At 36.1% G+C, this 72,089-nt stretch overlaps 3 protein-coding genes and 1 long non-coding RNA gene across 4 annotated transcripts; 1 reads left to right on the top strand and 3 right to left on the bottom strand.

Annotated features, from left to right (window-relative positions):
• Window positions 1-6,206: 6,206 nt before the first annotated feature.
• LOC129265296 (RNA-binding protein 34-like) lies at window positions 6,207-21,524 on the bottom strand. Its single transcript, XM_064102423.1, has 10 exons — window positions 21,417-21,524; window positions 18,327-18,480; window positions 17,141-17,437; window positions 13,019-13,078; window positions 10,313-10,356; window positions 9,551-9,634; window positions 8,942-9,002; window positions 8,441-8,602; window positions 7,126-7,230; window positions 6,207-6,700 (listed from the first exon to the last, which is right to left on the bottom strand). Exons 1-10 carry the CDS (start codon window positions 21,470-21,472, stop codon window positions 6,533-6,535), a joined length of 1,191 nt encoding a protein of 396 aa, XP_063958493.1. The 5' UTR covers window positions 21,473-21,524; the 3' UTR covers window positions 6,207-6,532.
• A 13,127-nt stretch (window positions 21,525-34,651) lies between these two features.
• Window positions 34,652-43,579, bottom strand: LOC129265841 (fatty acid-binding protein, liver-like). The gene is made up of 3 exons (XM_054903771.2): window positions 42,584-43,579; window positions 37,133-37,415; window positions 34,652-36,694 (listed from the first exon to the last, which is right to left on the bottom strand). The coding sequence occupies exons 2-3, from the start codon at window positions 37,382-37,384 to the stop codon at window positions 36,551-36,553; spliced, it is 396 nt and encodes a 131-aa protein (XP_054759746.1). The 5' UTR covers window positions 37,385-37,415; window positions 42,584-43,579; the 3' UTR covers window positions 34,652-36,550.
• A 4,576-nt stretch (window positions 43,580-48,155) lies between these two features.
• LOC135154752 (uncharacterized) lies at window positions 48,156-54,252 on the top strand. The gene is made up of 2 exons (XR_010294162.1): window positions 48,156-48,366; window positions 52,373-54,252. It is a non-coding gene; the product is annotated as an uncharacterized LOC135154752 (long non-coding RNA).
• A 2,276-nt stretch (window positions 54,253-56,528) lies between these two features.
• On the bottom strand, window positions 56,529-68,853 carry LOC129264599 (amino acid transporter heavy chain SLC3A1-like). The gene is made up of 10 exons (XM_054902501.2): window positions 67,972-68,853; window positions 65,674-65,874; window positions 62,446-62,588; window positions 61,782-61,907; window positions 61,179-61,454; window positions 60,349-60,458; window positions 59,775-59,982; window positions 59,031-59,165; window positions 58,213-58,338; window positions 56,529-57,638 (listed from the first exon to the last, which is right to left on the bottom strand). The coding sequence occupies exons 1-10, from the start codon at window positions 68,348-68,350 to the stop codon at window positions 57,300-57,302; spliced, it is 2,043 nt and encodes a 680-aa protein (XP_054758476.2). The 5' UTR covers window positions 68,351-68,853; the 3' UTR covers window positions 56,529-57,299.
• Between the last annotated feature and the right edge of the window lie 3,236 nt (window positions 68,854-72,089).

Here is a 72,089-nt window from a genome sequence, read left to right as displayed (position 1 = left end):
TAACTACTGACGAAATTGTCAAGATAACAACCCGCATGAAGCTACTAGGCCAGATGGAATCTCTGCTACACTTCTTAATGAGACTACTCATCAGATCTCACCTGCCATAAGTTTGCTTTTCTTGGCCTCCCTTCTTTATAAGGTGAAATTTCAAGAAAGTCTATGTCGTTCCCATCCATAAAAGAGAGGGTTGTCAGCTCTAACAAACTACTCACCAATTTCAAATACTGTGCTTTGTTCTTGACAATCCCATCATCTTGTCAGACTAACAACATGGCTTTAGGACTTGAAGAACACATTTCCAGTATTTTCCCTTAAATACAAATTATATTAGGATAAATATGCATGCTTAGTGATAGCAGCATATTGATTTGAACAACAGTCAATGCGAGAAAATCAAAATTTCTTGACATTTTCCATATATGGATACTTATTTGCATAATATGCAAATGAGGCAGATTTGCTAGCTTTTTTAAATAAAAACATTTGAACTTATTTATTCATCATGAAATTTTGTTCAAATTACTTGCTTTTGACATTTAATTTATAATCTTTGGATTATTTTCCTTATTTTCTATTTTTAATGGCTAATTTGCAAAATATGCATATTAATTTTCAGGCATTGGGATGAATTCTCATGCTAAGTGATAGTAGCATATAAATGTCAACATAAATGAAATGTTTTTAAGCAGTCTATATGAGAACCAGGGTTGTAATAAAAAACGTTTTTTATAAAAAAAAACAAATAAAACGTTTTTTATTGTTTTAAAACGTTTTAAATCGTTTTAAAACGTTTTTTTTCTCCAACGAACGATGAAATTTTCTGTAAATAAATTAAACTATACACTTAATACAGTACAATTTAAGCTGTTGATGTTTTAAATTCATTTTTAGAGTAAGTAAAAGATAACTACATTTTTTGTTACTGAATTTCCAACAGAAAAGTTCATATTTTCCCCCAAATTACTAAATCATTGAAATTGAATGCAAACAAGTAAGTTGACATTTTATAAGTTTATTCCTCATACATTTACATACATGTACATACTTTTGGGTCTCGTCAATCTAGGGGGTGAGAAGAATTCGCACAATGTAAGAAAATAACATAATCTATAGACTATGTGCTTTCAAAGCTTAAAGGGATGGTCCGGGCTGAAAATATCTATAACTTAATAAATAGAGTAGAATTCACTGAGCAAAATGCCGAAAAATTTCATCAAAATCGAATAACAAAAACAAAGTTATTGAATTTCAAAGTTTAGCAATATTTTGTGAAAACAGTCGTCATGAATATTCATTAGATTAGGTGGGGAGATGATGTCATGTCCCCACTTGTTCTTTTGTATTTATTATATCAAATTAGGATTATTCAAATTTTTTCCTCCAAGAACTAGAAAAATTGGATTGACAACTGATTTAGTGCATTAGATATTCATTGCTGCAACTTATTTCATTATAAGGGAGACATATTATTCACACAAGTATGAAATAATGAAAAAAAATATGACTTTATGTAATAACATAAGAAAAAGGAAAGTGGGGATGTGACATCATCAGCCCACCTAATGAATATTCATGACGACTGTTTTCACAAAATGTTGCTAAACTTTAAACTTCAATAACTTTCTTATTTGTTATCCGAATTTGATGAAATTTTTCGGCATTTTGCTCAGTGAATTCTACTCTATGTATTAAGATATAAATATTTTCAGCCCGGACCATCCTTTTAATTTGATTTTAATCAATTTACCAATTTTAGTGCATGAAATACAAGTTTGGGTTTAAATTGATAAATAAACCCCCTGAACTGCTTATTTTTTTTATTGAGGAATTAAAGAATTTAATTTTGAGGAATTAAAAAATTTAAATATTTGTACAGTTTTTTGGTTAGTTTTGGTTTTTTTCAATCGTTTTTTAATGGAAATTATTGGCAATATTTTTCCAATCGTACAAATATTGATACAGATACGAATGTTGGCGAAAAATTCGCATTGGCTTTATACATGAAAACACGTTATTGAGCAATTCGGGGTCTGACATGCACTTGTGTAATATCATAATCGCATACCCATGCATGCATCCCAAAAATAGTCTTGAACAATATGGCATGGCCCTGTCGTGCTTATGGATTTATCATAGAAATTTTAGGGGGCCATTACGGACCCCTTGGACTGTTAGGGTTAAAGGTCAAGTCCACCCCAGAAAAATGTTGATTTCAATCTGTAGAGAAAATTCAAACAAGCATACATGTAATGCTGAAAGTTTCGTCGAAATCAGATATAAAATAAGTTACATGTATGACATTGTAAAGTTTCGCTTTTATTCACAAAACAGTAATAACATCTCAGTGATATGCAAATGAGAGAGTTGATGATGTCCCTCACTCACTATTTCTTTTGTTTTTATTGTTTGAACAATACAATTTCAATTTTTTCAGATGACCTACTTGACTGAACCAAAAAATGTTAAAACAATGGTAGTTCCATATGTTCAGGGAAGAATTAAACTTTATTTCACATGACAATGAGAAAATAACGAAATACAAAATAAATAGTGAGTGATGTCATCAGTCCCCTTCATTTGCATACCGACCAAGATGAGCATATAACTGTTTTGCAAAATTAAGCAAAACTTTATTATTTTGCATCTGATTTTGACGAAATTTTCAGCATACATTTTTCTTGTGGTGGATTTGTCTTTTAAGGTTTGCTTGCTGACTATCTTATACTGAATTTAAGTACTTTTCTTCATATTTACAAAGCGCAAAGTTTCACCTGCTTTTGTGTGTACCTCAAGAATACAATGTCAGTTTTACAGTCTATTTGTAAAATATTATGCTTGTGCAACACTTCCATTTCATTCAAGTTCCATATTTGAGCTTATTTTAAAGCACAACACTCATGTTTGTTATAATGAGAATATTCTTAATATAGATTGATGTGCACAATTGAACAAGAGGATTTCAAGGAACATGACAAAGGGATGGAGAAAGGGGGATAAGGGGGGAAAGAGAAAAAGAGTGGTGTCGAGAAAGAGATCTAGTTAGAAGAAAATAATGTGCCACTTAAGAAATAAAAGTATAAAAAAATATTCATCTAAAATCACATCCATGACCATGCATATTTATAACACACAAGTCTATGAGGTGTTTTAAAACACGTTTTTTTTGTAAAAAAAACGGGTGTTTTAAAACGCGTTTTAAAACATGTTTTAAAACACACCGTTTAAAACGTGCCAACCCTGATGAGAACAATCACAATATCTTGACATTTTTTTCCATATAAGGATGCTTATTTGCATAATATGCAACTGAGGTAGATTTTTTGGCGCTTTTGAATAAAAACATTGAATACAGTTATTTATCATTAATTTTCGCTCAAATTAAATTGTTTTTGACACTTAATTTGTAATCTTTGGACTATTTTCCTTATTTTTCTAACTTTTTATGGCTAATTTGCATAATATGCAAATTTCATAAATTTTCACTGCTTGGATTTTTTGGGACTTTTAGTATGTTGTTAAGGGGACCTTCCTGGAAAGCATTGCAGTGGAATATCCAGTGTTGCAATTAGTAGTGGGTTACCCCCTATTCTGGCTAGATTGACTGGACTAATAAATATGCAAAGAATTAAGGAGGCAGCTAGTGTCAGAGAATCAGCGGAAGTTACAAAGTCACTACCTTAACAACCAGAAAACAGAGAGTCCATCAACTAGCTCCACAGGGGGGAAAGAGAGAAGGAAACTCTAAAGTGTAGGTGAACCAAAATACCCCTACAAATGAAAGAAGAGATAGAATAGGCTTTTAGACTAAGGACCAAAATAAAGCTACAAGAGTAGAATGTTTGGTGTGCAACTTTGCCTGTAAAGGACAAGTCCACCCCAAGAAAGTTGATTTGAATAAAAAGAGGAAAATCCAACAAACATAACACTGAAAATTTCGTCAAAATCTGATGTAAAATAAGAAAGTTATGACATTTTAAAGTTTCGCTTAATTTCACAAAATAGTTATGTGCACATCCTGGTCGGTATGCAAATGAGGAGACTGATGACGTCATCCACTCACTATTTCTTTTGTATTTTATTATGTAAAATATGAAATATTCGAATTTTCTCCCCATTGTCAAGTGAAACAACAATTAATTCTTCCCTGAACATGTGGAATTAGCGTTGTTTGATATTATATGGTTCAGTCAAGTTGGTCCTAATTGTCTAATCTGTAAAAAAATGAAATATTGTATAATTCAAACAATAAAAAAACAAAAGAAATAGTGAGTGAGGGACATCATCGACTGTCTCATTTGCATTTCACTGAGTTGTGCATATCACTGTTTTGTGAAAAATAAACGAAACTTTTAAAAAATGTCATAACTTTCTTATTTTACATCAGATTTTGATGAAATTTTCAGCATTATGCTAGTTTGATTTTTCTCTATTTATTCAAATCTACATTTTTCTGGGATGGACTTGACCTTTAAGTTAGAGAAAAGGGTTCCCAAGCAGAGTGGAAAAATGTGAGAACAAAGGAAATTCAAAGTTCATCCCTGCTAGATATGCAAAGAATTGAGGAGGCAGCTAGTGCCAGAGAATCAGCGGAAGTTACAAAGTCACTACCTTAACAACCAGAAAACAGTGAGTCCATCAACTAGCTCCACAGGGGGAAAGAGAGAAGGAAAATCTAAAGTGTAGGTGAACCAAAATACCCCTACAAATGAAAGAAGAGATAGAAGAGGCTTTTAGACTAAGGACCAAAATAAAGCTACAAGAGTAAAATGTTTGGTGTGCAGCTTTGCCTTCCAGTTAGAGAAAAGGGTTCCCAAGAAGAGTGGAAAATGAGAGCTCGTGATCAGCCTGCCTTTTCTATCATGAAAGGTATGACTTCATATGACTGATAGAAATAGCCAATTATGTTGCTGAAATTAACCTTGGATTAGAAAAAAAATTTAGTTAATATCTTAATCAAACTCCATTGACAATGGTTCTGCCTATGTCCTACTGATAAAACCTTCATCCTGCATCAACTTTTATATACCAAACTATGGAACCAGGAAGTTGGAGAAAACTGACTAAATACCACCTTATTCGATCAAATCTCTTACGATTTATAAATGCCTAGGTATAATATCGATTTGAGGAAATGTATTTAAAACCATGATTTGGTTCCTTGTTCAGCCAAGGAATCGCAATATGTGGCTGACTTGTTACTTCACTGGTTACCTTCTTGCGAGCAAGATACATAAATCTATTATAGTATAACTATAAAAGATTAATTTCATTTGGTTATTGATGCATTCGGAAAAAGGAAGATTAGTTAAATTGACGTAACTTTATCGCACATCTCTTTTTATTGAAACTTCAAGAATCTAATTGAATTCTGTGAGACTGATCATGCTTCATTCTTAAAATTCAATCTTCTGTCTGAGGATGACATCATCAAGGTTATCAAGGAGAGTCCATCTAAATCTTGTCAACTTGATCCAGCCCCCACCTGGCTCTTCAAGAAATGTCTTGATGTACTCATGCCGTTCATAACAAAGCTTGTGAATTCTTCACTTACTTCAGGAATTGTCCCATCCTTATTCAAGATTTCACATGGTAAACCAATCCTGAAAAAGCCTCGGCTGGATGTAGAGAACGTGGCAAAGTATCAACCAATCACATACCAGATGTTTCTATGAGAACTTATTGTTGTCAGACAGCTACGTACTAGGTTACCTCCTTTCCTCCTAGGCAGTCAGCATATCAAGATGGTCATTCCAAATAATCCGCACTCATTTGGGTCTCAAATGGTCTTTTGCCGGCATTAGACAAAGGACAGGAGGCCATCTTAGTGTTGCTAGATTATTCAGCAGCATTCAATACTATCGACCATGACATGAAGATCCAATGCTGCAGTCAAAGAAATTGCATAGGATGCACTACTCTTAAATGGCTGAAGTCATACCTAAAGAACCGGAAGTAAATAGTCGTCGTTAATGGAGCTCTATCTGATGAATATCTTCTAAGCTGGAGAGTACATCAGGACTCAGTTATTGGCCCTTTGAGTGATGTCATTGCAGCCCACAAGGGTATTAGTCATGTTATATGATACACAGTTGTACATCGTTATGCAACAGAATGATCTTTCTGAAGGTATTGTGTCTATGGAAAACTGTGTTCGAGACGTGGAGGCTTGCAACAATAAAAAAAAGAGGCTTGATCGATCTGTGTATTTGTGTCAGAGGAGGATTTGCTTGAGATTTGGCTTATTTTTTTAATTAAGATATGGTAATCACATCACACAAACCACTTTTAAGCCAAGATCGCTTGCTGATTCATGATTCCAGTGTGCTCTTTATCACTAGAAATGAGCATAGTACATAATTTCCCCTGGGATGTCATAGTGTTTCAAGGAGACTAATGAATCCTTGAAAACGTTTCTTCAGCTTGTCCTTGTAGCTACATCCAGGCTTCTATATTCTCTTCACTTTCATCTATATCTCTCAGTTTGTTTTTTATTTTTTGTATTTTGTGCTCCAAGTAATCCATGAAGGTATCACCTCTTCTGCTTGCCTTTGTGGCTTCCTCCAGCCTTCTGCTTCCTTTTCACTTTACCCTTGGACTGTGGCCTTCGGGGTCCTGCTTTTCCTTGGAATCCTGACCCGCCTCTTGATTTGGAGTTACTCCTCCTATGAACACTCTTACCCCTGGTATTAGAATCTCTGTGAAGGTGGTTGTTAAAGAAATTACTTTGCACATTTTTACGAGCTGGATATAACCGTCTTTCATCATCATCTCACTATCATCACCACCACCACTGCAATCATGATCATCAACATCAGCACCATCATTACCATACTCATTAACATAACTATCATCACTATCACCACCACCATCACCATAACCATCATCCTCATCGTCATCATCATAATCATCATCATCAACAATCATCACAGTCATCATAATCATCATCATCACTACCATCATCACCACCATCACTTTAAATTCACATGATCATCTCACCAAGGCACTGACCATCAACTTTATCATCATCATCACTACCATCACCATCATCATTTATCCTTATGGAGCCCATTTAATCATCAGAACTAGGTCTAATCAGAAGGAGAACTGTATTGTAAAGGATATTTGTTCTTTTTGTTTTTCTTTCTTGACTGCTCTTTTCACTCTCAGTGATCTTCCTTTCAGTTTACTGCCATCCATCTTCAATGCAAACTCGACTGAAGAAGAATCCTGTTTTGAATTGAGAAAATAGAAAGAGACTGAAATTGCATTTCATACTCTAGCACAGTGATGTTGATCACAATATATCCAACAATAAGCGTTGTGGCAATATTTTCAAACCGTCAATTTCATTCATTCATTCATTCAACCATGTCAATGAAATATGTGTATGGGATTATACAAAAATATTTTGCCAAAACATTTCCGCTTTTTTTCTTGTTTGGTCATATTTTGAAGGTAAAGGGTATCAGAAGAGCATTTCTTTGCAGAGGACTTCCTTCCTACATTAAAGGTAACAATAATAACATAATGAAATCATAATGGTGTTATGAATTTGCTTGAACAACTCTAGGATCAACTTTAGCTCCACATTCACACCAGCGAAACAGACGCCAGTCCCACTGATGCTATGTCATTAGAAATAATGTAATAGATTTTGTTGATCTGGGCTCCGTAAAGTTGTGATTAATCGGATCAACCACAACTATGGAAAGCCAGCAACATCAACATTTGCAATGCAGGTTTCTTTTAAAATATTCTAGACATGCTATATATTAGGAGAAAAAAAAGTCATAACATTGATGGATTTCCATACAGTAGAGGTTGATTGGATCAGTTGTAACTCTTTTTATGACAGGGCCCTGGGGTCAGTTTCCCTGGTGGGAAAGTGACATAAGAATTGAAGCACGTAAAGGCCACCGCACACCCGACTGGTCTGCGACCGAGTGAGGGAACATGAATCGCAAGGTAGTCATAAACCTCGACACCGCACACCTTGCGGTCTGACTACCCTTTTGTCTGCAACTCATGCATGCGCTTTTTGCTTTGCCTTCGCAACTGAGAAAATGACGCTTACTACTGCGTATGCGCATTGCACTTCGAGTATGCGTCAGTATTTATGTGCGAATCTGCAGTCTGATTGGCTGAAAATTGGATTGAGCTTGTGATCCAGTTGTAAGGATTCAACATGTAAAATCCTAACGAGTTTCCTTGCGGTTTGTCTCTAACCGGTCTGCAACTCTCAAGCTAACAAGAGCTGTGACGTCACATCTCCCCTACTTAGTCGCAAGCTAGTCGTAGACTGGTCGGGTCATAGGGTGTGGGGTGGCCTTAATGCATTGGGTATTACATACAGCTTTATGCCACAGTATCTGAACAATTTTTTAAAAATGTTACCCAGCTTTATCACATCGTATCGATCTAGGCTTACAAAGATTACCTCAAAGAGCACGTATCCGAAGCCCTTTCCCATTCCAGTGGCTTTGTCTCTGATGAGCCTCACTCCTTGAACAGTTCCAAACTCCTGAAAGTGATTTCTGACGGCTTCATCGTCAATGTTGAAGGGGAGGTTACCAATAAACAGAGAATGCTTCATGTCATGCTACAATAAAGAAATGATGAAAAAAAAATGATTCATATCAATGGGATGCAAAGAATATTCCACATGAAGTGACTCTAATTTTATTCTAAACAATAATACTAATACTCTGCTTAAATATAGAGATTATCACAATCAAAGAGCATCTCAATGACATTCTTTATTAAAGCACTTTACAGATGATGTAAATAATTAAATAATGGGTATTGAATGGTTCCATGACATAGTTCTCTCTCTTCAAAACTATTTGTTGGTTCTTTCTTCCTCTTTTCCCCTATTTTAACATTTCAATTCTCCTCTTACATATTTCCAATGTGACCCAAATTTGTCTGTTTTTCATACCTTCTTGTTGTTGCTTGCTATATCCACTCTCATATGATGTTTGTTCACTAGCCTGCCATTGCTGTCAATGAATGAGAAGAGATTGTAATACACAAACATTGAAGCATTTACATTGTTGTCAATCTTTTTGATAATTTCTGTCAAACTGCCAATACTTGGTTACATTTGTGACACAAGAACAACTTTAAACTATACGTAAAGTGACAATCCAAAACAAACAGGAAAGCCCCTTTAGACATTTTGAACTCTGGTTTAACTTTGATAAATCATGGACTCTATGGGGTCACCACATCTTTCTAATTTGCTAGGTTTTCTCATGATGTAAACCATGAAATCAAACTTCAAGTTAATGCCCCCCCCCCTGGCACAAGATTCATGATTAATCCATGACCATCTACATCATGTAATCATTTAGACAATTTTTTGTGTGCATCTTGTGGCACTATTTTTATGAAAATTGCTTAAGGGGTTGTAGGGTCACAGCTCATTTTGTAATCTTGTCCTATTTTATTTTCCATAATCAACTTCAGATTACAGCATATTTTTCCTTTAACAGCCCCTCTCTTAATTACTGCTCAGTGTATTTACCACTAGCTTCAAGTGTAATACCTTTCTAAAGCAGCTTGGGCACACTTCTCTTCCTCAAAGACAATATAAGCATTGAAGGATGTTCTCTTGGGATTCAGTTCCTGTCTAATTAAATCGTAAATGATAAACCAAATTCAAATTTTCTTAGAATCTGAAAAAAAGAAGTTGGGGCAAACTTATAAAAGTCAGCATTTATGGGTATTTAACATCCATGTCAATGGGATGTTAAGTATTAGGCCTGACTTTGTGATGCTGGAAGACTTGAATATTTTGATTGTAACTTTGATCAACAACTGGGTCTTAACACAAGACTAGTACAAATACAACCCTGCTTTTTCAAATTCAATGAACGTAAGGGGATTCTGTTCACCTTATGCTGCATATTCAGATGACGTGAAGGGTTTGCACAACAGACTAGGCAAAGGCAAATACTGGAATCTGACAGTAAGAAGCCATCCAAATTTCAATTAAAAAAAAGAACAATTCCCAACATGACTCAGCCCTACATACCTGCCAACAGTTAGAAAATCTGGACAACCAATGGCCGGGTGTCCAACTACCCACTGGTGGGGTTCAAGGACAGAGCTCCTGGATTTTAGTTGAAAGTTGAAAATCGGGACAGTTGGCAGGCCTGGACCTACTATGAATTATTTCATAAAAGGTCATTTAACATCATATTCAAACAAGATGAAAAAGATGAAAAAAAATTGTGTGGGTGTTTATTTTATGATCTATCATTTTATAATTAAAGTATGGATGCCCCAACGGTGATTATCAACTTACTTTATTGCTGCTACTTTCTTTGACATGCTGGGATCAGCTACACCCTGAAAGTAATTAAAACATACAAAATTATTTATTATCATTATTCAAATGTATGGTTTTTTTTTATAGTTAAGTCGTCTGTTTTCAACAATACAGAAAACAGAAAATCACGTTCATGGAATTCAAGAAGAACACAGAATTTCCCAATACAGCTTATAGAATGGATATATGGATCCTAATCAAATGATTGGTCGAGAGCCGATCACATGATCATCGTTTCTACTGTTACATAGACTGTGCATATTTAAACACTTTTTTTTAAGTTTTCATTTTTTTATAATTGATTTGGAAAGATTTCAAGGCTAAATACCTGAAATGGATAAAATGGATATCAGAATACCACCCCTGTATTGTAACTACCAATGCTTTAAAAAGCAGATTGAAGCTAGGGATCAACTTATATGGTCATTTTCACAGTAAAGGATGTAACTCTGAAATTTCAACGTTTTTATCTCTAGTGATCTCATAAAACACAGAATCCAAATATATTTTGGCATATGAGTAACCTACTTATATGCTACCTTGGCTAGCATAGACATCTTCACTCATTACTTTGTTTAATTTTGGCAGGCACTTTAGTACCCAAATTGCACCTCTTTTTTGTACATGAAATACATTGACTTTTTCATAATGCCCTGTATTATTTCTGGAATGTCAAGGATTACTTTTGTTATGCAGAATGTAAAGTTAGATGTTCAATGAAAAATACCAGATAGGTTTTTTAGTGTGACTGCTTCTTTATTTCTGAGAACGGGGTGTTCCAATTTTTTGTTTCGGAGGCTTCATTTTCCTTTAACAATAGCTAACAAACTTTGTATTCCGAACAGTGGTTTTCAAAATGTTATTTTCTGTGTGTACTGTGTGAACATCCAGGAGAAGCTGAGAGCAATAGATTACCAAATCGGATCGATGAAGCAGGAAGAAGAGTTGAAAGACAGCAGAATCAGTGATGAAAAGGAGCTGAACAATATGCTGACTTGTGAGAAACCAGATAGGAATGGGTTTCACAAACCAAGATGTGTGAATGGAATTTGTTGTAAAAGCAACAGCCTTGAAAGAACCATGAAGACCTTTTATGCCCCATTCATAGACACAGTGGGAGAGGATCAGTATCATAGGAGAAATAAGAAATGAACAAGATGACATTGACAAAGAAAGAAATTGGGAAGTTTGTCGAGACAGAAACCGGTCGACAAGTCCTTACAACCAAAAAAAAAAAGGTACTGCCAATAAGGTTACTGATGAGATTTTTCAGGATGTGATTTCACCAATAAAAGGAATGTCGTTCATCTCTAATCTGCTTACTGCTTATTGGCAGATCTACCAGATAGAAAAGGTATTGAAGGGGGCAGTCAAGGAGCAAAAGATACCAGGAATCGTCATGATGATACAGGACTTTGGAAGAAACTTCTCTGCCAAATACCACGATGATATAAAGTCTGCCCACTGGGTGAAAAAAAGTTACAGTGCATCCAATAGTTGTCTACTATGTTGATCCCTCAAATGGCAAATTCACGAGAGATTCCTAAGTCATGCTTCCTGATGATCTGACACATGACCACCGCATTGTTGAACACTTTCAGCACATTGCACACAATTTTCTGAACACAGTCAGGGGACTAGAAGTTAAACTTCTGGTAAAAAAATGATGGCTATGTAAACCAGACAAGTACAAGAAAGCTGCAGTCTTTGCTGATGTAAGTTTTTCTGGGGAGCAGTTTTGGTACATTGTTGAAGCAGTATTCACAAAACTTTCCTTTTATTTGTTGTGTTGCATAACCACAGCTAAATTCTTAACCAAAAGACAATCCAATTAAACCGATTTTGGAGTTTGTTAAAGAAAGACTTCCATGGAATTGAAAAATATGACCTTATGACAATCTTTTTACCTGATAAATAACTTGAATATTCATGTTATCATTTTTAATAAGTTTTTTTATTTCATTATTCATGAGATCAATTGAGATTTGTGCAAGTATTACACTAAATAGTGGGACTTATGTAATAAAACAGAGTTAGAGTCTACGAAACAATTAATTATGTTAACTGAAGCATTTGAGACACATGCCTAAAAAATTTTCAACTTTTTCGTTCTGCATTGGTAAGTACACCTAACTAAATGGTATAACTTTCACTTTGACATCATTTTTGAAAGATGATTTATTTCAAAGATTAAGATATTTAAGTCACATTTTACATTGAATTTGAAAAATGCATTCAATAATTTCTTTTAACCAAACAGGTTTGACCAAAAAAGCTTTCCAAGCTTATAAGAAATTTAAAATGGCAAATGAAAAATGGCCCTTGCAATATGTTTAAACAAATGTTGTCATTTGAGCAATTACAATAAAATGATGTTTTTGTTAAAATTTATCACATTTGTCACAGTTTATCATTATTTTTTTCCAAGTTTCCAAAATAGTTTAAGCTGCAAAACAAATAGAAATCCATAATTTGGCCATTACTAGTAAAGATTAAAGTTGAAATGTTTGTCTATTTTTTTTGTTGTTGAAATTTTGACAGAGAAGGTAGAAATTACACCCTGACTGTGAAAAAGACATGTAATAAAGCATTGTGAAATCATCCCATACAAAATTTGAAAAAATTTGAAAAATATCTTGCTTGAAGATCACATATCAGCATGAAATATTTATGTATTCTTACCATGGATCTGAAACGTACACTTTCTATTGTGCCATAGCTTTTGAAGAGTCCTTTAAGCTCCTGTTCATATGGTTATATTTGAAGGGAAAAAAGAGGAAGAGAATGCAATCAATCTAAAAAACAAAACAAAAAAATATGTAGGGGAGACCGGGGTTACCGGTAGTTGGAACATTTTTGACAAAAATGGCTGTAAAATCCAAATAGATTTTATTCTAGAAACAACCAATATATCAGCTTGAAGCATATATCTAAGGGCTTCAAATGTACCCCATAAAATATTTAACTCTATTATGGTTACTGAAAAAATCCCCCTTGAACAAGACCATCGCAAACGTTCCAACTTACCCCAATACGGGGTAAGTTGGAACATGGTATGGGGTAAGATGGAACACTGCATGGTCAATTAAGAATTATACTAAAACTACTTAAAACTGTAATATTACATGGTTTTAGCCTATTTCAAAATATTTGAAGTGTGGATTTGTTGAACTTAATGTTTTCTATTATACAGCCACTCACGCAAGCAGACTGTGTAGTAGAATTCCGCATATTTGGGTGCGTTTGATTTTACATATGCAATTAAGTGTACTATCAGCAATTTCGTGTACTTCTGCATCAAATTTACAAGACAAAAATTAATTGTTTATATTTTACATTAATTAATTATGCAAATAAGCATATGAAATTTGCCCTAAATTTGTTTTTTTTTAATGTTTTGCCTTTAACTCTATTCATTAACGTAGTAGAATGCTAATCTTTGGTGAGAGTATCAATTTTCACTTTTAAAACGAATATCCAACAAAAATTGCAAAAAATAAAATTTCTTATGTATTTTTTGTTTTTTTTATTTGTATTTCTTTGTTTTTTCGAACCTTTGTATTTTCCGATGAACTTTGTCTCGACTCTTTTGCGATCGTAGATAGCATAAAATAAATCTATTTGAACCAACAAAAGTAAAAAATAATCATACATTTATGAATTTTGGTTGAAAAACACAATTTGCATTGACCTTGTACATGGAATCACGCTTTTGAGCAATTTTGGGTCCGACATGCACATACAAAATGTTGCGTAATTTCGAAACCGCGCACACAGGCATCGCAAATTTGGTCTCAAATGATGCGCAAGACTTGAAAGTAAAAAGTCAGCGAGCAGTGTAGTAAAAATATCTCGCGCGACGGCGAAGTGACCAAATTTCTCGAGGGAAGGCTCAAATTGACCCCCCCCCCCCCCCCGGTTTGATAAGGGTTAATATTGCATTAGGGGCCTACAATAAGCCTTAAATGCACACTCAGACCTAACCGATAAACAAAACAAGCATGGTATACAATACATGTTCAGAAGAGTGTGAAATATTTCATATATTTTTATTCATTATTATGTTTGGGGTAAGTTGGAACATGTTCCAACTAGCCCCTTTGATGTTTATAAGCTTAGAGCACAAAAAAGGGACTTCACCATGGCATATTAATAACCTCATTTTGTAGCTTGGTACAAGTGTCTATCATACCCCCAAACTGGCCAGCTTGATCTATAAACTTCTCTGAAATAATAAAACATTTCTGAAAGAGAAAAAAATTACTCAGAAGGTCAAAAAAACAAAAATTCCTTTCTAATCTCACTAGGCTTGTTGCACATGTGTTGTCTGTAATATGGTGGATGGCTGTTGATAATAACAATAAATTGAGGGCAGTATTGCAGAAATTTATTTAAAGACATTAAAGAAAATTACAATGTTTCAACTTACCCCACGTTCCAACTAACCCCGGTCTCCCCTATACATCATATTCATTACATACACGGCGGTTGCCTCTCCTACGAAGAACACCTCATCACTTAAGAACAGACTTAATGTCTGTATTTGGAACGCTCAGTCAATTAGAAATAAGACTGTTTTATTCTGTGATTTTGCCCTTGAACATAATGTTGATATATTTTTCCTATGTGAGACCTGGCTACGTGATGATGATACAGTAGTGACTGGAGAACTGACACTTCCAGGTTACTCTTTCATTAGCATCCCGCGTGCTGATGGAAGGCAGGGTGGTGGACTTGGTGTACTCTTCAAGTCACATCTAAAACTACGTCACCTTTCTGAGCATACACTAAACATTCAGTCATTTGAGTATGCGCTTATATCAGATGTGTCACGGACTGTCAACTATGCTGTCGTTTACAGGCCTCCACCATCGAATGTGAATAATTTGACTACAGCAGGTTTCTTGTCTGATTTTGAAGATTTCGTAGACCATTTGAATTTGAATCCTGGTAAGCCTGTTTTACTGGGCGACTTTAACGTTCATTTTGACTGCCCAGACAAACAGGATGTAGCAAGTTTCATACGGATTCTCTCATCATCTGGACTATCCCAGCATGTATCTGGACCAACACACAGACGGGGTCACACATTGGATCTTGTTATCTCAAGATCATCTGAAGGAACTGTCCACGCAACACGGGTAATAGACAATCGTATGTCTGACCATGCAGTCATATCTGTAGATGTAAACCTCCCTAAACCGCCCCCACTTAGGACGTCATTGCAACGCAGGAAGTTTGGAACACTTGATCATGACATATTTGAGGCTGATCTACTCAACAGGCTATCCGATGTACATTTTGAAGGGAACATTGATCTATTGGTTCAACAAATCGATATGGTAACAACAGAGGTGCTTGATCGGCATGCACCATTATCTACATGCTCATCTCGTGTTCGTCATCGCCCAAAGTGGTACAATGCTGCTGTAGATGATGCTCGTCGTCAGCGAAGACGTTCAGAAAGGAAGTGGCGAAAGTCTAAAACCAATGATGACCTTGTTCAATATGAAATGGCTCAAGATATGGTCAGGTCCACTGTATGTGAAGCCAAAAAGGATTATCTCAAAGAGTCTCTGTCCTCGAACTCTCCACGTGAAGTCTTTTCATCCATTAATATGCTCCTAAACAGGAATGAACATGTCCTACCAGACACATCATCTTCTTGTAAATTGGCCAATGCATTTTGCAGATACTTCACTTCGAAGATCAAAAACATTCGTCGTCTTATTGATGATCAGAATGCGGCACCTTTGGACAATTTTGCATCAGGACCAGATCCCCCTTGTGAACTATCACAGTTTTGCACTTTAACTGATGAAGAAGTCTTAAAATTAATAAAGAGATCGTCATCAGACTCTATTCGTATTCTTGGTTGTGTTCTAGATAAACATATGACAATGTCAGATCAAGTTACTAGTGTGTCTAAGTCAGTTAACTACCACCTTCGAAATATTAATAGAATCAGAAAGTTTATTGATAATGATACATGTCATACTGCTGTTAGGTCGCTGGTTACATCTAGATTAGATTATTGTAATTCTCTTTATAATGGTGTCACCTCTCAGAACCTAGATCGTCTTCAGAAATTACAAAATAAAGCAGCTAGGGTCATTTACTGTCAACCATCATATACACAGACAACCCCCCTGATAAGAGAATTACACTGGTTGAAAGTAAAAAATCGAATTGAGCATAAGTCTCTGACTATCACATTCAAATGTCTTAATGATCAAGCTCCATCATACCTGTCAGACCTCCTAACAGTTCGCCAATCAATGTATAACACTCGGTCATCATCACAAATCCCTCTTCAAATCCCCCGAACATTCAAATCAGTAGGTGATAGGTCATTTTCTGTGTTTGCCCCCAAATATTGGAATAGATTACCCCATAAACTTAGACAATGTTCTTCTATTGATGTGTTTAAGAAGATGCTTAAATCTCATTTGTTTTAACATGTTTAATATATTGCAAGTAGTGTTTCATTTTGTGTAGTTTTGTTTTAAGTTTTCACCGATTGTATTTGTTTTGTCATTTGTACAGCGCTTTGTAACTTTTGAAAAAGCGCTTAATAAGAAGTAATTATTATTATTATACTCTGGAGAAAAAAAACGTTAATCACTTTTTACTGGAAAGAGTACGCAAGAAGAAAGAGGATCTTGGGAATTGTAGATGACAAGTAATCAAAGATTAATAGAACTTATCCCCAGTGTAGGTTGTCCTGCTACAAAAGAGAGGACTGATGTCCGTACATCAGAGTAAGTGTGAACCGAAAGTGATGAAAGCAACAAAGTGACTTACATTCTTTTTTATGTTGACAGGCAGATTGCCGACGAATACCGTCCTATCAAGCACAGCAGGATCCATTGGTTCTTGCAGTGGCTTCCTTTTCTTCTTAGGACCAACATCCTCATCATCGTCATCTTGTGCCTTTCGTTTCAGATCCTTCACTTCTGCTTCCTCAGAAAGTTCACCATCAAGTCTACTTTCGTCCAAGAGTATCTTAGTTTCTCCTTCATCAAAAGTCTCTTCTTCTGATTTGGATTCTATATTGGTTTTATCTTTGGTCACTTTTCCTTTGGGTGCATCTTTGCCTGCCTATGAAGGTTAGAGACATTGAGAATACATTAACCATCACATGTTTGCCCTCCTCTTGGTATATCAGAATGGATTTGGTGCCAGCTTGATCTGCTTGAAAAGCTTGATCAGTACTGTATACAGGGAAGCCACTTTACAGTTGTTTGTCATTTTTCTATATTTTTGTTTTACATCTGTCAAAATGTAAAAAATAGGGAGACAAGCCTTCATGGTTCTTTGGCCTGTGCTGATCTCTCACATCCACTGGACTTCTATTTTTATTTTTATTTTTTAACATTTCATTAATGAACAAAAAAATTTAGAGGGAGCCAGAAATGGCATATAGAATTATATTTCACTCCTTTTTCTCCTATTTTTTTTTCTTGGTTGAGAAAATTTTGGAGAGTCCATGGCCTCCCAGCCTCCCCCATTGCACACCAGTGACCAAACAATTCCTACTAGCAGACCTGCCAACCTCTAGGAATGAAAAACTGTATTCTGTGATAAAAAAAAACTGTATTTTTCGGGCACTGCTCTTGCAGATGAAAAAAAAACCATTAAAACATGTGTATATCTTCACACTGGTTTTAACAAAATGATTGAAAAAAAAAGTTACCTGAAATTACATTGATCTATTAACCATATTTGTGTACGTTTTATGAAATAGAGGTATATAGAGATTATTTTTCTCAATAAATTACGATTTAGTAAAAAAAAACGTATTTTCAAAGAAAAAACGTACTGCCGTATTTTGGTTGCAAAAACGTACTAAATACGGCTAAAACGTACTGGTTGGCAGGTCTGTACTAGACAAGTACCTGAATATGAATTTTTAGGAATAGGGCCCCTAGTCTTCTTAGAATAGTAAATCTGTTTATATTTATGCCTAAGTTTGTACACCCACACTTACTTTGCTTGGAAAAGCACTTTGCTTTGACATCATAGAGGGCTGAAAGAAAGAAGACAGTGCTTTGGATCCCGACTGATGCTGGTCCATCTTATCATGGTCTGATCCTAGAAAGTTAGCAATGCTGCCTGGTACATAGTCGTCTCCAGATTGGTTGCTTTAGAATCAACAAATTTCAAAGAATCATCACATAAGTATACTTAATTTTACATCTTCTTAGAAAGTGGAAGCACTTCTATGGAACATTTCTAGTTCTGCAATTAGTTTCAATTGGAAATTCCAGGATATCTCCAAGACAAATTAAGGGCATGTTTATGCTTCCTCTTTTTAGGGCAGAATCAGCGTTTTAATTTCATACGTGATTAGTCCAAAACACGGTTGCGTCCATGCTTGTTTTCATTTAAACGACGTTTCAGTACACCGATCGTAAACTTACAAAAAGGTGTGTTTCAAAACGTCGTTTTGACCAGAATCAGGGTTTCTGGGGAAGTATAAACAGGACCATGATCGTAAACGTGCTTACATGACGTCATTTGGTACATGCTTCCGGTGAGATGAAAATCCACGGGCATATACAGTCACATGGTTCTAACAGGGAATTCAGGGAATTATCTCTCAACTCACTGGTTCTAATAATGACCAATGTACATTTGCATGTGCGATTATTCCTACTGCTCTAATTTGTTATCACAATGAATGTTGAGGGATTAAAAAAAAAAAAACCTGATAATAAGTTATGATGAAGAAACATCGCTGAGCAAATCCCCAGTATCATAAACAAAGATGTAATTGATGTCTTATTGTTTCATTATGTATACTTCTATACTTTATTTTGTCTTACTATTATCCTATGGCTAGTTAAGTAGCTCCATGCAATTACTAAAATATTAGAAATTGTTTGAACTTGAAGTTAAAATAATAGTCGACCATAACAGCACTCAGAAAAACTTTTGAAAAAGGGCACAACCAATTTGATAATTTTTATTATAATAGTTATTTATAATCAAGTTTCAAATGTTATTATCTGTTAAATAATAATTTTCATCTATAAATTGTTCTTCAAAACAGCATTTTGTAACACTGTAACACTGTAACACAAGGGTCAAGCCTATTATATTTGCGATGTTTACAAGTGGATCTAGGGATCTACACGAGATCGGTCTGGTAAGAAACCTTTCATTTTGCATATTTATACTAAAATAATTTTAATCCCTTCATACGCAATAGGCGTATGAAGGGTCATAAATAAATTAAATAAAGAAAAACAAACCGACTTCAATCTCTAAATATGGATTTCCAAGGGAAATCCATTCGCGTGTATAGGTCTCGCTTATGCATGTATGGCAAGGGTTTCAAGGCTCCAAGATGAAAAAGTATAGAGTCTATGTAATGTAAAAATATTTTTTAAATGACAGAGTCCTCAAGTCTAATCAGGAATGATCCTTGACAGCTGGCAGCCGTCTGTTTCGAGGAGTTTAACATTTTAAAATTTTTTTAAAATTTCTCCTCGTACACAGACGGCTCGCGATCGTGCAGCCGCCATTAGGGGGTTAACAATGCAAAATCCCCCAAGGGGCTCATCAATTTTTTGTCTTTATTTCATAAAAATAAATAAAAAGAACTGGACCAAAATAAAGACAAAGTTTATTATTCCGTTTTGGCCTGAAATGCACCAAAACGGGAAAAGGACAAAAACAGTGATTTACTTCGGCTGTCGCGCAACTCCCACTTCCTTGGTTTATCCGAACTGTATAAACATATGGCCATTGTCCGTTGAGTCCCTGTACAGATCGAGTTAGAACTTCGGTCTCTGTATTTGGTGAGTGGAGCCAACGAAGTTCAGCGGAAATAAATAGTCAGTCAGAGACCAAAGCTTTTGGTCTAGAATGATCCTTATTTTCCATGTTTCAGACTGGAGTCTCTACTGCTCACCTTTTTAATATTACTGCTGCATGCATTAAGTGAAACTCCATCCCACCCTCACCCATGGGTTCAATTCATCTCGCGTGCGAAGGATTCATATGCACCTGGTGCACGCGAATCTTTCACACCCTTTTTGCTCAAATAACTATGACATACCATTATAGCTAAGATTTCTAATTGTGCTATGACACTTACCGAATCATATGGATCGTTTGTTGAATTCTCTTTGTTAAAAAAAAAAAAAAAAGGATTTTTGCTTGATCTTCATGTAGATGCCTCCTGATCAGCGTGGATATCAATTTTTGCCTAAAGAGGGCGCGCGATATTATTCATATGCCGGTTTGTACCGTTTGTCTGCAGCTTGTACTGCTAGCTGCATTCTAGCCTCTCGGCGCTCAGCATTATTTTCTTGCTCGTTCAATCCACTTTCATCATCATCTGTCAAAAGATGGCGTACTTTACCTATAAGTATATACCGGTACATGACATGCAACCTGTTGATTTTTTTCCTACAATTTCCTATGCGCCAACGACTTAAATCGAGACTGTTCGATAGGAAAAATCGCATTTCAATTGTTGTTTGCGTGATTTCCACCGCAGTACTTGGACAGACGGAGTATCTTGGCCGAAATTTGGAGGTAAGCATTAAAAAATCATTTTTACAAATAATTTCGAATGAATTTAAAAAACTAAGCTAAGACTAAGTAAGAGTAAGAGATTGTTTTAAATTACGTACATAGGTCATACTATAATTTAGCCTAGGAGTAGGAAATATGTTGAACTTTTTGCCAATTTTGGCGTGTTTCATTCCCTGACATTCGTGTGATGAATGAAAACGTCAAAATGCACTATGAAATCACATGCGTTATGCGAGGTTAGTAACCTCGCATGTTGTGTGAGTGTCCCACCCTCTCATCTCAATCTCCATCCATACACTCGTCATTGACGTCAATGACAATGCTCACACTCGAGCTCCACTCCCCCTCCACTGCACTGTCGCTGCCCCGCTGGTTGCCCGTATCGCCTATCGGTAGGCATGCAGGATGTACCGGTATGCGCATCGTAAAAACGGGCATGAAAATGGCAAATGAATATTGGTATTGAAGTAACTCGCACGGCTCATTAATAAGTCTTGGATTCATCCTTGTTCTCGAATGTATTTGAACTTACTCTGCCTTCTTTTTCTTCTCCTTCTTCGTTCGTTTTCTCTTCTGTTTCCCTTCCATTTCTAAGACTAAGTTTAGTCTGGACTTCGCTTTTCAACCTGTCACGATCACACGTGTGGTACAGGTTTGGGGTAAAACAAGTAGACAAATAAAAAGGAAAAAAATGTTTTTCTTACCCAATCTTATATGATTCCAGCTAGGGATCATGCGCCTTCATTTTACAAAACTTCTGAATTGACCTATGTTATGGATTTGATTTTTGTGTGAATTATATTCAAAATGAACATTTTATAAGACTTGAATAGCTTAATTGATATGTAACAGGGAACCGTTCTTGCGACGGGCATTTAAGCCTGGGACTATAATAAGCAGGCAAAAAATTCACGCCTCCTTTTCACGATGATCATGATCTATTCACAGGGTCCATCCATTTCAACAGACAGGGGCGGATCTAGCTTCTGCCAATAGGGGGCCCGAAATTTATGTTCACCCATATTTTCCCTAATCGGCCGCTGAAAGTTGATTTTTGTTTGTTTATAAGAAGTTGTCCCAGTGGCGTAATGAGCCAACAATTTTGAGGGGGCTCGATATACGGCGTATTGTGCAAAATTGACATTTTTATTTCAAAAATCAAAGTTTGTGATAGATTTTTACATAAAACTTGGAAAAAAATAGGCCTGTATTTCACCCGTATCCTTTTTTCTTGGTCGTGAATTTTTTTTTTTTTTTTTGGGGGGGGGGGGGGCAAAACGCCCATGTCCTAACAGTAATTTCTTAGTTTCATTCTTATAAAACAACATGAAAGTGTAATAATCTCATAAACCCTATAGTGCGAGCGCGAAGCGCGAGCTAAAATTTTGGGAGTTTCATGTATTTTGTCCTGAAAATTGAACATATTCTTGGCAATGTTTGTAAACCTGAACAAGACGTGCATGCAACTAGATCATTACTGTGAGCGCAAAGCGCGAGCAGAAATTGTTTGGCTTGATCGGAAAGGGACGTGTTAAGGGCGTTTGGCAGTTAGCCATTAAGACGATGCATATTTCAACTATTAAATAATGCGAGCGCGAAGCGCGAGATGAAAATTTTTGACATTCCGACCTAAAAAATTGACATTCTAAGCATTTTTTCAAATCATTAATGGTATAGGTAAATAACCAAACAATAAAAAAAGAGATTTTAGACCTTATAATGGGACACCCTATTAATTTTTTGTAAATCATTAAAAAGGATGGGTAATTTGGTATCTTCCTACATTAACAATGCAAGCGCAAAGCGCGAGCAGAAAATTTTTTATGTTCTGATCTGAAACTGGCTAATTTTAGCACGTTTTGAATAAAGATCAAGCTGCGTATTTTAATAAACATGTGTGAGTGTGTTTTAGAGTTAGACAGATGCTGGGCATTCTGAATACATTTCATTTTTTATCATGAAAATCAATAAGCGCGAGCGGAAAATATTTGATCCTGTATATGAAAAGGATGAATTTAAGCACTATCTTAAGCACTGGGTAGGGGAGTTGTGAAGTGGATGTGAATAGCACTTAAAGGGGAATCCAGCCTTGGCCATAAAATGTTGTGTTGGGAAGGAGAAAAATAAATTAAACAGAATGTCGAAAGTTTGAAAGAAATCGGACAAGCAATAAGAAAGTTATAGCTGTTTTGAAATTGAGATCACTAATACTATGAAGATTTCAAATTGGCAACTGGGGAAGTAAATTATGACAAGGGGCAAGGACAACTTTCCCATAGACCATGTACTTTATTATCAGGGATTTGTGGTTTTCTCCTAAGTACCCATTCCCCTGGGGCAGTAATCTAAATATAACCCCGGGGCATTTTCACGGTAACTGACATTACACGGCACAATGTTTTCACACCTTCCATTGCATGTATCTCTAAAACAACAAATGATGGGAGCTTGCTTTTGATAGAGTTAATAAAGTGAACCTTGCTGTATACTCTGATACTAAGTTTTCCTATGTTACCACATTTTTTTACGCATCAGCAAGCAAAAATGTGTCGGTAACTGACATTACGCAAAAGGACATGCAATTTCAGGGTGTTCATTAAAATTGAAATATCTCATGTCCCTGAGTAGATAGAGAAATAATTTGAATATGTAAATATACCTCCGTTACTAGGTTAAGATGTGTCAAAATATTAAACAATTCGTTTTTGTCTTTTGGGGACTATGATAATTTTTCCACAACCATGCTGGTAACTGACATTACGGTAACTGACATTACACTTAATTTGCCATAGAGATAACACATGGAAGTCAAATGTGTGGAATCATTGCATTGTATCTTCTGTGCAGGGCTTCACATGAAAGTGAGCTTGATGTGGAAGTATACCCGAGTTTTTAGGAACATTTCAATGAAAAAACTTTTTCTTTTTCTTAATTCCTTTCTTTGATTTGAACATTTTTATCATTACTTGTCGGTAACTGACAATACACATTAACATTATCCAGTGCTATATGATTTTCAAAGGCATAATTTTCTTGGTACTTATATGTAAGGCTTTTTAAAATCATAAGAGTTTCATAACACTTCACATTTTTAATTATCAAAAGATAAGAAATGTATGTTTTACTTACCGGGGGGGGGGGGTGGGGTCATAGCAGCTACATGTTTTCCTATAGTAATTTGATATTGCATTGACTGTACACATGGATTTTTCTGACTATACACCCATAATATATTCATCAGTTTTATATTGACTTTTTAAACCTTTTCCTTCTCCAACCTCCCCCTCCCCTCAAAAAAGGCAAAATTAATAAGGGTCTCCTCCCCTAGGCTACATGTACCCCTCCCCCAAATCTCATGCAGCCATGTAGTTTTAGTGATTTCTATTCTGGTCAGTGCAAGCAATGCTTGTTCATATCTGTCGGATTTCAATTCTCTTCATAATTTGTTAAATCATTTTCTTTGCTAATTTCTTTTATAAGCTGTCAACAAAAAATAAACTCCAGCTTCTAAACTGAAACTGAACTATTTGTAAATTAGAAAAAACACCACAGTTTTAGTAGATCCATGCAACATTGATCAGAACTGTCAAATTTCACTTTTCATCTATACTTATAAACCAAAAACAAAATTGTATCACACATCCACACTACTAACAGGTATAAAATCCAGGAATTTACTTTTAGCGAGGCAATGCTCAAAAGAATCCTAGAAACTAAAAAAGGGACCCTGGAAATCCCCTTCATCACAATGTTAAGCTTAAAAAATGTTGCAGATTTAGGCAATAGGTTGGGAAAAGTACCCCCTACCCCCCCCCCCCCCCGAAAACCAAACAAAAAATTGTCTGATACAAACAATTAGGTACTTGGTAAAGTGCATGTACAAAACAATTTCATAGTAATTTTTTTTGCACGATGGGAATGCAACTGATTCAGCCCCCCTTTATGATCTCGGCCGTCGATCGCGCGATCGCAACGAAAATTGGCACGCGCTTTACCCATGGCATTATCTACAATAGTATAAAATAAAATTCTGCAGAAAATCTCATTGCTGATTAATTATGCTAATTTATGCGTAAAATCATAAGTTTGATCTAATTAATAAAATAATGACCCTAAAATGCTAATTTTTGTTTCACATACTCTAGATAGGCATCTGATCAAATTTATTTTTCAAAAATTTCAACATCACATTTATTTTCTTGTGTATTCTATTGTTTTCTAAATTTCTTATGTATTTCTTTGTTTTTTGGACTTTTTGTTTTTTATTGTTTTTTCAATGGAAATTGTCAGGGACTTTATTTTGGCCCTATACAAGATAAAATTAATTGATTTTAGCAGTAAAAGGAAAAATAATGATACATTTTATGAATTTTGGCTGAAAACACTATTTGCATTGGATTTGTACACAAATTCACGTTTTTGAGTAATTTTGGGTCTGCATGCACTTACAAAATGTTGTGTAATTTCGGAACCGTGTACCCGGGGGTCACAATTTTGGTCTCAAAAGTTGCTCGAGACTTGAAGGTAAAAAGTCAGCTAGCGACGCGGTCAAAAACATTCGAGCAGTGGATTTATCGCGAAAAATGTCGAGGGGGGGGGGGCTGAATCAGCCCCCCCCCAGTCTTCTTAGGGTTAAATAACAAGTATACAATATTTCTTCACCATAAAATTGACCACATATTTGCATTTCAATATTGGTAACCAACGTTTTATCATGGTAACTGACATTACATCTCGGTAACTGACATTACATATATTTAATGGTACCCTATTGCTTCATTGTTAATTGGTAATCTTTAATTTTGGTGTAGAATGGAGGGGTGTTACCTAGAGAGGAAATCTACCAAGTTTCATATAATATATCCTCTTTTCCAGGAAATGAGAAAAAAAAGTTCATGTTTTCGGTAACTGACATTACATACCATATCACATACTTCATCAATGTTTTTTTATCAGATGAATGAATTACTGGTGTTTCTTTCTGTGGGATTTTAAAAAGTGTTATAATAGCAAGCTAAATCAAAGGCGAAAACATCATGATCAAACCTGTTCTTTAAAAATCTGTCAAAACAAAATATGTATCAATATACTATTTTCAACACTAATTTGTATCCATACTTTGGCAGCCATTTTGAAATAAAAAATGGCTGCCAGAGTCGGAAAAAAATTTGTCTCAGAAACTTCAGGTCTTGTTTTATTAAAAAACATAAAGCATTTGACATGAATATCAACTTTATTTTTTTGCCTCTGTGTCCATCTGTGGTGAAAATGCCCCCCGGTAGTATATTGTTTTATGTCCTCATGAAAGAAAAATATAATTTGAAATAAAACTTTTAGGAAAAATGACATTTTAGCCATAATATGTATTGGAGTACATGAAAGAGTAGTCCTTGCCTTACACCACTATGACATCCCATATGCGGTCAATTTGAAGTCTCCATGCATGATTACCAATATTTACAACTTTTAAAAATTCATAACTTTCTTGTTGTTTGTCCAATATTGTTCAAACTTTCACCTATCAACTTGTCCGATTTTTCTTTTCCTTATAAAACAAGTTTTCATTTGGGTTGGGTTCCCCTTTAATAAATGATGCGAGTGCGAAGCGCGAGCTGATATTTTTATTATTCTTTTGACCTAGGACCTGGACATTCTAGGCCTAAGGACATTTTGTCATCATATGAAAATGATGACTATCTTCCTATTCCCCTTCCTGAATGCGATATGAAACTTGTCGATATTCCTTTCTGAAAAAGGGACAATTTAGTTATTAGAAATTCATGAAATTTTATTATCATATTTATTCATGTAATAAGCCTTATGTGTGAGTGAAATTTGTTGACATTAAGGCCTGAAAATTGGATATTTTAAGCACTTTTGTAATCATGATTAAGATTTATGAGTTGATATATTTGTAAAAATTAATGCGAGCGCAAATCGCGAGACGAAATGTTTGATAAACTGTCATAACAAGGGGGATTTTAACTAGTTTGTTATAGAATTAATATATACACAACAAAAAAAGTAAGTCCCCCTTAAATCAAATTGCTGTAACTTTTGAACGGAATTATTTTGAGATATGATATTTCGTAGGTGGTTTTCTGCACTCATTAGGCAACTCCTGGTGAAAAATGAGATTGATCAGTTGAGTCATGCATGAGTTATTAAAGATTGAATAAAAAATGACCATTTTTGAAAGTCACAAGAGTCGTTTTTCAGATTGTGCAAATAAAAAATTGGGCAAAATTTGTTTTGAGATGAATTTTATGGTGTTATGCTGTTTTACTATCCATCATTTAGCCACTCCACACACAATTTTGATATCGTATGTTCATGGTTGAGTGAGCACAATGTATTGCAGGGGCCGCGGACGCGGGGGGGGGGGGGGGGCTGAAGCCCCCCCCCCCCCATTTTTTTCTAAAAGCATGTACAAAAATGTAAAAATGACCATACGATTGTGATTTTTTGCATGGTCAGCCCCCCCCCCCACTTTGAAAACCGTTCCGCGGCCCCTGTATTGTGACGTATCATCATAGGGGTTTATCCTCTACAACTTGTTAGATCATGTTAAAATTTGAAAATGTTGGTGTCTCCCCCGATTATAGGCCCCTCCCCCATTTTAAAATTCTGGATCCACCACTGATTTGTCCATAAATTAAACTGATCATGAGAAATTGTTGGGAAAAGAATACATTTATGCAGTATAAAGAGTATCCATTCCTAAGTTTTCGAATGTGCTCGCTCAACCATGAAAATGTTTAAAGTTCGGAAAGCGTGTGGTGATAATGATGGATTATAAAAACAACAGCAATCAAAGTCACATTTGAAACCGAATTTGCCCCCAATATTCACTTAATTACCCTTTAAAATGAGTCTGTGACATTTAAAATACAAAATTTCCCACTTTGATGCGTGCTCACTCATCCATAAATAAACAAATCGATTTCATTTTTGCACAGAATTCTGCCTATAGATTGATAAACATTACTGCCAAATGACATTGCTAAAGACAGCCTTGAAAAAAAGTTCCACCATATTGAATAAGGGGTTACTTATTCTTAAACATATGCACCCATAATGTACACAAGTCTATGAGAGAGAAAGTCAAAGTTTTAACAAATATGAAATGAGGGTTTGTTTCATGGACGGTTTTTGTTACTTCTGCCAACATTTATTTCATGAAACTTCGCACATGGCTTCAGAGTAACACTATCAAAAGGCGCGCACACCAAAATAACCATTCGATACGGCACAGAGTGGGGCCAAGGGATTGAACTTTCATCTCATTTGCATAATTTTCGAATATTGTGTGCTCACTGATGCATTAAACATCGGGATTTTCATTAAAATCAAATCAAATGAACTATGCAAGGAGGTTTGTGACAGATATCCATAGTTACCAATTGCATTTTTTTCCAATAACGTGAAAAAGAGCTAATCACATTCCACATGTTCATTCAAGCCTGAATGTTTAATTAAACGCCTTTCAAACATTAAAGCATGTTAATTGGCCATGAAAATAAAGAAAAAGTTGAGAAAAGATCATTTTCAGTTACCAAAATGAAACAATACATGCCTATGATATTTGAAAATCGTATTTTTTGTTTTCAATAAATGTTCATTGAACCGTGAAACGATGAATATTGATTTGATTTTGATTTGATTTGAATTTATTTTTCTTCTACATAACAATATAATATAACATAAATCAAAGAAATATGCACCTATGATTTCGGACATAGAAGCCAATGGTTTCGATGTGCTTTTCTTTCCTATAGAAATAGGTTCCAGGGGCTATATCAATAACGACAATTCACAAAAGCTGAAGAAATTTCTCTCGTTATGTGGGAAACCAGTGCCTTTCAAGACCTTTCGGGATAAACTTGCGTCACTTGCCATCACTTCTTCATTTGTAATATATTCGGCCAAGGAGGAACCCGTATGGGAATGTCATAACCCACTAATGTAATAATGTAATAATAACCAAATACCGTAAGACAAAAAATAATTTTAACAAAAAAATACTACGACTTATTGTGAGGATTTCCAAAATGTGACCCCCCCCCCATAACATGCACTCTCGGGGATATTTTGTTCAATGTATTGCCGTTGGTGGGCGTATGGGCCTTCCGACTGTTGATTTATAAAATGCATTCGTTTCGTGTGCAATTTTCTTTGCCCAGCGGTTGGTGGATTCATGTGTTGACCAGCCCAATGTTTTTTCTTTCTTCTTTCTGAGAGTGTATGATGTGTGGAGGGAAACAAATATCCATTTATATGTATCCAAGGAAGACAGAAACGTAATCTGGTCATTTGCCTGTGTCGGGGTATAATTATGTGCAATCATTTGAATTTATGTAATGCCCTGGAAGTCACATGTTGTTTTTCTTTCTCTTTCTCTCTCACACCCCCCCCCCCCCCTCTCTCTCCCACCAGCCCTCACCTTCTCACTCTCTCTCCTCTCTCTTTTACTCTCCCCCTTTCTCATTCCTTCTCTTCTATTTTTTATTTCACCTTTGTATGTACCATCTCCCCCTTCTTTTATTTCTACCTCTCTTTTCTCAACTGCTTTAGTTCCCGTTTTTCTTCTACATACTGTACTTCTTTATAATAATTTCATGCTTGTTTTAATACTTTGATTCGGGGTAATTATAGTAATGTATTGTATACGCTATTATGTTAATATAATCTATGTTATTTATGTATGCCCTGCTTGTTCTGTTACTCAGATATGTCCTGGGCGTTCCTTTCTTCTATGTTTGTATATATTTTATTCCTTTGTTTGAACGATTTGAATGTTAATAAAGTAATGAATTACTACTACAAACATACATTGACAATAAATCAGGTATAAATCATTTAGCATAAAATTAATAGCAGAAGATGGATTGCCATAGTAAGCAAAAAAATGCTTGAAAATTATGACAAACCGAAACATATTTTAACCATATAATCATATTATGAGCAGAATGGACAATAACAAATTATTAAAGTATCCATTAAGTATAATATAAAAAGAGAAGAACAAAATCTAACAAGCCAAAACTTGCTATAATATATATAATCAAGTAAAAAAAAAAAATAATAATAATGATAATGACAAATGAAGATGATGAAGATGATGATGATGATGATGATGATGATAGTGGTGACGGTGGTGGTGGTGGTGGAAATAATGTTAATGATGATGGAAACGGAATATTAGAACATGATTATGACACAAGAAAGTTTATTTTACATATTCCGATAGTAACATGACCTTAACTTTAGCTTTGAATGAGTGTAGGGAGCAAGAGGATTTAATTGAGTCTGGGAGAGGATTCCAAAGATCAGGACCATGATGTCTTACGGATCTCTGGGCAATACGTAGTTTTGGATTGACTAAATGTAAATTAGAGGAATTACGGGTGGGGTAATCATGAATGGTTTTATTCAAAGTATAAAAATTTTGAAATGAATTTGGTAGCATCCCATTTAAATACTTGAAAATGAACAATAAACTTTGTAGTGTATTAATGTCAAATACTGTCAGAGATTTTAATTGGTAAAATAATGGTTTGGAGTGAGATAAATATTGTGAACCGGTACAAATGTGAAGCGCTTTCTTTTGCAATAAGTGAATAGAATCTATTTTTGTTTTGTTTGTTGTGGCCCATACTAAATTGCTATACGTTATATACGGTAAAATCAATGAATTATAAAGCAACGCAAGTGTTTTGCAAGGAATACATTTCTTTAATTTATATAGTATACCAACATTCCTAGAAATAGAAGTTATGATATGGCGTATATGTTCGTTCCAATTTAAATTTTCGTCAATGACGACACCCAAAAACTTCGTTTGATGCTTTCTATCAAGAGGAACATTATCTATAAATATGTTGTAATGTACGTCATTTATATGAGATTGTATGTGTTTAAAATACATGAAATTAGTTTTGTTGATATTGAGAGACAATTTGTTACATTTAAACCATAATGATAATTTCAGTAACTCATTATTTAGTGTGTCAACTAGAGTGTTAAGGTTGTAATGTGAGTAAAATATGTTAGTATCATCTGCAAATAATATAAACGATAGAAGAGAAGTTGTATTAGTTAAGTCATTGATATATAATAAAAAAAAGTAATGGGCCTAATATCGATCCTTGTGGGACACCGCATCGGATTGGTAGAAAAGTTGAAGAAACATCATTAAATACAACATATTGTTTTCTATTGGTTAAATAGCTTTGAAACCAGGAAAGAGCAACACCACGAATTCCATAAGAGTAAAGTTTTTGAAGTAAAATTTGGTGGTCAATCGTATCAAAGGCCTTTGATAGATCCATAAATACCCCTATTATATGTTCTTTATTGGCTATAGAATCTGTTATTTTATCATATAATCTAATCAGCGCAAGGTCAGTTGAATGACTTTTTCTGAAACCATATTGATTTGAATTTAATAAATTATGTGTTTCCAAAAACTTGTATAGCCTCTTGTAAATAATCTTTTCAATGATTTTAGATATACTAGGGAGAATCGATATAGGTCTATAATTACTTATTTCATGAGGGTTGTCTTTCTTTAAAATAGGATTTACTTTAGCAATTTTTAAGCACTCTGGACATTTCCCAGTATTGAGTGAGAGATTAAAAATATGAGTCAGAGGGGGTGCAATAAAATGTATAATTTGTTTAAGGAGAAAATTACTAATTCTATCGTGGCCCTGTGCTTTACTGGACTTAAGAGTTTTTGTTATTTCTATTATTTCATTATCATTTGTGGGATTCAAAAACAGTGAAGCTATTGCAGGTTCCGGGAGAAACTTAGTAAAGCTTTCATTTGGTTTACTAAGGTTTTTTGCTAATTTAGGTCCGATATTTACAAAAAAAGAATTAAAAGAGTGAGCTTTGTCTTGGGAATTTATATTCACATTATCCAATGTAAAATTATCAGTGGGTGATTCTTTTCTTTTCTTACCAATTAAATCATTTATAACCCCCCATGTAGACTTCATATTTGATTTTACTCTGTCAATTTTTTCAGAATAATAGCTTTTATTGTTGAAGATACTCTTCCCCAAAATAACTGTCATCATATTCTAGCATTTCTATTGATGGAAATGTGTAAAAAATCCAATTATAGCAAATTTGGACTTGTGTTTATTCAACCGTGAAATTTAGCCAAAAAAGTTGTATCGTCTTTTAGAAAGTACCTTTTACAAGCCTTCTGACTATTTTTCATGATGAGAATGTGGAATTAGTTCCAATAAAATGGAATCAAAGCAATGATATTTGGCTTGTGACTTTTGAAAAGTGACATTTTTGCCTTTTGACGATGCTCACTGAAGCATGACGTAAAATACGTCCTTAACATTTACTCAGAGGATAGCTTATAAAATTACCTACACGCTCATGTAAAATTATATTAAAAACTCGCATTGGTTCGGAAATTATTGATGTTTGTTTAAGGGGGTACTTACTTTTTTTGTTGTGTATATAAAAAAATCTTATGGAATAAATAATGAATATATGTAGGCCTACTTGGCAAATCAAATAATGCGAGCACACAGCACAAAAAGCTGCAAATGATATTCACAACATAAAACGGACATTTTACATAGCACTTTGAAAAATCAATTTGTAAATCAAACAAAATATTGAAAACTCGATGTCTGCATGAGCTGAAATATACTTTGTATATTGACTTCAAAACTTGATATTTTAAGCTACATATCAGCCTATTTAGTGAGCAAGATATGTAAATCACCTAAAAGGCAATGCGAGCGCGAAGCATTCCCTTACCAATGATTGTTTATAATTGTTTGAATTTGTTTCTTTTTTCTTAACTCTTTATCTATCTACAACTATATCACGATCATTGACCATGATGATGATCATCATCATATCATCATCAGCATCATCCCGGTCATCAGCAGGTGCAGATCCAACATTATCCAATAGGGGGTAATCGTCATAATCACGATAGGCGGCTCGAAGAGCCGATATTAATTGGGGGTAGTCATAAGTATGCTTTAAATATTTATAGCCTAATTTGTTTGTAAGAAAGGCGAAATATTTTGTACAAATGATTGTACTTACTTGAAAAATCTCACAGGATGAAATCTCCTTTATAACATATGTTGTTAAGTGCAATAATCAAGGTGCGAGTTGGAGAAGTTGCTATACTGACCTGAAAATGGGACGTTTCAGGATTTTCTTTTTTTTCAGAAATCCATGGACAGGATACGTAACTCACTATAAACAGTATCAAGCAAGCGCGAAGCGTAAGTGAGCTGATTTTTTGAAATATATTTTCTGACCTAAAGACGGTAGTTTTCAACGCTTTGTGATCAATTTATCTCATAAAATAAACTCTTGAAAAGCACAAATGTGCTGGGAGATCAATTGGGCCTATGTCCATGGGGCATAAATGGGAACGATTATTTAAAAGGGGCTGATGGGTGCTGTTGTGAGAAAACAAGTTTTTTCTCTAAAGTAAAGGATATTTTGGTCAAATTGCTGCATTTTAACATACCAACTTGACGTCCAGGAGGTGCTGCATATATGGTGTAAAACATACGCATCACCCAAGAAAAAAAATATTAGGGGTGCTTCACCCCAAGCACCCTCGCTTGGCAAGGTCATGGTATTGACTAGTTAACTTTTTTAATAGAAAATTGTTTAAATACGCGTTGTCTGCCCCCTTAAGTTTTTGCTCATTATACGCTCTTGTACCATGTAATCCTCATGAATAGGATACGCAATTATTAAACATGCAATGGGAGTGCGAAGCACGAGTTGAATATTACTTTTAACCTGAAAGTAATTCTTCTTCTCCACCTCATTTTTCTCCACCTCCTTCTTTATCTGAATAGCACAAGTGAGTATATATAACGCTGAAAATTTCATCGGAATCGGATATAAAATGAGAAAGTTATTTATACACAAAAATTTAGGCTATGTATGGAGGTATAAAGCGCCACTTTTGTAGCGCCATCATCTGTAAACTAATTGTCATCAGAGCCAAAGCTACCGCTTTCCCTACATCCCCCATCTGTCATTGTTGTCATTATCACTATAATTATGGTCAAAATCATCATCATCATCATTGTCGTCGTTGTTGGCATCATTATCATGATCACAACCCATTTTATCATCATCATAATCATCATCATCATTATCATCATCATCATCATTATCATCATCACAACCAATCCATTATCGTCCTTATCCGTTTCGAGCAAAATAAAACAGTTATATGGGCAATTACGGTACATATGCAAATGAGAGAGTCGATGATGTCACCAAGTTACTATGAAATTTGTATCAATTTTCTTTTTGCAGATTTTACGATTATGAGACTCGTCGTCAAATCACAATTGGTTAAAACCATATAGGTTCTAAATGTTCAGGGATGAATCAAACTTTGTTTCACATCATATTGAGGAGAAGATTAAGATACTTATTTCATATCATAACAGACAAGAGAACTAGTTAATAGGTGACGTCATTGATTTCCTTATTTGCATACCGACCAAAATGCGCGTTTTGTGAAAATAAACGAAACTTTTGAATGTCATAACTTTCTTATTTTACATCCGATTTTTAAATTTTTGTTTTTAGCGTAATAAGCTTCTTTTTTTTTGTTCAAATAAATTTTCTATGAGGAGGTGGACTTCCCCTTAAAATTGTTTCTACCCTGATTGGACTGATCTGTGAAAAAGAAGTTATTCATTTTGGTTATGATAAATAAGAAATAAACTTTGACAAAAACGCTTTACAATACAATTCATTACCATTTTTTTTATTCACTGAATGTTGGAAATACAGCGTAGTAAGGAATTTTTTTTTTATAGTTGCAGCGGCCACAACGCCTGTATATACTGTATATGAGGGAGAAGTGCAGATAACTGTTTGATTACGGAATTGCAATGTTCAGTTGTTTCTTTCCCAATATACTTCCCTTTTCCTTCTTCTTCATCACTTGAAATCAATAAACTACTCTACATCATCTCTTACTTATATCGAAAGTCAAAAAATGATAACTATTTTACAGCAAATTATTCAGTCTTCAGGCTCCGAAAGTATATCACACTATCATTCTAAATATACCAAAGGTAAAACAGATATAATGATTGAATACAATTAATTATTGGCGAAAATTACAATAAACTTCGAACAACTTCATATACTTTTAAAATGCTATAAAATGTTTATCCTCCCGTGTCTTATAAGTCGTATCAAATTATAATTTTTGAAAAATTGTTTACTGGGGCTTCAAGCAGTAAGAAAATATATTTACATGGAGATTTATTTTCTAACCTGCCTGGAGGTCTTGCGACTCAAGGTTAATTTCAATTCTGCACAAGAATATTAAAAAAAAACTGTTACAGAAAGTGGAAGAACTTACATCTTAGCAAGCTTTCTCTATCTCGATGTCTCTGTAAGAGATAGATTAATAGAAGAGGGTGAGGTGAAAAAAATACAAGTTCGACTCTAAACAGGCCGATTTCCAGAAGATAAGTTTAATTATAAAAAAGATACAAATATGGTTTAAGGTCTTGGTAATAACACAAAACGGAAGTAACTCTCTATTTTGTTTAATACCGCAGTCAGAACAAAAACCAAAATCTATCTCAGATTGCATGTAAATTGTAGGCTACTGATCCCTATAGTGGCGTATCTAAGCTGCACTAAAATAACTCTATTATGGGTGTAGTGACAAATTCAATCTTATTAAGCTGCAAAACGCTATTTCTTGCACATTTTGCTTAATAACAAAGCGCATTTCTTTTCCTCTCTTCTTATTTCTGCGCACCCTTAACCTTGCATGCCCCCCTCGATCAGAGGTAACATTAATTTCAAACCAATTTTTAAGCCGTACAATTTTACAAACAATGGAATCCGATCATGCTTTTGAGAAGGTAGTTTCAGAACTACAAATGGATGAGAATAGTTCTGAGAGGAATCATATGTGAGGAAGCAAGGCGATCATTGAGCTGTCAAAACTTAAAGCCTATAAAGACTTTTTTGATGCATCAATGGGACATCAATCTTCTTGATATATTTGTGTTTTCTTTATTTTCCTCCTTTTGATCTTTATCTCTGACTTTTTGGCATGTTTTTGCGCCCTCTCAAGTGCCGCCCGTGACACGGTGCCTCCTTCCTGCCTCCAAACACAACTGGTTCTCATTCGATGATACAAACTCTTAAGCAGATTCATTTATCTTCTGAATACGATGAAACGTTGATTAATATCATTAAAATATATACACAGATGCCAAATCCTTAAGCGCTAAAAGCTTATAGGTTTAAATGCTTGTTGATACAAAGACAATGCATTTTTTTTTTGGGGGGGGACACGCTCTACGGTGGACATAGCCTGTCTGTTAAAGTAAAAGTTCACAATCCTACACACATTTAAATCAAATGCTGCAGTCACACTTACAAACTGACCTAAAAACACACAATACTCTGTTACTGCAATAACGCTAAGTATTATTTGTTGTGGAGTCACTTTCGCAGGGTAACTATAGAGTTAAGCAGCTTTGCCCCACGAAATGAACCCTCATCAATTCTACTTCAAATTACACGAGAATCGGGTCGCAGTCGGATACCACTAGTCGGTTTACATTAACTCTCTCGATCCCGTCATCCCGCCTTGCGAAAGCCTACGTTTTATACTTTATCGAAGGCCACTTCGAACGAGACGTCACCCTTTGATACAATGGCTACCATCTTCCCTTCCGTGATCTCACGAACCATCTTGAAATCATTCTCAGCGGTGAACAGCAGTTTATCGCCCTCCCACGACGCAGTCACCTACAAAGCGAAAAAAATAATTAAAATGAAGCCATCACTAACAAAATAATCAGCAACGACGTACATGCAGGCCTATTAAAACGATGAGAATATATAAAGTGTGAACAATGTTAGTTTGAAATCTCACGTTCCTCTGCAAGTGAAGATGTTAATTTACTTTAATTGATGCATGAGCTTAACAAAACTACTTTCGTGGTAAATACCCGGGACTAATTTAAAGCTTACATATAGATGAATGCTTTCTGGACTATCGATGATAATTCACGCGCCCCTCTTAAAAATAAAATCTTTATTTACTTGATGCGCGGACTAAACAATATAACCTTCGCGGTTAATACTAATTTGAAAGAGGAATGCTTTCTGGAATATCGATAATAATTCACCCGTCCCTCTCCAAAAAGAAGTTTTAATTTACTTAATGCATTAAATATAGTTTACCGTCATCTTGGGTAGAAAGCCGACCAAGCTGGTCTCAAAGCTCTTCCCAACCTGGAAACTGTAGCTATTACTGCGTTCTGGAGTCTTGCTACAGATCTCAAACTGATCTCCATCCTGTGTGATGTTGACCGTGAGTGTCTTTATCGGTAGACTGGGGCGGATTTCTGCAGGGATACCCATCGTATCCATCAGATCACTACTAAGCTCACCGTGACTCACCATCAACCACTCACCGCTGAAGTCTGTAGGCATTTTGGTGGCAGCAAGTTGATTGCCTTATTTTCTGCAGAATGAAAAAAGGCAAATATATACCATGAACACATACTGAAGTGAAGTGGGGGTGGAGCTTCTCTACAAAAAAAAAATCACAAAAATCATATTGTGCAGCCGTGCTGTTTAACCACATTACATAGGATTTTCTTATGCTGTTTGACTGTTTACACTACCAACGCTATATCATAATTGATAAATATATATATATATATATATATATATGGCAAAAGACACCCAAGCCCGAAAAAATAACGTGTTATTGGTATTCTGTAATCTGTTTCGTCGCTACAACTGGAGCATTTTAGCTTTTTCGTATGCACCTTTCAAAATAATGTCCAATTCAAAATACAATAAACATTGATAAAATATATTGTTAATCCGTTAACAGTAAATAAATCGTAGACCTACATACAAGCCTTATTCATATACGGTATGGTAATATTTGAGGGGACACAACATGTCGTTAAAATTTCTTAAAAGTCGCGAGCGAACAAACATGTACGTTGATCTTTTAAAAATAAAATCTTTATTATAACAAACTATATTAGAAAGATATTCGCCTTTTCATTTCTTTTACATTCCTTTCTTTCTATTTCCCTTTTTTTTTCGAAGGGGGAGTCTTTAATCTTTTGGGGGTCCACTGACACCAAGACCCCTTTCCAGCTACGCTAATGTTCATGAGAAATCAATTTAGCTCTTATGATATCCCATACTACAACAGGCGCCCTCACGTGTGGTTGGCAGAATGACGAATAATAGTCATTAAAATCTTGAACCATGGTTTGCGTATACGTACGTCACCTCATGATGACATTCATTATGAGCCCTATTCTAATGATACGAGTCAGATGATGAAATAATCATTTTGTTTTGTTCAATCGAGTTTATAAATAAAATGATGAGAAACCCGGTCGTACATCAGCTAATTGGCTCAGGGCGGTGCCAGGATGCTATGATGAAGGGGGGGGGGGGCAAGAAGACAAAAATATGTGACGTCGTTATTTTCATCAATTCAATAAAAGGGGTATTAAAGAGTAAACAAGAAACGGAATAGCACATATAGTTTTCTTTCTTCTTTCTTAACTTTTCCCTCTTCTCTCTCTCGCTCTCTTGTTTTTTTATTTTCACACTTGAAAAATCATGGGGGGGGGGTCGCCCATGCTCCCCCAGTTGCGCCGCCCATGAATTAGCTCATGAAAATTGCCAGGTGCATGTGAGACAGGCATTAAATAGCAAATAAAGAAATAATGATTCCATAATGAACAGGCGATCACATCCCCATACGATCGAACAACAATTATATTCAAACCAATATCATGCTTTGAAAGAATTTAAAAATCCATGCAGGTCATGGCGCGCCAAAATGGATTCCTCATTTATCATATTGGTTCACATTAGTATTGTTTGTTGCTTTCTTGTTACCCTTTTAAAAAATGTTTTTTCAACGCAATGTTCTTTCCCATGCAGACTGAATAAAATGTCAGATGACGTTGGGTACTTTGGGTACTTAGATTAACCTTTCAAATGAATAATACGAACATTTAAATATATACCTCACTTATACCCTTTTTACACACGCTAAAATTTCCTTAACCCCGTACTATAGGTGGGGCTAAATGGCAATTTAGCCCCACCTATAGTACGGGGTTAAGCTAAGCCCACTTTCTTTTTACACAGCATTTTTGCAAAGTGGGCTAACCTCACCTTTAGTACGGGATTATTTGGCCCTGCAAAAAAGCAGGGTTATCCCAGCAATTGCGGTGCTAAGAGCGATAGTACGGGGTTAAGATCGCTAGTGTAAAACGAAAGTGGGCTAAGCTTAACCCCGTACTATAGTGTGGCTAAATGGCAATTTGGCCCCACCTATAGTACGGGGTTAAGGAAATTGTAGCGTGTGTAAAAAGGTACGAGTGAAGTACTTGTACTACGAATGATCGACAAAAACCACTAGTCCGGGGTTAGCGAGTTTCGTGTGTGAAAAGCAAGGATTCCTTATCCGGGGTTAGCAATAACAATTTGGCATGTGTAAAAAGGAAAAAAAATAGTACGGGGTTAAGGATAGTACGGGGTTAGCGATAGTCCGGGGCTAAGAAAATCCTGTGTAAAAAGGGTAATAAACATTTCTCAGATCATGATCTTATGCCCATCAATTCATTTCTTACACTCAAGCATAATCAAATTTTGAAACACTTAAGTGTTAGCATTAAATTAAATTGAATTGAAAATAATGATCGTTCAGATTCTCATAAAAAACATTAACAATTCAAACAATTTCGTTTGAAGTATAATCAGGACAATGTTACCTATTGGCGATTTTATCTTCATAAATGTTTAATTCCCCTTTTCCCTTTTTGTCTTTGAACGATCCATATATGGTTTTAAGCTTTCTACTTCAAAAAAAAACAACGCATGTTTGATTATCAATTCCCCTGGTATTGAATTATCTGAGATGATCACTTAAAAAAATAATCCGGTTAACAATCTGGGCCTGCATGAAAATGTTACGATGATGATAACTTGCCATTGTTGTAAATAGTCCTACACCGAGACTTTGATTTTGATCGTCTATGAACTTGTTACCATGGTATTTACCACGAGGGCAAAATTAACATAATCGTAACTGCTTGATGACAGGGTATACTTTTATTCTATATATGGCTAAACTGACACTTTTTTTCGTCGTCAATTTTGTGACGATAATCGTGAGAAGTTACGCTCTTTTTGGAAAAAAATGTTTGAATAATTTCATTTCAGGTTGTTAACTGTTCTGGAACTCTACAATTTCGTTTAAAATGGGGCAATGCTCAAAAGTTTATACATAATTCGTTGAGTATTGTAAACTTTTGAACCTGTTTTATAACACAGAGTTGATTCCGGTAAACTCACCATGCTCACCATGCATGTTCACCTTTAATCATACTGACACAACACGTAAGGTGGTGAGAGACTGGAAGCATGAATAAATAAATCATTACAAACTTTGGTACAAATTCTGTGTTGACTGTGGTATGGGTTTTCTGAGTCATCTCAGTCATGTACAAACTCTGGCAGGTCACGTTCAAAAGCGTCTGCCCCTTTTCATTAAATTTAGCAAGGAAAAAAAAGAAGAAAAATTGCAGGGCTGTCTCGAGCGGGAGATTTAGGAGGGAGAAATTTGGGTTCCCACGCGAAACATAATACTCCTAAAACCACACAACTCGTATGCACAGTCACAACTGTGAACCCAACTCCAAACCGAACGATTGTATGTTACTGGAAATAACAGTAACAGTATTGATCGGTCTGGAGGCGGTATGGTCGGTATAACTGACCCTTTACCCTTGTGTTACAGCTTTTAAAATGCGTACTTATGTGCCTGGCTATGTTATTTGAGTGTTGCTGAAATAATCCCTGTTCATTCAATCACTAAAACAGCCCTTAAAGGTGCATAAACATGGGATTGATCGTCAACAACTGAAATTAATTTTAGGGAAATAAAACAATTAATTCTCTTCAGAACTGATAGTCGGTGGATCAGTCACTTCTCCCAGGATCTCCGGGCAGCAAACGAAGACATGTTACTAAAAACAATTGACGAAGTGAATTTTGACTATATGAATAAGCTAACATCCATATTGTCATTTATTGCTTAGGAATGATAGGAAATTTATGATAGAGTCTTTGTCCACTATGGATAAAACCCAGTTATGATCTTACTTTCATGATGAATTAATTATATCAAATAGATATTGAATGTGATTTAACAGACGACCAGCCTGCAGATCACCATTAAGTCCTGCAGTGATTTGAAACTATCTATCTCTCAATACTCATGGTACAATTCATGAAATACTGGCTTATGATTGGCTGTTGACAAACAAGCCAGCCAATCAAAAGCCAGTATTCCATGTAATAAAAAGTTTAGTTTTATGCAAACAGGTCCCTGTTGATGGTTGAAGTAATTGCATACATGAGTGATACTTTTTTTCTCCAAAGCAATGTGGAAAATGGTAACCGGGCGAAATATGGGAGTGAGTTATTAAATAGACTCTTTATATAAATGAGATGGATGAGATTATTGATCTCTACACGGTGCTCATGAAATCATGTTATATAAACACGATAAAGAACGAATATGCCTAATCACAAAATTTATAAATATATTTGTATTTCAGACTTATATCCCAAATAAATAATAACAACAAGATCAGTAAGGATCGTAGGCTATGATTAATTGTATTTCCGGTGCGGGAGGGTATGGGGGCCGTAAAATTACTTAGATTTCCATTGAATATTCAAATTTGAATTTTAGTTCCACTTTCGCAACAATAAAACAGCCGAGAGACCACACGAAATACTCAAAATGGGCATTATTATCTTTTGTTTTTATAATCGCAAGTAACATTTTGCTACCGTTGAACCAGATTCATTTATCCAAAATCTTAATTCCTCAAGAAGTGATGAACACGATTTAACAAAGTATAATCCCAACTTGCAGGCACGAGTGGCTTCAGGATAATTTGTCAGACGACCTTTTTTATCAATTCAATTAGAGAGTTATGGCTATCAAAAAGAGGGATATGGGACGTGTATCCCTTTACATTATCCCTGTAATTCTTGCCCCTTTCTAAGAAAATTGACTGGCGCCCCTATACAAGCATACATTGTATAAGAAAGTTCCTTGATCATGTTGATTGTAAGAGATCCAAAGGAAAACAAAACTAAAAACAGTGACCAAAACAGCAATCTCGACATCACAAAAATAGAATACAAACTACGAAATGATGTGGTCATTATAGTTTATTGGCGTAATTACTACTGCTTTCTTGAACATGTTAGAATTAAAGGTAAAATTAATAAATGGATTGATGAATAAAGGTTTACCAACAATTCCATGATCAATCAACTTTTTCGAATGTTGTTTTTTACAACCTGAAATATTAGCAGTGATTTCAAACAGATTTAATACATTAAAATTATGATCCTCTGCCTGACAAAACAACCAGCTAAGCATGAAATTGGATTCCCAACAAGTAAATAGTTTAGTTTCTAAACATGGTCAATAACAGGAAGATCATGGTTAATATCTTAATACAGAACATTCCCATATTGCATTCTATAACAGGTTTGGAATCTGATCTATCAAGATGAAACGATGGATTACTATTAAATAAAAAATAAAAGGTTGTCGGGACTCACCTGCAGAAGTTTCCGAGTTTCCGTTTGCCGGGGTTTTCGAAAGTTGTATCGGTGTCTGCTCTCCAGCATCAAGTGAGTCAGGAAAGTCTTCAACACGAAACGGGAAGCCGGGTTTTCATCTTCGTGTGTGAACGTACGGCGGAGACGATGAGGTGTCAATGGGAGGATGAGGAAGGGGCGGAGCGGAGGCTTTGTGATGCACTCCCCGTCTTCCGCTTTCTTTTTGCTTCTTTTTGTATGAAAATAGGTTCAACCGCATAAAACCCTGGAAAGTAGAGCTTTGACAAGGGGTTACCATTCGTACAGGCGTCAGAAGTAAAGGGGTGAGGGAAAATAATTGGTATTACCCCTATATTTTCTGGAAAGACTACAAAAAGAAACTTCAAATCATAAAATGATATTGCTCTAAAATAACCATATCAGCACCACGAACGTAGAGCTTTCCCACTCGGTCGCTGCGCTCGCTCAAGTTTTGACACACGCAACTAATTAGTTCGGTTGTTTTTGGTATGTATGCCCTAGGATCTTGGGACACGATCGTACGGTAAATTGGCATGAATATCGGCTACCACAGTATCCAGAAAATTGCACTGAAGAATCGTATAATTTCAACAACTCAGACTTTGTACTCCATATTAGTAAATAAAGGTTCATTTTCATCAGAACTTGAAATTTTCAAACAAAATTTTCTTTACTCCATTGTACTATGACCCATTGGTGCCCATAATAAGTGGCATACAGATGGGGCGCTGGGGCGCTCCCACCACCCTCCTCCCCAAAAAAAATAATGACCAAGAGAAAAAAAGACAAAAGGAAAGATAGAAGGATATAATTTTCTGAACATTATATAAAAATCTGACAAACTTGAATTTTTGTAATAAAAATGTCGAAATTTTTGCTCACTCACTTCGCTCACTCGCAAATTTTTAAATAAAACTGATACGCCATATCGCCCCCTAAAAATTGTTGGCTCATTACGCGACTGCACATTATTATGAAAGGTTTGGTCCATATGCCCCTTGCAACCCATCCTAAATATACCACTATACCGTAGTTGGGGTGAAACATTTACCGGGTCAGCCATTGAAAATGTGGTTTTTCGCCCCATGCAATCCCTGGATGTGTGATGACAAGTCATTAGACAGTTTGGTGACGTATGTGGTGGGATTAACAAATTATAGATTACCCCTACCAGGGACCTAGGAGAATGTCTGGTGCAAAAACCCGATTTTACTGCTAACGATGTTTCATTCCTTCTTTTGGGCGTATTCCATAATTATTATGGAATACGCCCAAAAGAAGGAATGAAACATCGTAAGCCCTCTAAAATCGGATTATCTCTTTGTATATACATACTGTCGTATAAAATAGACAATTATATACAAGAGACGGCAACCACTACATTTTCACGTTATATAAAATGTGGAATATTTCACCCCCCCCCCCCTCATTATATACGCAGCATTGCAATGGGTCATGAATCTTGCAATACCAGCGAGACTATTAGGGAACTCCCCTCAAAGCCCTCGACCCCTCCTTCTTCCCCCTCACGGAGCATGAATGTCGGTTTAGTGGGTTTTGGGGGAGAAATTGGGCTCTTCCGTTTTCGTATCAGGGGAGTCCGAGTTACTCCTCAAACATTAGAATCGGGAGATGAAATCATCATTACAAATAAATAAATTCGAAATCCTTTGAACTGGAACTGATCTTCTTCAATATTTTTTTTTTGCTTTTTTTTATATCATCTGGTCATAATTATCATTACCAAAATCAAAATAAAGTCTAATAGTAATTTCAAAGAGAACATACCTTGAATTGCAAAATAGGAGATTTAATGAAAAGTTTAGGGTGTGACAATTTGATATAGTGCAGCATTTTGGAAAATATTGCAAGCAAGCAGTAGAAAAGATGAGGTAAAAAAATATTCTTATTAAATAGGGATATGTAATTTTGTTTGGAATGTGAAAAAAATTCAAATCAGCTTGGTGTTCAAGGCAATTCAATGATGAAAAGGTTGAAATACAATGATTCGCAAAAATTAAATTCTTTGTACAAATTGCAGCCCCTAAACCAACCATTATGCTTATAATATTTATATAATTTACAGTGACTACACATACAAGACAAAATCATTGTAGGTTTTACGACAATGGACAAGGATGCTATGTATTAGTGTATATTTCTACAAGCATATAAAAAGGGTGTATGTTTGATATTCATAACGATCACTATTTATAATTTACAAAAGGGTTAATATTCTCGTGAAGAAAGTTTTTCATTAACAACTAGAGGGCTTATTAATCATTATTTTTCGAATTATTCCCTTGTTATGAATAAATGGGGGCACAGGAAGTTGTTCGATAGCGTTTTGCAGAAATCTTTGACCAGGAATAAAAGGACAACATTTTACTACAAAAATCTGACAAGCTAAAATAGGGGAAGGGTCCCTATTTACTCCGAAAAAAATGTACTCTTTATTTAAAAAAAGGAGGCAATATTATTTTGAAATGGGGAATTATTACGAACGATTTTTTTTAAAGAAAGGGGCACCATAAAAAACCAATATATTGAAATATTTGATGAAATAAACAAGAAATTGCGGGGATATGAAGCAGAAAGATAAGCAAGAAAAAAATATGCGTCGATTATGAATACATAAATAGATGTACATTACATTACATAATTGGTTCATATTGGTTTCTGTTTTGGTAGGCTGGTCATGAGGCAAATTCGATTGGCTGGTTTCTCCAACAACTCTTGTTTCATATTTTGTCAGCCTCGGAGCTTCAATAAATTATATACATAATGCTCTGCCTGAATTTCTTTTTCTTTTCGCTCTCAATATTTATTCTTGTGATGTTCTTAATATTTATACTGTGATCATTGTAAATTTATTGTTAAGATTGTGATTCTTGAATATTTATAATAAAAACGTAAAAAAACATAGCGATCTCTTCACACTCACACACCCTAACACCCACATAAATATAATAATAATTATAATAAATATAATAATAATTATAATAATAATTGTACATTTATATTGCGCAATTTCTATATGTATATACTCTTCTGCGTATTACAATAATGTTATTATTTATCATTATTATTATTACCCCGGCTATAGCCGTGGTGCCTATACAGGCGCTTTGGCATTCAAGGAATTTCTTCCGACCGGGTACCCATTCATCTCACTTGGGGTGAGTGCAGCACAATGTGGGTTAATTTCTTGCTGAAGAAAAACACGCCATGGTTGGGAATCGAACACGAAAGACGAGAGTCTTAACCACTAGACCGCGACGTCCCCACACACCCTTAAATGTTCTTTCCCTAATTGCTCAGAAGGAAATACAGGTTATATTCCCTTTTTACAATAATAGAACGAATATGAAGGCACGCAAATGGGAATTAAGAAGAAGAACTGTACTTGAAATTTGAAAACGATAATCTTATGCCTAAATATACTCTATTAAAGTATTTTAATCTGTTACAATATAGGTACATACATTGATACTATATCAATGAATGTTATTTTAAAGGTTATTTAGAGTGCATTTTGGTATTTTATGAGATTAACAAAGGTTTTATCAATATTCTAATATAATAATTGAAAAATATTGAATGACGAATAATGAAATCAATACCAGTGTCCTCTTATTGGCCTCTGCGATGAAACCTATGGAGAAAGATATCGCCTTTAGTTTCAGATCGACCTACCCTCAGGGTCGTCTGACTTGGCATCAGCCCCCCATTTCCGACTATCAAGGGTGTAGCGAGAGCGTGTCCGGGCGCCAAGATGCTCCTTTTCGTCTTGGCCAGATCAAAAACAAAAGACCCGCTTTCCTTGGTTTCCTTTCTTGTATACAAGAGGAAAGATAAGAATTAGCTGCCAAGATCAATCAGGATTATTGGTGTGAACCCTGGCTACCCTCCTACCGCATAGGTCCGGGGTGAATTGAAGACAATCGACTGCCAAAATGGATTATCTTCTTTTCTTATCACTTTGCGATTCTTCTTTTCCTTCTTTAGAAGTTTATGGGTGTGTATGGAAATCCAAAGAAAATCTACCACCACCTCCATCATATATTGCTTCCTTTCATCGACGAATCTTTGTTTAAAGTGAAATAATATCATGTGCAAACGCTCTAAAAGAAGTTTACCCAATATTAGGTAAAATGGGAACATGCATGTTGGTTGGGTAAAAAGATGCCCAATATTTTGTAAATTTTACGCAATGTTGCGTTGAAATAGCCCAATACGGGGTAAAAAAATACCCAGCAAACTAGCATACATGTTCCCTTTCTACCCAATATTGGGTAAAATTTTACTTAGTGTTTTTAGAGTGAACGTATAAAAAATACTTCTATGTTTTTGTTTGGTTTGACTTTTGCCAGTTTAAAAAATGAGGATATTACCAAGTGTTTTCCATTAAAATTGACCTCATTGGTGATACTAGCATAGTCATGAGCAACACTCCAATTGTATGTGAATACATCACCATCAGGAAATAGTGAAGGAAGCAGACTTAACTCATGGTGAAGAATAGTGAAACTATAGTGAAAAAGAAGGAAAACTAGTCATTTGGTCATATTTGACTGACTAGAACCATTCTGGTAAAAAAAAAATCCAACAATATTATAGTAAAATAGATGACTAATGAGCCTGATCACCCCAGAGCAAACACCGGTTTGCTTCTAATAGCATGGGAGATGTCACATTACAGGCAGAAGTTATGGGTCAAAGCATGCTCCTGTTTAGTTTTCAAGCATTTTACATACTAGTAGTACAGAAAAGAGAAAGGAAAACATATTTTACAAGACAAGAAAGATAAATGAAAACAACGAAGGGAAGAATTAAATATAATATCCATATTTTTTTGCTAAAATGATAAATCAATATTAACACGGCTGGGTCTCCTTGCCTCTCTATTTAAATACTTTAATAGGAACCGCCCCTACACGGTACAAACTACATGGTCATGTTGAAAACAGATTCGCTAGTTTAATTAAATTCGAGAGCAAATGAAAGAGAGAGGGGAGAAAGAAAGAGGGAGAGATGGACAGACAGACAGACAGACGCAGAGAGAACAAGACCTAGAGGAGAAAAATAGACAGACGGAACTAAGGGGGTGGAGATGTTGGGGGAAAAGGGGACAGAAAAATTAAAAATAATAAAGCTACATAAACTTGACGCAAGAATGAAAACTTATAATGAATATTACTATAATAGTCAATCAAATTGATTATAATTTATTTCTGAAATGAAATAAACGATAAAGGTTGCATGGCATCTACACATATACATCAATTCAAATGCATTTATTAGAAAGGTTTATCAACGAAAACAATTAATCGATCAACCGGAACAACTGTGCAGTATGAGAAAGTTCTAACTCGGACTACGCCTTTTCACATCCATATCGGCTACAGTCTGATTATGATTAGTAATGAAATGAAACAATTATAATTTTCGAAGTTCAGAATTAGAGGCAGTGGTCGATGAAATGTAAAATCAGGAATTCCCTAGGTTAACATTGCCTAAAGAGGGCGTAAATGTTTTGCTCAGATGGGATGACTTGCCCAGTTTTCTTTCCTGGTGAGTCGCCCCTCATTATGTACCCGCACCACTATTCCGACGCCGGATAAATTAAATGAGCAAATATCTATCCCGAGATCCATATAGGCACTTGACGTGTACATATCGAGTTATTTCGTCAGTCACTGGCCTGCACATATCATTATCCCGTCTCATTTGCCGTGTTCCTGCTCCGAATAAGCTAAACTGTAAGTAATCATTAACTTTCCGTTTCAAATATTGTGTCCACGTACATAATCTAATAATTGCCTTTTAATTTATAGTCCGAATTTCTTTTGTAGATTTCAAAACACTTAAACTGGTAACTCCTTCCTTAAACTCAATCACTATTTTGTTTACAGTCTCGTGCATCTGGTGCAACCGTAAATATTCAGTGAAAGCGATATCTTTAGAATTTATAGACTGGATTCAGAGGGGTTAATGAGCCATTGATAGAAGAGGGGGAAGAACTTGGTAGGTATGGGGCATATTTCTTGAGTCGTGAGCTAGAAAAAAGTTGACCTTATTTTTATTTTTTTTTACAGAATTTGAAAAAATATGTTCGGTAAATGGTCTTTCACCCTTTCCCTTTTTCTTATTTCCCCCAATTTTCCATTCCGTGGGGAGGGGTGTCCCCATCTATTATACGCCATATACTGGATATAACGGATTTGTATTGATCAATACTTGATATGTATTTAGTAGGGGGTGGGTCACTAATCGAATCCATCAATTATGAACGCCTAAATCAGTTTTGATGTGGAGGATATGAACAAATAAAATGTGTTTTACAAGACAAGTTTTGCGATTTTACAAGAAGATTTATTTTTTCGGGTGCCTGATCCGCAACAAAACATCTGAGTGTTTTTCTGTTTTCTTTTTTTTTCCACAAAATAATATTTCTTAGTATAAATCGAATGAGCTGGATATTTTTCAGGATGTAATCTTTGTCTATAGGTGTCTGATATCAAGGAGCTGTGTTGGAAGCTCCTTGCTGATATCCTATAACAAAATTTGCAAGATAAGAGTTCAAAAATAAAACATCACCAGAGAGTTCACGATGTTTTCTTTTGTGGGCGTAAGAAATACCTCTGGCTAGGACAAAACATATCAAATTTTAAGGTGTTAATATTAACAAGCTGTTTACTCATATTTTATGCGTATAAACATCATCATAGGCCTATAACTAAAAAACTAATTTTGCTAATATGAGGTGATAATGTTATGAAAGAGATTACTCCATGACATTGAATAATGATAGCCATTGATCACTTACAGGAAATGTCACTTTTACCGTTGCTTCCTTTGCCAAATCACGTGACATGATCACATGATCGGGTAAGAGCAAGGACAATCATTGCCAAAGTATTAGGAAGAAAACCCCAATTTGTTAATTGAATAGAAGAAAAACATAACCCCCTCCCCCTCGCGCCTCCTCCCAAACACACACTCCATTGCCCCCTTCCAGTGGCGTACAGTTTAGGGGGCTTGCCCCCCCCCCCAAAAAAAAAAAAAAAAAAAAAAGGGAAAGAGAGAAGGGTGAAATATGATTTTTTTTTTTTTGATGTTATGCCGAAATATATATATTGGGTTTTTTAAATAAAATGTCGAAGATTTGCATGTAACGCCATGTCCGCGGCCCCCTCAATTTTTTTTGGCTCACCACGCATGCCCTTATCTCTATAGGCTACTTCTCTCAATTTATACGAAGGAAAAAAAGAAGAATGTGTTTGGTAAGAGAGCAGAGAAGAATTGTTAGAGTTCGAAAGTTGTTATGAAAGAATAAAAGCAGGAAATTTGTATTTATTTGGAAGCGACATAATTCTTAGGCATATCTTTAGTTTTATTTTTCTTATTCTCAGTGATTGAATTTCAGGGTCTGTGCAGTTCCTGCTATTTATTTCCTCCTTGCCGGTAGAATTTATGTGGTATTTTGATAACAGGTTAGATTTTATCTTAAAGAATAATCCTACCCAATCTCTACCCTGATAAAACATGATTGTGTAGATTAATGTGACAATCATCACCCGGCCCCTCCCGACACAAACACAGGCAAAGGCATACGAACAGCGAGGTGATATGAATTTGATAGGGATTTCAGGGATATTTTGATTGGAGAAATTACATTTTTGCCACAAAGAAGGGTTCGTTTTTTTTTCAACTCACTGTAATAATAATAAGACTACACTAGCTGCTTATAAAAAGCATGCAGGTGAATGCAGCAAGCAAGGTGAAACGACAGTTCAATTACAATATTATATTCTCGCTCGCTGCGCTCTTCCTGATATGAAGGTACATTATAGTATGGGAAAGAAATCGAGTTCCGCTGAATGGGAAGATCTAGTCTAAACCACTATGTAAAGGCCCACTGGCGTACAGATTGGTGGTTTCGATCGGGCCATATGTCCCCCAAAAGTTTTACTACCCAGAAAAAAGGGAGAAAAATAAAAAGAAACGAACAAGAAAAGGGTGAAATATGATATAATATTCTGAAAAGTATGTCAAATTCAATCACAAAATTCGATTGTTGTACCAAGAATGTCAAACAATTTTGCTCACACGCTTCGCTTACTTGCAACTTTTTTTTCCTACTACGCGACGTCTGGTCATTATTATTTTGTATTCGTTCATACGTTACTGTGTAGGCCTATATGTATACCGTATCATATATCATCTTTCATGAGGAAAGAGAAATCATGTCCTCATCAGAATTTCATACAATAACATTTTAACCAGTAAGGCACTAAAATAAAGTCGCATTTGGTATTTATAAGATCAGCATTTTGATTCGTGCAGTTGCGCATGAGTTGCGCAACAAGGGATTTTAAAGAAGAAGGAGGGGTGGGGTAGTGAAGGGCACGCCTTAGTGGTTGTTGTGCTGGAACTATGTTCATGACTGGGAGGACAAGGTCAACTTGGATATGGATCTGTGACGCTATCCTGAAATATAACATTCATTTATTAATTTGTATGCTATCAAAGCTTAGACATTCAGCAAGGTTTTTTGCTTATAGATTATAAAGGAAAAATTTTGATTAAAAAATTATATAAAAAACGATAAAACTCGGGTAAATCAAGTACTGCAAAGACTGGGGTTTTGACACACCCTACCACACATACCCCCCAAAAATGTCTGCACAGGAGTGGAGTTCCATAGTGAGAAGATATGCTATTTGTAATTCGATAAGGCATACCCTCTATCGGATTTTTCTCTCCGCAAAGAGAAGGGACATACTTTTAAACACCCCTAGCTACCCCGGCCCCCCTTCTTGCTTGCGGACATACATGATCATGGTCATTACATGTCAGTATGGTCAATATTATATTACACATGGGAATGCCTGACTTACTAACACACGCATAGTCACCAGAGGCAGGACCAGTGGCAGTCCGTCGATCAAAAGTGGGGGGGGGGGGGGGGGGGCTGGTATTCTTATTAGACTCCGACCCAGCCCCCTCTCTCGAAAAGAAAATATTACAACAAATAAATGTGCTTAAACGCAAACTATCATTTTGACTCGCTGCGGGTACAACTATTCAGCAAATATTTAGAACCTGATGGCAACGAGGCGGTCGGGGTCAGACATTAACATAAAAAAATGTAAGTATCGAATTAAGTGATCCTTTTGGGTTTTTTCTTCTATACGAACATTACACTGAACTGTAATGGTCCTGGTCCCGTAACACAAAGGTTAGCGATTGATCGTACACTTGATTTTTACGATTGATTGTACATTGTAGTCAATGGAATCAATCGTAGAAAAATGTTCTACGATCATTGCTAAGCTTTGTGTTACGGGCCTCTGGAAAGATCCCGCTGATTAACCAGCTTGGCTTATGAATGAATGATATATCACGCACCATTATAAATTATGCATTCCAACTTCTATAGCGGAGCTTCTATAATCACGGTAGCGTTTTCTATTCTTCAGTCATATCCCCCACCAAATAAACAAATAATAATGATAATAAAACGCGATAGAACGGTTGTGATAGAGCAGGGTGACGTGCATATAGTGGTCGATGTGAGGCACAATGTCAGGCAAAGTCTCTACAAAACGGCACTTCTGATGACATGGTTAATGTTTGCCCTGAATGGTTGTGACAAATTAAGCCAGTACCAGCAACAAAAAGGCAAGATCGATCGAGGTTTCAAATTTTCGTAAATATCCGTTATCATTGGTATAATTTTTTTTTTTTCTTTCTTTCCTTCAGAAATTCCTCACCATGCCTGTCGACTTTTCCGGTAAATGGGCCGTCGCTAAATTCGACGATTTCTCGCCACTGCTCGAAAAACTTCAAATACCCGAAGACAAGCGACCACCACCCAATTTCATCTCCAAACTCACAGTCGAGGTGAGACACAATGGCGACCGCATCGAGATCGTCAGTCAAACTTCGATGGGCGAGCGGGTCAACGCGGTCGAGGTCGGGAAAACTTGCAAGTTCGTCATGTTCGGCAACATGATCGAGGCGGACGTCACAGCTGCTTGGGATGGCGATCGTTTGGTGATCACCGATACCGGCCGCGGTGTCAAGCTCATTCGCGAGCTGGTTGGAGACCAAACCTTGTGCACGTTCGTCTTGGGCGATGTTGAAGTCAAGCTCTACTACGATAGAGTGTAGATCGTCGTCATTCGCTCCACATTTTATTCAACATATGGATATTCCTATCCGACAATGAATATCGTCTGGGGTTCTTTAAAATTTCAAGACCAGACTCTAGAATCAGAGGTTAAGATGGATTTATTTCTCAAGCTACCGAGATGAAGTCTCAATGTGAGGATCGATGTAAAGATAATCGAGTTCCATGTGCCTCCCAGACTATAACACGAGTCATGACCATATACGGAGCGGCCTCTAAGAACCGCTTTAAGGAGACATGGCATTTCCCCCCCTAACTTGTTCCCAAGAGTTACTTACTTGTCCCTTACTCGTTCATTCGACTTAAATAATTTATGTAACTAGTTCGATTGGAACGAGTTTTAAGTCGAGGAAACGAGTTATAAGTCGAGGACCGATTTATAAGTCAAGGGAACGAGCTTTAAGTCGAGGAAACGAGTTATAAGTCGAGGAAACGAGTTATAAGTCAAGGGAACGAGTAATAAGTCGAGGAAACGAGTTATAAGTCGAGGAAACGAGTTATAAGTCGAGGACCGAGTTATAAGTCAAGCTAGGGAACGACTTATTTACTCACGGGAACGAGTTAGGGGATAACCATGTCATGTAACCTTAGGTACTCTGAAGTAATGTAACCACAGGCGTTAAAGTTAAAAATAATTTAAGATTTACGGGACAATCTTTAACCTGATAGCCTATAATAAAGCGACTTTAATTATTTACAAAGGCTCTTTACAAGTTAAGAGTCCCAGCTAGCAAGGTATTTGAGAGTTTGCCCTTTCGAAAGGTAAAATACAGGTACGTGTCCCATTGATATCCCATGCCCGATATATAAGATATGTTGAATATACATAATTGTTTCACTTTCTTATCCAAATAAACAAAATGATCCGATGACAACATATTGATACGAAAGCGCCTGAAAATGTGTCCGAAAATCGACAATGGTAAATAGTATCAGGCACCGTCATACAGATCGTACAGTTGTAGGGGGGGGGCTTGGAGGCTGTTGCCACTATTGTAAAACTGAAAGTTACAATTGGAAATAAGAGTTATCACTCTTGCTTTGTCATCATGTTTACAGATTCTTTCGGGCTTTCTATACTAAATTTGTGAATAATTGTTTGCAGAGATTGAATAACCCACTTCGTATGTTACACATCTTGCCATTTTTTTTCTTAAAATAATTTAACATAAGAATTAAAATACTCAATTTCATTCTAGTGATTCGTTTCGTACTATATTTTTTTTCGTGCATTTTCGTTGACTTGTATCTTATTTTGGATCGAGAACGTGAAAACTGCCTCTTTCGTTCAAGCCTTGATAGAGGAAATGTTGAAATGAGCATTAGATAGAATTAGATGGAAATTGGAAATGTGTACTAGTTAGAATTAGATGAAATTTCCATTAGTTAGAATAGATGAAAAATTTGTACTGTGTAAGTTTGTGCATTAAACTTATGTAAAGCATTGGAACTTATGAAAACACATTGTTTGGTTTGTACTGAATTTGTCAATTTTCTATTGAGTGATACTGTTAACGAGTTGAGAATGTTGAGAAGTGCGATATAGTAGATCGGATCAGGGGGGGTGGGGTCAGGATATTTTGAGATGGGGGGGGGGGGGGGGCGGCAAGAGCTCAAATAACGTCACGTTTTCTCAATTGAATACGGTGGGTATCCTGTCACACAACCCAGAACTCTCTTTTATGCTGTTCTTCCTTTTCTTCTTCCTTTGCTTTTAAAATAGCTATCGGGCAATTCCATAAAATATGGACGACCGACCCCATGTACGTGAGACTTTCATGAAATTTTCTCTCTTGATTTCTGGTTCTCATGACAGTCTGTCATGCTCTCAAATAATCATGACTTGGTAAGTTTATGAAATAAAGTAAAACTCGAGAAAAATGGGAGTCGGATGTACAAAAAGGTTGATTATTTTACGGAATTGCCCTATTGTCACTAGCTGACTTTATTAAAGTGGAGTTATTTAGTCTATTCTGCTTCAATTCTAAAAGCTAATCTTCCCCCATTTCTCTCATCTTTGAAACAAGAGTTTCTTTGTACATTTTTTTCCATGCGTGTAATGGTAGACGATGTATTCCTTCCTCTTCTTCTTTTTTTTATCTCTCACGAAAGCGCATACCCCCCCCCCCCCCCCCCCCCCCACAAAAACACATAGGACCGTATTCTGATACCCTGGTTTAACAGATCCCTAGTCTAAGTGTGGTAATAAACCCCATATTTCGTATTTTGATTATTTTAGTATTCTGATAGCCAGGTTTAACTAACTAAACCTGGCTATCAGAATGCCAAAATAATATGAACTACACTTAGAGCAGAGGTGAGGTTTAGTTAAACCAGGGTTAACTTTAGACTAGGGTAAGTTAAACCTGCTATCAGAATACGGGCCAGATTCTCTTATCTCGCCCTACCTCTCTTCACACACACCCCCACCCACTCCTCAAACTCTAACCATCTCCCGGGACCATCTCTCGCTCCCTTTCTCTGCCGTCTTCCTTCTTTTTTACTTCCTATCTATTCGTTTTCAGATTTTTACCTTTTCACATATCGGTTCCTGTATCCTGGGGATTGTGTCACAAACGGATTTGTGAGTATTTTCAACCGATATTTGATACAATCTACTGAAATCTTTGCATCTGATTGGCTGAGAATGAATCAGTGAAAATCAATGAAACTGTTCATGAAACGTCCATAGGACTATCCATTTTTATCTCCCTTATCTAATAGGCAACAGCTCACAATATTGTACATTGTCTGAAATCTGATCCTTAATAAATGATATTTCAGTGCATAGATTCACAACCTCGTTATTTCCATTTAAATGTTTTTTTTTAAACCCTAATACTCCGGGGGGGGGGCATTATTTTCCCTCCCTGTCGATACTTCCTAACACCTAAATATTTCGAAACAAAATTTCAAGACTTTTTCCTCTGATCCTTCCCGCACATTTTGATATCAAATTTATGGCGATCGGACCTACCGTGCGGGAGTCAGATTACGTTTACTGAACACATGTCGCTGAAATTTAGCTTTTCCTCTCCGACTGTGCATAACCCTTAAGACAAAATCATGGGCTTTCCCAATTTATGTTAATACTTTTCCAGCAAGTATCATTGTTCCAAATAGTGTAAATTATTACCACACAACCAGTGTTGAGAGTGTTTTTTAAGAAACTGTATACTTAAATTCATCCCCAAAAGACAAGTGTAGTACTCTATTGCATTAAATGCAATTTTAGTAAATGTATTTTCATAGGGTACACACTAAAAAGGAATATTAGCAGTTGGTAGTTCTGTCAATGGCATGTTTAGTGAACATTATCTCCTTTTAAAAACCCATTATCCTCATCAATCTATCTCACTTCTCAATTTAACTCTTGCATTTTGCATTCAGTGACATATCTAGGGGTCAACTGCACAAGTAGCAACTTTTTTTTTTGGGGGGGGAGCAATAACAGCAAAACTAAAAACACTTAGTTTAATCTTATCTACATGTATTTTGGGAAAGAAAGGAGACAACATCCACACTTTTTTTTTAAATCTAAGTACAACACTATCAACCCATATCTTTCCTCACACGTTCATTCAATTTAATTTGTCTTGTTAAACTCGCATGTTTTATCAACTGTTTGCTATCTACTTTCATCATCAAAGTGCACAACTCTTTAAAAGCTCTCTCATCTTACAGTAGATGAACATCAAAACAGAAATTACAAACACACCATTTACATACTTCAAAGGGATGATATCTTTTAATCACGAAAAACAAAATCTGAGGACAGGCATATACATCCATTTTATTTCCCGAGGCGATTAATCAGCTTTGTGGGAGCATTTCTTCTCATGGGTACACTTAACATTCCAAAAAAGGGACAGTTACATGGGGTTACATTCTAGTTCTCGAGAGAAAAAAAAAGGTTCCAGTCGTTGATGTCATTCTCCTTGGAGGAGTATCACATGTTTCCACTTTTTTTCCCACAAGAATGATTTAATAACTGAGCACTTGTATTGTCAATAAACTGGTGCTATTGTGTTTTTGCTTCTTCTGTGCTAAAATTCTAACTAATAATGCAGACAGTTCGCCATCTCACTATCTTTTTTCTTCACTAATGATGGCGCAGGCAGCGCTTAATTGTGATACAAAATAACCCCTCACCAAAAATGTTCCCCACAAATTAAAAGGGTTATCAACATTAAATTTAAGTGCCAGAGAGGAATAAAACGCTGGACGTGATTATTAACAGTGGTTTCAGTTTCACCAGTCTGTCTCCACGAAAACTCCAAATACCATTTCTAGTTGGAGCAGAAAAAACATTGCAGGAACCATGAAATTGAACCCTTGCAACTTTTCATCTACACAAATGCAGAAATACCGGTTTGAAGAATAAAATTTTAATGTTTTACAGAAACATTATGGGCTTTAGCTGAAAGACAGCATTCGTGATAACTACTCAAGAAAATAGGCAAAATTGGACAAAGACATAATATATCAAATCATGTGTTAAACCTCTATGAGGACGGAGGTGGCTGGTTCAACAGTAAGCTGGGACAGGGTAACCCACTTCTTCTCGGGCATCATGCCAGAGCTGCTTAGCTTGAACTTTCCTTCGGTGTAAACACGGTCTTTGACTTTCACTTCAAAGTCGACCGGAGCGGAGGAGGAACCAAAGTTGGTGATGACCAGGTAGCCGGGCCATTCTGGGAACTGACGAAGGTAGGCATAGACTGATTCAGAGGCGTGGATCATGGTGTATTCTCCAGCGGTCATTGATGGCTCACCATGTAGGCTTGCTAGCTCCTTGTATACTGAGAATGGAGATTTCTTGTCAATACTTTGAACCTGTGGGGAGGGGGAGGGAAAATGTTGGGATCATAAATCAGTCAACGATGCAGATGGGAGAAAATGATAGCCTAAGTGAAAAGCCTGCCTTCATTCATCAGTTGTTGTTTTTTTCATTCTACTGATACACATATGAAGAGTCGAATCTCTATACAGCCGATACCCCATACCTAGAAGCACGGTTTACAAATCAATAAAATAGCATCACATTCATAAATCCCAATGCATATTACATGTACTTAGCATTTGACTGGTTCATTAAAATCAAAACATAATTATGCAATTTCACATCCAATTATATCCAGCACTATTTACTTTGAAAAATGACTTTACAATATATTGTTTTAATCAAGGATGATGCAGTCTTGTTACTCTACCTGTCCAAACATACTTAAAAATATTTACCAACTTATATTTGTATACAAATTTGATTCATTATATGGAAATCAGAACCCCATACCCATATCTGCATGAAGCCATTTCTCAATCACACTTCTCACGGGTCTTTGTATGCTTCATTGAAGCTTCTGCTCTGGACTTGTCACACAAACAAAATACTGACTAAGAAACTCACCTCGACACTGTATTTGGGGTTGGTAGGCAGAGACTGCCAGGCTGTAGCATTGGCTGCAGTGAAGTTACCATTGGTGAAGTTGGCCCAGTACATAGGTCCACGGAAAGCATCGTCACCGGCGGCACTCTGTGGAGGTACAAAGTGGATTTATCTTATTTAACACATCAAATAAAACAAATAATGTGAAAATATATATATACTATCCGTAGAATAGTCAGTCATGAACACATATTGGGAAATTGTCCTATGAAAATAGCAATACTGTGTTAATTCTTCAGATCATGCTTGGAGCGGCTGGTTCCTTATGATTTGGGGATTCACAGAATCTTTAGTGTAACCAACTACACGTATCTTGATTTGTGAACAGACAAGATATGTCCAAAAGTAAACAGAACTGCACACCGCAGTCAATACTACAGGCTCACATGGATTCTGAGAGGGTAAGTAATATTAGACTTCACGAAGAACAGGTTAATGATGCAATGCAGAGTTCATCGATGGGAGAATCAAGGAGATTGTAAACAGTAATTATCTTTTTTTGTGTTTTGGGTAACCTGTAAATTCTCAAAAGCTGAGAAAAGAAAGGATCGATCCTACTGTATACAGTATCTTGAATGATTGTTGTACATGTTTTTTTAAGTAAGGTTAACTATTTCAGAAGTAAATCAGATCAGGAGTTACTAAATGGATACCAATATGATGGCAATTCTGTTGCCTCCATTTGCCATGCAATGCCTACTGAAATTGCAACGATTCTTGTGCAGACCATGGTGAAATAGCAGAATCTAATGGTCAAGAGTATTATTTTGCATACATACCGTATCGAGGGCTCCAAGCTCTTCTCCATAGTAAGTGATGGGTGCTCCAGGAAGGGTGAGCAGAATGAAATTGAGTGAGCGTACAAACTGCTCTCCAGCACGGCTAGCGATGCGAGACATCCTCTCGTCACCAAGCTGCATGATAAAAAAAAACACACGTAGGTTCATCTTTAGAGTAATCTCAGTAACAGAGGGGGTTTCTGTACTGGTAAAAAGTATCACAAATTATCTGCTACTTTTGTTTAATTTCATGTGGTCTACTTTCATTTCATAGAAATAAGTGTTGGGGGGTTGGTGGTTTGGAAAACTCAATTTTAAGTCTAATGCATCTTTACTGGCACTTTTTTTTTCTTCAAATCTAATATATTTAATTTCTGATAAGTACATCTTCCATTTTATCTCATTTAAAGTTAGGCCATGTGTAATTCTTTTGTACAGACTTGGTATATTTTGTTTCCATGATCAAATTTGAAAGGGAATTGATCAATTCGATCATGAACCCATTTAAGCCCTATGCTTCAGATGCATTGGGGGAAGAATCAATGGAATATCCATTTCATTTGGGCGAACGAGGACAAGACCTAGCTTAATAGCACAGAAAATTCTACTGGTGTACATCTATGCCAATCAATCAACAAGTGAATTCTGCAATTCCCTTGGACTTTTTTTACAGAGATAAGCTCCTTCCAGTAAGCAATGGATTAATGTATACAAGTATTCAGCAATATCAGAATCGCCACTTACTGTCCAAGTATTCCATCTGTTTTCAAAAGCATCATCATCCTTGGCGGCTAACCAGCTTGCCACAGCACCCTGGATAGTGTCAACTGTTGGGGCGCCATCTATAGCCTTAGCAAAGCCAAGGTTGATCACCAAGTCTGCTTCGCGGGTTCCGTTGCCAAACTGGAGGACAGCATCTGCAGGAGCCTTCTCGGTTTCCGTCACCATGAGCCTGAAGTAAAAAAAAATCTTTGTATGAATTTGCAATATTTGATGGACAGAAAGGAGGAATTTGTGGGGATTAAGTGATAAATGGCATATTGACATAAAATGAAACACAAATTCCTTTGTATTTCAAAGAGCTTTACAACTATCATCCCTGAAAAGCATCACAAAACTTCCAACAAGAGCAAATGCTTGAAATACATGAATGTGAATAATAAATTTAACTGCAGCCAAACAGCTCAGTGTACTAATGTAACAGGACCCTGGTTGGTTGTAATAAATCAGGGCATGCAAATTACATTTGCGCCAAATTGAAACTAACAATAACAATAAAACCAACTGTCCAAAAAAAATAAAAAAATAAATGACCCACCTGTACTTTCCAAGGTAGCTTTTGTCGTTGAAGACTTCTCTCCAGCTTACAAGGAGGTTGTGAAGTTTGGCTTGGACACCAGGGCAAGAATCACCAACACAGGAGTATTGCTACAGATGGGGAAAAAAAAGATAATGATTTATTGATCTTAAAACTGATTAAAGGGGCTTTTTCAATCTATTCCTATGGAGTTGGTAGTGAAGAAAACATACCTTGACATTTGCAATACGAAACATAATGTGAGATTTTAAGGCCCAATGGAACATTTAAGGTACATGTACATATGCATGAAGTCCACTGGCGTACCTAGGATTTTCCAGAAGGGGGGCAAATTTTTTGGAGGATATTTCGTCCGCGAAAAAATTTGACAAGCCAAAAAAAAAAAAAAAAAAAAAGGATTTCTTACCACAAAAAAAGTTGACAAGCAAAAAAAAAAAAGGGTCTTCAGGTTCTAAAGAGGGCGTACATGTCTGTTTTTTATTGCATTTTTACATTACAAATTATTATTTTAGCTTCTCAAAAGGGGGGGGGGGGGCACGTCCCCTGTATCAGTTGTGACTTGTCAGGGGGGCAGGGATACGTCCCTGCATGAGTTGTGACTCGTCAGGGGGGGCAGTCTGCCCCCCCCCCTTAGGTACACTAGTGATGAAGTCCCATACACTCATTTGTGTTCCGTTTATTTATAATCACAATAAAAACAAGAAATCAACTTCTTCATCAATATAAAACAATGGCGGAAAAGACATTTTAATTTTATCTGGAACAAGGGCTCAAACAGCTCTTTAAAACCCTTGTGTATATGACAAATATACAGGAAAGTAAGCACCTACCGTAGCCGAGGCCCCGCCTCCAGATGGGTTATTTGATTCTGATTGAGTAGCAGGCTCTGGTTGACTGGTTGGTTCTGGCTCGCTGGTGGGTTCTGGCTGATTTGCAACAGTTGTAGAATTAGCTGGACTTGCAGTTGGACTTTGAGTCTCATTTCCTGCTTGGCGGCGGCGACGATTGCCGAGGGCTGTGGCGACATCACCAGATTCATAGATGTAGTCAACATCACTGAAAACGAATCCATCAACCCTGCGCTCAAACCAGAACTTGAAGGCATCCTGAAATATAAAAGGCAACAATTATTTCAATGATTCCTGTGAAACAAACATAAATCTTTGCATATAACAGTGACATGTGTTCAAACTTTTAAATCAGATAAAATGTGGGAATTAATGTAACAAGATTTTCCTGTCTTAGTACAATGTCAATAATAAAAGTTCACAGAAATTGAAAGGAACCTTTTGTGAATTAAGAATCTAATATCAATACTTTGTTACAATTAAATATATATTTTTATATTTATGTGATATGCCTATCTGATGTTTTAATTTATTCAAATCAGCTTATCTATAAGGTGGACTTGACCCTTGAAGTTGAGATCTTACCTGAATGGCCATCTGGACGTTGATGTTGTCGTAGTTGAGGTCTGGTTGATCTTTTGTCAAGTAATGGTAGTAGCACTGACCCCTGACAGCATTATAGGTCCATGCAGAGTCTCCATACTTGTTGAGCTGCAAGAAAACAACAATCAGTCAGAAATAAAAATTTCAAACTAAAAAAGATTGGTTTCCATCTTAGCATTGGTCAAATAAGGATTTTATCTTGTATCAATTACTTCTAGGCATAATTAATTCATTATCATCACTTCTAATTTTTGTTAATTCATTTAGTTTTTGCTATATACATAGTCTAATTCATTGATATTTAACATCTATTTGTGAAATTCATATGGCTTTTTAGAATAGGGGTACATATCTATTGAGGGGGTTGGGAGGGTGGACCATTTCCCAATACTGAAACTACCATACTGTGTAAGAATAAAGAGTAGCTAAGGATATATTGAGAGATCAATGAAATAAATGAAAAGATGTTCAATTCATGCTGAATTCTTTTAGACTCTAGGAATCTCCTCCAAACCAAGCAAACTTGATAACTCTTCAAATACCATTAAATTTAATAACTTATTTTGATGAATCAAAATGAAAAATAAAGTAAATGTGAACATTGCATCGAACAAATTTACTGTGTGTGACTGAACGAATGACCTACCCAGTCATTTGGTGGGTTAGTTTTATCACAATCTTCCCATACGTAGTAATCGCTGTAGTTGCCAGTCCTGTTACGACTGGCCAAGAACCAAGGATGCTCCTTACTGGAATGGTTAGGGACAAATTCTAAGATCACTTTCAGTCCTGTTAAGAAAAAAATTTATAAGGAGAGATAAATAAATAGTATCTCATAAATAAGTCATAACAGTGGAAAATTAATTCATAAATCAATTGTTTTTGCACGATCGAAACAGGCAAATAGAGTAGCCAGCATAAATATAAACAATGAAGTAATCAAAAATATGAAGACCAAGCTCTTGAATGCAGACTATTTTGATGCAGACCTCCATTTTATGCAAGTACGAGTACCGTAAGAATTTTTCGTTAAAAATATGTTTTATTTAAATAACTTTCTTGAACAATGATGTAAATGCTTACTGCTTAGATGTGCAGATCATTATAATCTCCAAATTGGGTTAGTGCTGACCAAATATGAGGATATTCAGTTGAGACAATTTTCACGATCAACAAATTCAATTTCAGAGAACAGCATGCTTGGTTACATATAAATACATGTACTTGGGATGTACGTGGCCAACCCCATTATGTACATGTACCCTGATATATAATAAAGACTCTTCTGCATATGTAATAATAAATTCAGGGAACATGAGCAATCTGCTGGTGGGTTACACTGCATCAGCATATTGAATAACAAATTTCTTGTTATTAATGTACATGTACTATATTCGTCCTTGACTGTCTGATATTTTGTTTATGACTACACCATGATGCAGGGCAGATCATGCTGGGATCATGTCATTTACAATTTATTACAGGAATTAAAATTGACATAAAAATATGGAAGGCAGAAAACAAGCAGAACAAACTAATTAATGAGTTTAGTAGATTAAATTGCATGTCCCTAAATTCAAGCCGTTTCTAAAATGTGCACCCATACTTTAGTCATGGTCAAATCATTCAGAATAATATATCCATCCATGGTCAAATGTTAAAGGAGAATGAAACCCTTGAAACCAGCTGAATCCATATCAAAGAGAAAAATCAAAGAAACATATTGTTGAAAGTTTGAGGAAGATTGAATGAATAATAAGAAAGTTAAGAGCATTTGAATATTGAGATCACTAATGCCATGTACATGTAGATCCCATTGGCAATGCGACCAAGATCTGTGATGTCACACACGTACAACTCCCTCATTACTTTAGTACTTATTTCACTTATATTCTCACTTTTATAGAGTCTATCACAAAGTGAGGTGTTCTTTTTATGAGAGGACAAGTACAGAGGTTTCACTAAATTATATCATTGATGAATCGTTTGTCATATGATTAGAATGAGCAAAAAGAGATGTTTTGGGGTATATTTTCAGTGTCCAAAAGGGGAGAGTTGTTCATCTGTGACATCATAGATCTTGGTCGCATTGCCAATGGGAGGATCTCCATAGCATTAGTGATCTCGACATTCAAATGCTCATAACTCTTCTATTGCTAGTCCTATTTTACTCAAACTTTTGTTGATCTTATTCTTTGATTTTTCTGCTTTCACAAAAGCTAACTTGCTCCAAGGGTTTCATTCTCCTTTAATTGTGCATGTCCTGTTCATGTCCTTGGTCCATGGAGGCCTGTATGCCAGTTATGTTACAAATAGTCTCAGGCTACAGACTCTTTAAAACACCTATCAAGGGCTGTGTCTGTAGACTGCATGTACATCATGTAGGAGGGACTGTCTAAAGTTCAGGGATAGGACAGGGTATGGAGATCTGTGTTTACAGGGTGACTTTTTTGGCATTGTCAACTAACACAATACCAGGAAAGGAAGATCTGAAACAACAGATGGTTGCGGGTAGAGACAATTATCAGGCTTCCTGCCTGGGTTGAGCAAATGGCACCATGACAAACAAGAACAAGGTTGTGTGAACTTGTGTCTTTGTACTTCAAATCTTTATCTTTATTCTATGGCATGCCCTTTATTGCTATATATTCATTGGCATACCCCCATCCCACCCATACCCCCATCCAAAAGAAAGAAAGAAAAAAACATACACTAATCTGCAATATTAGATGATATCTGTTCTATTTACATGTACCTACTGTTTCATCACTTTTTTTTTTACATATTACTTTTTGTGGATATCTTGTACATACATAAAGAATGAGAGTAATATTAGGAGTAAGACACTCGGGTAGTAGGCTTAAATGTACATCATTGACTGTACATTCGCATATACATTGATTGTAAAAAACAGTGTATGTACAATACTGGTCTTTTAAACATTCCACAGCTTTTCTGTTTGGGAGAACATGTTTGAGAACCCATTGTATGCATAGTTCCCATAACCTTTTGACTTGAAAAATCTGAGCTGTTTTGACTACTCTGTACCCCCTAGTTCCTAGTCTGCAAGAACAGACTGTAATTCAATGTTAACGACTTTTCTCAGAGCCCACAGCGGCATGCAACTAGAACAGTCTGTTTGAAGCTCCTTGGTGCAAGCACCTGCTTCAACATGCACTTTGCTAAAACAATGGTTCAAAGATAAATATCAGGGTGACCCGGCCGGCCCTGGACAAACTCATTGAACATGTAGGCAATATCACTTTAGAAAAAACAAGATAGTGATTGTTCAAACAATGTTTATAGTTTGCTAACAAAGGCAGGAAGACAAAGTCCACTTTACATCTGGTAAGCTGACAGTTTTATTGCCACTAACTGCCTATCTGCATAGAATAAGCAGAGTTTGACCTCCTTTTCACCTCTTTATGAAACATTGTACAGTTTTCTCCCCAATTTTCTTCTCCTGCAAGGATATTTTACCCCATTTGAAGGGTCTCTATAGACATATTACATGTACAAAGGCCTATTGTCTCTTTTTGCCCGTTCTTGCAAAAGGTTTATCAATTGTACATTATTTAGTATACTGTTACTGTAAACTCCCGTAGGAACTCGGCAGCTTTTCACTGGGAAATGCCAAGCTGGTATATAACCAATTATCTAGGAAATTACAAAAAGGTATCACTTTCATAGTCAAGCAGCTCTGATAAAAAGTAGTCATGAACGCTCCTATTATAATGCACTTGTGGCTCTCAATTATTACGAGTTTACAACTAAATATTTAAAATGGCAATTAAGATATATTGTAATTAATTACAATTTATAAAGTCACCAAAAAAACACACACACAAAAACATCACCAAAACAATGATCCCACCTTGATCTTCAGCAGCGGTCATCAAGGCATCAAAGTCTTCAAGAGTTCCCAGACGGGAGTCCACATTGGTGAAGTCCACAACCAGCCTGTCCACAACCTCTTGACCCAGGTCCTGTTGCTGTTCAGACTGTTTGTAGATGGAAGACAGTACCAACACACCAGCACCAATGCCTGTAACGTAGTCTAGTTTCTTGGTCAGTCCTACAACAGAAATTTGAAACATCACAGGAAAAATTAAGATTAGTTGTAAATTCTCTTTTATCAAATTTTTGTAGGCCCTACAAATACAATGTACATGGAAAAGATGGTGAGAATATAGATGCAAAATTGATACTGATACTGTTTAATTAATATCAAACATACAGAAAAACAAGTTCACTTTGGAATTCATAAATTGAGTTTATTTTGCTTACATGTAGGTCTGGTCTTATAAAGCAGTGAAATATACCACCTTCCTTATTATGTAAAAACAATAATGCAAAAACATGAGATACATGTAGAAGGGTTGTTTTGGGTAAGCATACATGTACCTGTAGTTCCCACAAACTTGACAGAAACAATCAAAAGCCATGAATCCCCCAATGGAAGAACTTGAAAACAGACAAATGGTTTGCTAAGCACCCTGCACCCAACCAAGCTGTTTCCAAAGCCATAGGAGAAACCACAGTAATCCTGCTATTTATTCATGAAAAGAACTCTCAGATTTCCTGGAATCTGGCAATACATTTTAAATGTGCTGTTATAAACCTACAATACGCTTTATACATGTAGGACAATGAGGAAGCAAATCTTTGGATCATACATGTACATGAATGCTTTGGTGCGTTTTTCTAAAAGAAATTCATAGAAATAAAATCCACAAAACCCATTAAATCTAGAGCAAGATCAAAACAAAACGTGCCATTAAAAAAATCTCAAATTCCTCAAATTATGTCCCAAGTTCCAGAAATTGGAAATGCTGATATGATCTCTGCAACTTCTTAAACAGAATCACTGCCAATGTATTTCTAATTCTAGGGGGGGGGGGGGGGAGGTGCCAAGAAGATTCCAAGGTGTCAATTTTTTTTAACAAAACTGATTTAACCTAAGCAGATGTTGGATTTCAGCAGGGAGTTACCTGTGTTTTTTATACACTTCTTTCATCTTCCCATTTCTATCTCCTTTTCTTTTTTTTCTTCTTCTTTTCCTACAATCACCTTACAGGTCTGTCTGACTGGGGGAAAAAATTGAAGGGACAGGGTTCATGTACATGTAGGTCACGACCCAGTGTTATTATTCCTTCTCTTCATCTCATGACATGATGAAGTACAACAGTACGACTGGTGTATTACTATTATTACCATACTTTATTTAGCAGGTCTGGTGTGGAGTACATCATGTATTATACACTACAGTGCCATTTTAAAAGATCCCCCACCCCTCTCTTTTATAATTAAATTGAATCTTGATAAACCATGTGTGCGTGTGTTTGTATTTTTCTCATTAAATCTCTAGATTATCATTGTATACATTTTTCATCATATTATTGTTGCAATGTATATAAGGGGCCCCTCTCATATGCTCTGCTTCTATGGGGTCCCAAACGTACCTATCATGCCTTCTTATTTTCTTTGTTTAACTGTGTTTGTTTGATTGGTTTAAATAAAACTTGAACTTGTTTTTACAACAGAACTTAAATATATTGTAATAAAGGATGGGGTATGGTTTCACAGGCAAAACACTTTTATTAATTGTCTTTTAATTCTCTCTCTCTTTAGTTTACTCCCTCTCTCTTTCTTTTCTAACACAACACTAATTAATACTAGTACTGCAGTTGACTAATACTAGATCTACACCCTTGCCTCCTGTTTAAAGCGTCTTGTGTGTTCACTATACCAATAATTCCGTAAATCCTGGCCAGGCGGCCTTTTTGTCAAGTTACGAGTATGATCAGCGCGCGACAGAGCTGAGTTGCTCTCCATCCTTGCCCTTGGCGAAAACTCCGTACCCGGCATTATCAGACTGGTTGAAACCAGTTCGAACCGGCGAAACTACTCAACCATGTCGGCCACGCCATGCGCAATGCACGCACACCGTATACGTATACGGTGTGCGTGCTTTGCATCATCATTTTTCCTCGCACCAAAGCAAACGTGAAATTCCACTCCATTTCGCACATTACACCCCATATGTTTACCCCTATTCATCTAAATATGACATATTCAGTATAATGATACAATAAGCTTGTAAGAATAACATAAAACTAAATTATTTATCAATTAACACTATGAAAAAATGGAAAGTAATGTCGGTGTTTACCTTTGAGATCGCCATAACCATCGCCGTTGCTATCCTTGAATGACTGGGGCATAACTCGGTAGAAAACACTCTTTTCCCACCACTCAACTTCTGGGCATCGGGGTACTTTCACCACAATAACAATCGCAGCAACAAGCATCGCAAGCCAACCAACCCAGAAAAGAATCAGCAAGATGTTACGGGTCCAATTCCAGAACGGGGTGTCGGCAACTTCAAGCAGCTCGGCTTTATTCAAGCCACCCCATTCATTATCCACGTCGGCAGATTTCTTCTCATCGCTGGGATCAGCGATCTTCACTTCGCCTTTTTCGAGATCGGCTTCTGATTGAGGAGCCATTTCGTACTTTGCATCATATTCTGGCTTTCTGTCGTCGCCCATCTTGGCTTTTATATGAAGTCCCAATTCAAGTTCAAGTTAGAAGATGAAATTCGACACTCTTGTCGTTGTCTTGGAATTTTCTTCGAGGAGTTTCACCGGCCGGTGTCTGTACTATATCAATGTGCTGCGCTTGTGTAAATGGCGCGTATACGTCAGCGAATTTACTATCGTGTTGTTGTTATGAATGGGTGCGGTACCGGCGCGGCCGGCGGGAGACGAGATCGAGAGCGATGCATGCTAGCTTGAGCACGCGGCCGATACGTCAAAATAAGAGGTCCGTGTGCACAGCTTCCGAATATAGTCTATGATTTTCAGACCCTCTTAATACTGAGAGGGCTGAATTACCGGCTGAATTATTACCCCTTACCCGGAATTATTGTCAAGATATGGGAATTCACAAGAAAAATATTTGAAAAAATGACCTTGATCCAGGCAAAAGATGTGTTTATTGTGGTACCCTTGCATACATCCTTGCATGCCCGCATACAATATATGCACTTCTCACTCCCTGGGGAGCATATATCATCAAATTAGCATCGATCGTTCTTGAAATCTGTACATCTTCTATTCCATGTCGTGCTTTAATTACTTCTCACTCTCGGCTTCTCATTCTCTGTGTTATTTTATTACATGAAAATTGAGCATTTTTATAATTTACTTCTTGACAGGGTCTATAGTGTAAATGTTTCTTTGATGGTGACCTTTTCCTTTTTTTGAGTCACTCAGTTGGTCATAAAAGAGGTTCTTTTTTTCATTCAGATTTGGATAAGTGATACAGGTTTCTAAAAGGCAGTACCGACATTGCCCATTTGCATGGATTCACTCATTTTAGTTGCTTTTCAATTATTACTTAATTGTATGTTGAAAATGAATGAATTAATCTAAAGATAATAGTAATCCCCTAAACATTGACACTCAAATATGTATTATATGTAATCATATTATGATAGAAAGGGGTGTGCTTATACGAGTAACGTCATCGTCTTGAATGAAAGCATGGAGGTAGAAAGCAGCCTAAGCAGGGGCCACGGAACGGGGGCTGAGCCAAAAGTGGGGGGGCTGACCATGCAAAAAATCACAATCATATGGTAATTTTTACGTTTTTGTACATGGTTTTTGAAAAAAAGTGAGGGCTGAAGCTCCCCAGCCCCCCGCTTCCGCGGCCCCTGGCAAGAAAGCAAACTTGATTCAGCAAAAACTGTCAACGTATTCGCGTCCCGCCTCCCTTGGAAAAAGAGTCTTGTTGCCTAGACTAGCCAAGCGATTCTCGGCATCGTCTGACGTCACGCAGGAATCTTAACGGTTGACCGTTCCATTTATACACAGGGAACAGTGTGAAACATTATACAAATCAGGTCAAGATAATCACATATCACTTGTTTAACCTCACGTGGATAATTTCTTATTGAATAAATATTGATTGTTTACTTTAAAAAAATCAGAAACTCTATTATTTTGTTCTTATAAAAACTGATATAACGATAAGCCTCTCTTGTATGAATTCAAGAATCATCATTGAATATGAATATCATACCTTCGTCAAAGTCGTGTTATTGCATCATGTACGATGCGATAGTAAGTTGGCAGTATGCCAATGTCGTTGAAACATCTGCGGAGGCGGAGCACTTGGTAAACCAACGTATTCCTGCCTGTTTTGGTCTCATACAATGGTCAATCCCATTTTTGTTTCACCATGCTTCTCATTAATTTTCTACCTTTAAATTTCAGAGATTAACAAAACGGGACTCGAATTGAATTAAAGCAATCTAGCTCTTTGAAATCTAAAAAAAATCAGTTGAATATTCAAACATGTATTCTTGCCTTAATACATCAATATCTCCCCTTCCCTGTTCCCACCCCCTCCCCCTTTCTCTCTCTCTCTCCCTCTCTCTATGTTATTTCAGTTCTAGCGAATTGTATATATGGCATAATTTTTTAAAGATCATTTTTTAATTTTTTTTTCCAAACTCCCTTCTTGCTTGAAGCAGGGACCTATCAATAGGTCCATGCTTGAAGCCGGGGGGGGGGGGGGGGGGGGTCAAATATATAATATTGCTGTACACATGCGTGAACAAAAAAAAAACGCGTTTAAAGTTTTTTTTTTCAGTTTTGGACGCGGGCCTTAAGGGTATCAAAAACACCGATTTTTTTTAAAGGGTGGTTTGAAAGACTGGTCAATGGTAAATCGCAGGTCATTTTTAAGACTAGATATATAGCCAAACGTGTTTAGGGTATGTTTTCCCCCAAGCTTTTTGCCCGGGGTCTAAGTCTGGCGACAACTTGTTTAAAGGCCAAAATGTGTAAATAAAGCCGGCGAAAAACTTGTTTGGGGTTATTTCGCACACAGAGAAAAACTCGTTTATGGGGTGTTTGAAAATAATTTGGTCACGCATGTGTACATTATTTTGACTGCCCCCCACCCCCGGAGGTAGGGGGTGTGGGCTTGAAGCCTATACGCCCGAAAATGTTGTTAGATCTGTCTAAAAACAGACATGGCCCGGGTGGACACCATGGACCCCGTCACTTTCCCCACTCCACTCCCTGGGAACTGGAATTCGAGTGCTCAGTCCAATAGGCGAGTCCCTTATAAAAAAAAAACATGGTTTTACAACCGTAATCATGGTATAACCATGGTTAGGGGCGGTTTTACAATGGATCGATGGTAGTCCATGGTTTTAAAATCATAACCAAGGTAAATGTGTGGCGGAAGTATGGTAATACCATTGTTAAAATACCATAGTTATAATAACATGATAAAAATGTCATTTTATGACGATTTTAAAACCATGGTTATAAAAACCATCATTATACCACAGTTTTAAGAAAGTTAAAAAACAATAGTTATAAAACCATGAAAAAATCATCGTTCTACTTTGGTGAAAAAAACCATAGTAATTTAACCATGGTTGTAACCATGGTTTCACAGTAGTATAAAAACAATGGTTAGGAAACCTTGGTTTAACTCCCGTTCTACTAAGGTTGGAAATCAATGTTATAAAACCATGATTTAAACCATGGTTTTATGATAGCATAAAAACAGTATTTATAATACCATGGTTAAAATTCCGTTTTACCAAGGTTGAAAACGACGGTTATACACCATGATTTTAACCATGGTTTTAAGATAGTTTGAAAATGATGGTTATATAACCATGGTTTTAACCGTGGTTTAATGAGAGTGTAAAAACAGTGGTTACAAAACCATGGTTAAATTTCCGTTTCACCAAGGTTGAAAACGACGGTTATACACCATGATTTTAACCATGGTTTTAAGATTGTTTGAAAATGATGGTTATATAACCATGGTTTTAACCGTGGTTTAATGAAAGTGTAAAAACAGTGGTTACAATACCATGGTTAAATTTCTGTTTTACCATGGTTGAAAACGACGGTTATACACCATGATTTTAATAATAGTTTTATGATAGTTTGAAAATGATGGTTATATAACCATGGTTTTAACCGTGGTTTAATGAAAGTGTAAAAACAGTGGTTACAATACCATGGTTAAATTTCCGTTTTACCATGGTTGAAAACGACGGTTATACACCATGATTTTAACCATGGTTTTATGATAGTTTGAAAATGATGGTTATATAATTATGGTTTTAACCGTGGTTTAATGAAAGTGTAAAAACAGTGGTTACAAAATCATGGTTAAATTTCCGTTTTACCAAGGTTGAAAACGACGGTTATACACCATGATTTTAACCATGGTTTTATGATAGTTTGAAAATGA

Source organism: Lytechinus pictus, chromosome 7 (genome assembly GCF_037042905.1).
Source record: "Lytechinus pictus isolate F3 Inbred chromosome 7, Lp3.0, whole genome shotgun sequence".
NCBI classification, from domain to species: Eukaryota; Metazoa; Echinodermata; class Echinoidea; order Temnopleuroida; family Toxopneustidae; genus Lytechinus; species Lytechinus pictus.
Note: the sequence above shows the minus strand (reverse complement) of the source record. Positions and strands in the feature narration are given on the sequence as shown.

Excerpts from the sequence above, each read along its gene's own strand:
- LOC129264599 (XM_054902501.2), bottom strand. The coding sequence starts at position 68,350 with ATGGGCGACGACAGAAAGCCAGAATATGATGCAAAGTACGAAATGGCT. Across the intron at positions 61,455-61,781 it reads ACGTCCAGATGGCCATTCAG|GATGCCTTCAAGTTCTGGTT; the intron begins GTAAGATCTCAA and ends TTTATATTTCAG. Across the intron at positions 59,983-60,348 it reads AGCTACCTTGGAAAGTACAG|GCTCATGGTGACGGAAACCG; the intron begins GTGGGTCATTTA and ends TTTTTACTTCAG.
- LOC129265841 (XM_054903771.2), bottom strand. The coding sequence starts at position 37,384 with ATGCCTACAGACTTCAGCGGTGAGTGGTTGATGGTGAGTCACGGTGAG. Across the intron at positions 36,695-37,132 it reads GCTTTCTACCCAAGATGACG|GTGACTGCGTCGTGGGAGGG; the intron begins GTAAACTATATT and ends TTCGCTTTGTAG.
- LOC129265296 (XM_064102423.1), bottom strand. The coding sequence starts at position 21,472 with ATGGAAGGGAAACAGAAGAGAAAACGAACGAAGAAGGAGAAGAAAAAG. Across the intron at positions 17,438-18,326 it reads AAAGTGCTTTTCCAAGCAAA|GCAGGCAAAGATGCACCCAA; the intron begins GTAAGTGTGGGT and ends TAACCTTCATAG. Across the intron at positions 10,357-13,018 it reads GTGTACGTTTCAGATCCATG|GGTGTAGCTGATCCCAGCAT; the intron begins GTAAGAATACAT and ends AATTACTTTCAG.